At 36.2% G+C, this 72,089-nt stretch overlaps 1 pseudogene; it reads right to left on the bottom strand.

Annotated features, from left to right (window-relative positions):
- Positions 1-19,275: 19,275 nt before the first annotated feature.
- LOC148545044 (uncharacterized) lies at positions 19,276-50,976 on the bottom strand (annotated as a pseudogene).
- Positions 50,977-72,089: the final 21,113 nt, after the last annotated feature.

Genomic DNA, 72,089 nt, shown 5'->3' on the forward strand with positions numbered 1-72,089 from the left:
TGTGAAAGATTGAATATCTCATGATTTTGAGCATAGCTTTGATGAGTTTGGTTGATTTATGATAGGTGAAGAAAGCTTGGAGAAAGGTTGAAGCAAAGAGGAATGGCTAGAAGTGAAGAATGGAATAAGTAAAATTGAACCGGGTTGCATGAAGTTAGCCCCAACGTTAGCCCCCTAACTTGGAGGCTAACGTTGGGCATGAAAATCACTCCCTGGGCTCCCCACGTTTGAGCCAACGTTAGCCCCCTAACTTGGAGGCTAACGTTGGCACATGACATTGCAAGGAAGTGGCCAACGTTAGCTCCAACGTTAGCCCCCTAACTTGGAGGCTAACGTTGGAACTTGAGAGTTTCTCCCCTGGGCACCAACGTTTGCGCCAATGTTAGCCCCCTAACTTGGAGGCTAACGTTGGCACTTAAAATACAAAGGGGGAAGGCCAACGTTTGCGCCAACGTTAGCCCCCTAACTTGGAGGCTAACGTTGGCACTTGAACCACAAAGGGAGGGGCACCAACGTTTGCGCCAACGTTAGCCCCCTAACTTGGAGGCTAACGTTGGCGCCACTAGCACTAAGCATTGCCAACGTTAGGGTCAAAGTTAGACCCCTAACGTTGGCACCAACGTCCACACCAGGAAATCATGCTTGCTGCCATGAAAAGTTAGGGTCAAAGTTAGACCCCTAACTTTGGCCCTAACGTTGAAACCAACTTTGGCTAACTTCATTTCCGGTTCAATTGGTTCACTTCGGTTCTTCTTCAAACTTCAAGAGCAATCAACCAAGGCCTCTTTCAACCCAATTCCACCAAGAACAAAGGCCCAACTCAAGGCTTGAAGATCATTTTGGAAAGTGTATAAATAGGATAGAATTCAAGTTATTAGGGAGCTTTCCTTTTGGAATTTTCATAGTAGTTTTCGGAGAGCTTTTGAACTTTAATTCCTTTGCTTTCATTGCTTTCAATTTCATTTTACATTTGTCTTGGATCTTGGATTGGAGAATTGAAGAAATTCTGTTTCAATCTCAATCTTGGATCTCTCTGTTTTCTTTACTGTTAATTGAATTCCATTTCCGGTTCATTGTTCTTCATTTCTTTTCTTTGCAATTTACAATTTCCTTGCTATTGTTCTTGTTGGATCTAGGAAGGCATTGAGATCTAGACTTGATTTTCTAGTCTCTGGGTCCTGAGATCTGAATTTCTCATTTCAATTCCCTGTTTATTGCTTTTTCTGTTCATTTACTTTACTGCCTCAAGATTCGGTTCAATCCCAATTTCCTTTCCCTCTTCTGTTTGATGCAATTTAGTTTTTCCTTGTTTAAATTCTACAAATCCATTCCCCAATTCCCTTTTCATTTCAAGCAATTTATATTCCTTGCACTTTAAGATTCTGCAATTTACATTTCTTGCACTTTAAGTTTCTGCCATTTAATTTCTTGTTCTTTAAGTTTCAGCAATTTATTTCTTGTTCTCTTTACTTCAATGCAATTACATTCTGCAAGTCACAAATCACCCAACCAAATCTTGATTCGCTTGACTAAATTAACCACTAAACTAAAATTGCTCAATCCTTCAATCCCTGTGGGATCGACCTCACTCCCGTGAGTTTTTATTACTTGATGCGACCCGGTGCACTTGCCGGTTAGATTTGTGGTGTTTTGGAAGAGATTCGTTTCTCACCAAAATATCTCATCAATCTTGCTTGCTGGATTAGGGACAGAATTGGTGTTCTTGCTAGTTGCCTTCACTTCTTTGGATTCAAGACTTGGTTGCTGTATGATTATTGGAGTTTTGTATTCATCCAGAGCCTTTTGAACTGGTGGTTCCATGAACTCCTCCTTCATGTACTTCTCTGCTTCACTTGAGTGTGAATTCTCTGGAATGACTTCCTCACTTTCATGCTCCTCCACTCCTTTCTTTGCACCCAACATTTGACTTAATAGTTCTTTTATGGAGGAAGTTTGTTGATCTTCCCAACATTTCTTCATCTCCTCTTCATATTTTTCAATCACAGATTCAATTGTTGAGAGTTTTTGGGTCAGGAACGTTTGTGAGAGTTGTGAGTCTTCATGTTCTCTTGTCATCTCAAGTGCAGTTTCATTTTCAACCACCTCATTCTTTATTGAAAGTTCACTTGATGCAGTAGCCTCCTCATCTTGCTCTTCCACTTTATCCTTCACATCCATCAATTGGTCTTCATCCTTACTATTTGATGGTTCTAAGTTTTCCCTTGTTTGTTCTTAGGGCCCATTCATCTTCTTGAAGACGATTTCTTTCCAGGATGGGGATTTTGTGTATCTTTCCACTAGTTTTCTATGTATTTCAATGGCTTGAAGGTAATCCTCATCTGTTGGTTCAAGAGATGAAGGTTGAGAATAATTTTGGTGACATGGATGTATTGTGGTGAAGTTGTGTTGAGGGGTGTGGAATGAGTTGTGTGATTGATGGGATGACTTGTATGGATTTTGGGGGAAACTTTGTGTTGAGGCATAATCAAGTGATGAAGATCTTTCAAATGAGAAACTGGGACGTGAGGGTGGATGCTCTTCCATTCTTTGGTGATGCTTCCATCCACCATGAGGATAATGATATGAATCATTTTGTGGTGGTGGTTGGTATCCCATATGATTTTCTTGCTCATCTTGTGTCTCTGAAGCAAATCTCCATGAATTGGAGTGCTCAGAATGTGTATTCTCTTGGTGATATTCCCAGCCACCATTAGAGATTGGTGATGGTGGGTAATATCCCATAAAATTTGTTTGATCATAAGATGAGTTGAACTCCATTTGAATTTTGTAAAACACAACACCAAGGAAAATTGAAATTCATATCTCAGAGATGAATTTCTTAGTGAGGCAATAACTCAAACACCTTGGTTTCAACTTAGAACAGAGAACAAAAATAAAGAAAATGCTTGATCTAGACTTTTCACCCACTTAATCATTGTTGATCTAAATCAATCCCCGGCAACGGCGCCAAAAACTTGATGTGTATTTTCGGAAAACGAAAAAACGAATCCCAAACACACAAAACTAACCGGCAAGTGTACCGGGTCGCATCAAGTAATAAAACTCACGGGAGTGAGGTCGATCCCACAGGGATTGATGGATCAAGCAACTTTAGTGGGTGATTAGTTTAGTCAAGCTAACATTTAAGTGAGATTGGGTGAAATTGTAGCCAACAGAAAGTAAATGACAATGAATTTAAAGTTTCAGAGTGTAAATTGGTGAGTAACTTAAAGAGCAAGAAATGTAAATTGCAAGAATCTTAAATTGCAAGAAAAGTAAAATTGCATTAAATGTTAAGGGGAGTGGGTGCTGGAAATTAAAAGAAAGCAGTAGATCAAGTAACTGGAAAGTTAAATTACAAGAAGAAGAAAAGGAATTAGGATTTGGGATGCACAATTAAACAAGGAAATATGCAAAGCAATAAATCCGAGGAAGTAGTAAAATGCAATAGATCTCAACAGAGAAGGAAAATTGCTTAAAGAAGCAAAACAGAAATATAACTCAATTGCAAAATCTAAATAAGAGGTTGAAGATCTCAGGGGTTGGAAAAGACTAGAGACCAAGTCTAGATCTCAATTCCTTCCTTGATCCAACAGAGAATAATTGTAGAAGAAAATAGAGAGGAAAGCATTAAAGAGAGTTTTGATTCAAATCACAATTCACTGAAATTATGCAGACAAGTAAATAAAGAGAATTCTCAAGGTGAGATTGAAACAGAATTTCTTCAATTCTCAACCCAAGATTCAAAACAAAAATGAAAACTAAGAGAGGGAACTCTCAAATCCTAATGCTCCCTAGTGCTCTCTGATGGAGCTCTCTTTCTAAAATGAAAATGATGCCTTTTTATAGGCTTTTACAAACATGACAAATGAAAATGAAATTGAAAAGCAAATTACAAAGAAAATGAAATTCCTAATCAAATTGTTTCTTGTGCCTTTGAGTGATATCAATTGGGCTTTTGGCCTTGATGGAATTGGGTTGAAAATAGCCTCTGTTGATTGCTCTTGACCTTGGGAAATATTTAAGCTTTGAACCGGACCATGAACCAAAAAAAGTTTGAGTCAAAGTTTGAGGCAAACTTTGACTCAAGCTTTTTGTAGCAGCTTGCTCTTTTTGCTGTCATCCACGTTTGGCTTAAAGTTTGAGGTCAAACTTTAGCTCAAACGTGGATCCTCCCTTGCATGTCTTGTGGCGCTACTTTGTCCTCTTGTCAATGTTGCCAATTTTATGCCAACTATAGACTATTATATATGGTTGGAAAGCTCTGAATGTCAGATTTCTAACCCATTTGGAATCACCTCAATTGGACATCTACAACTCAAGTTATGCTCCTTTGAAGAGGACAAGGTCGCTGGCTTTGGTGTGCAGCGTTTGAGGCGACGTTTGCCTCAAATGTGGTCGAAAACGCCAGATTTTGGAGACTCAAACACATTGTTCACCCCATACTATTATACATTGTTGGAAAGCCCTGAATGTCTACTTTCCAATGCCATTGGAAGCGCATCATTTGGAGTTCCACAGCTCGAGTTATACTCCGTCGAAGGTGCAGAGGTCAGTTGGCCTCACTGCAAGTTGCCACCATGTTCGTTTATGCACATTTCGGGGCAGTTTTCTCCCTCAATTTTAGTGTCCACCATGCAGTGCCATATATGCATGGAAAGCTCTCGATTCCTACTTTCCATTGCTATTTGAATCACCTCATTTGGAGCTCTGTAGCTCAAGTTATTCATGTTGGAAGTATACCCCTTCAGGCTGTTGTGGCGTGTGGCGCCAACGTTTGCCAAAAAGCTTGAGGCAAACATTGGCGCAAGCTTTTTCCTCCAGGGTGTAGGTTTTGTGATGCCAACGTTTGCCAAAAAGTTTGAGGCAAACATTGGCTCAAGCTTTTTTCCCAAAAGTTTGAGCTAAAGTTTGAGGCAAACTTTGGCTCAAACTTTTTGTTCTCTCTTGCTCTTAGCCATTCCTTCTTCCTTCAACCTTCTTCAAAACTCTTTTCACCTATCATCAATCAACCAAACACATCAAAGCTATGCTCAAAATCATGAGTTTGTTATTCTTTCATAATATAAGACAATTATAGCATAAAATCTCATGAAATTGCATTAATTCATCCATGGTTGATTGAATCAAAGATAACATGGAAATCTACCCAATTGGCTTGCTTATGGCTCAAGAAAGTGCATAAAACCTATTGAAAACAAAGGAAAAAGCATAGAAAAACATGACATGGTGACATGTCATCAGGCATGCCGACAGTTTTCATCAAACACAAAAGGATTATCTAGCATTAATAGATTACTCAAAGGCTTGGCTATTTTTGAAAAATCCTTGATAAACCTTCTATAAAATCCTGCATGCCCCAAGAAACTTCTAACAGATTTCACATTAGCTGGTGGAGGGAGTTTTTCTATGATCTCAACCTTTGCCTTGTCAACCTCTATCCCTTTTCTTGAAACCTTATGACCAAGAACAATTCCCTCGGGTACCATGAAATGGCACTTCTCCCAGTTCAAAACCAAATTAGTTTCTTGGCATCGTTTCAAGACAAGAGTTAGATGGTTCAGGCAAGTGTTGAAATTATCACCAAAAACAGAAAAGTCGTCCATGAAGACCTCTAAAAATTTTTCAACCATATCAGAGAAAATGGAAAGCATACACCTCTGAAATATGGCTGGGGCGTTGCATAACCCAAATGGCATCCTCCTGTATGCAAAAACTCCGAATGGACATGTGAAGGTGGTCTTCTCTTGGTCCTTGGGATCTACCACGATTTGATTGTACCCAGAATACCCGTCCAAAAAGCAATAATAGGCATGGCCGGCCAATCTTTCCAGCATCTGATCAATAAATGGGAGAGGGAAATGATCTTTCCTTGTGACATCATTCAATCTTCTATAGTCTATGCACATTCTCCACCCAGTCACTGTTCTAGAAGGGATCAACTCATTCTTCTCATTAGTGATGACCGTCATTCCTCCTTTCTTTGGTACAACTTGAACCGGGCTCACCCATGAGCTGTCAGATATTGGGAAGATTATCCCTGCATTCCATAACTTCATTACTTCTTTCTGGACAACTTCCTTCATTGTGGGATTTAGCCTTCTCTGAGGTTAAACCACTAGTTTGGAATTGTCCTCCAAGAGGATCTTATGCATACACACTACAGGGCTGATGCCTTTCAGATCATCAATGGTCCATCCCAAAGCATCTTTGTGAGCTCTGAGTACATCAAGAAGTTCTCCTTCATCCTTTTGTGTCAGGAATGAATTAATGATCACTGGGAAGCTTTCCGATGTGCCAAGGAATGCATATTTGAGATGGGTGGGTAATGGCTTCAGTTCTTGTTTTCGTACTTCTTCCTTCTTGTCTTGTTTTTCATCTTGCTCAATAGAAGTCTCAGCTACTTGTTCCTCTGTTGTCCCTTGATTTCCTTCTTGCTCTTGAGGATTTTCTTCCAGCATTTCTTCCACCAAACTCTCTATCATATCCACTCTCATGTAATTCTCTTGCTCAGGAATGTGTTGCATTGACTTGAAAACATTTATGACCATTTGTTCATTGTGGACCCTGAAGATCATTTCTCCTTTTTCTACATCAATGATGGCTCTTGCTGTGGCTAGAAATGGCCTTCCCAAAATGATTGAATTGTTTCCTTCCTCTTCAGTATCCAAAATCACAAAATCTGCTGGGAAAATAAACTCCCCAACCTTCACCAACAGATTCTCCACAATTCCATTGGGTGTTTTGATTGATCTGTCAGCCATGACCAACGACATCCTGGTGGGTTTAAGTTCTTCTATGGCAAGCTTTCTCATCATTGAGAGAGGCATTAAGTTGATACTGGCACCAAGGTCATAGAGAGCTTTGTTGAGAACTATTCTGCCAATGGTGCATGAGACTACAAAGCTTCCTGGATCCTTGAGTTTTGGTGGAATGCCCCTTTGAATCACAGCACTGCATTCTTCGGTGAGTAACACGGTTTCCTTCTCAAGCCAACTTCTTTTCTTGTTGATAAGCTCCTTCAAAAACTTAGCATACAGAGGCATTTGCTCAAGTACTTCAGCAAAGGGAATATTGATTTCCAGCTTTTTGAAAGTCTCAAGGAACTTATGAAAATGTTGGTCCTTAGTCTCTTTGCTGAATCTCTGGGGATATGGCAGTGGAGGTGTGATGCTTTTTCCTACTTGCTGCTGTCCCTGAATCACTTCTTTTGAATTGTGTGGCTGGTTGTTCTTTTCTTTGAGTTTCTCAGTGCTCTTGTTTGGCATCACAACTTGATCCTTGGCTTCATCTGCCTTTGTTTGCTTTTCATCTTCTATTGGTCTTTTGCTGCTCTCTGCTTGCTTCTTTGTAGTGTCATTGTTGCTCATCAATGTTCTCCCACTCCTTAATTGTATTGCCTTGCATTCTTCCTTAGGATTTGGGATTGTGTCACTCGGCAGTGAGCTTGAAGGTCTCTCAACAGAAATCTGTTTGGAGATTTGCCCAATTTGCCTCTCTAGGCTCTTCATGGAGGCTTCATGGTTCTTGGTTGTCATTTCTTGGTGTTTTCACATTTTGTCTATCAAGGTTTCCAAGTTGGTGAGTCTTTGAGATTCAGGTGATGCTTGTGGTGGGTTGTGAGATGTGGACGGTGGATGGTAGGCATTTTGGTTGGTGAGTTGGTTATTAGATTGGTAATGGTTGGGGTTGGGGTAGTTGTTTTGAGGTTTTCTGTAGGGGTTTTGGTTAGTTTGCTGCTGGTTGTGGTTTTGGTTGTTTCTTGAAGTGTTTTGGTTTGAGTTCCTCTCCCTTAGTTGTTGGTTTTGGGTGTGATTATCTCCCCATCTGAGGTTTGGGTGGTTCTTCCAGGATGGATTGTATGTATCACCATACACTTTATTTGGTCCTTGGTTGTGCATATACTACACTTGCTCTTGTTGTTGTTCTTCTTGGTTCTCCTCATTCTGCCCCCATGTGGATGATGATTGGCTTGTGTTAACTACTGCAACTTGGAGGCTATCAATCCTCTTGGCCATCTGCTCAAATTGTTGTTGAATTTGCTGCTGCATCATTTTGTTCTGAGCTAGAATTGAGTCCACTCCTTCCAACTCCATCACTCCCTTCCTCTGTGACGGTTGGCGTTGCCTTGGGTGAGCAAAGAAATATTGGTTGTTGGCCACCATATCAATGAGATTTTGGGCTTCCTCTGCTGTTTTCATCAATTGTAAAGAACCTCCTGCTGAATAATCCAAAGCCTCTTGAGATTTTAGTGTCAAGCCCTCATAGAAATTTTGTAATCTGTCCCACTCACTGAACATTCCTGGTGGGCACTTCCTGATTAGCACTTTGTATCGTTCCCATGCCTCATACAAGGGTTCAGCATCCATTTGTGTGAATGTTTGCACTTCAGTCTTCAATCTAATAACCCTTTGAGGTGGGTAAAACTTGGCAAGGAACTTGGTTACTAGATCATCCCAATTGTTGATGCTGCCTCTTGGGAAGGATTCCAACCATTGAGTGGCCTTGTCTCTGAGAGAAAATGGAAATAACAGTAGCTTGTAACTGTCAGGGTGCACACCATTAGTTTTGACAGTGTCACAAATCCTCAAGAAGGTGGATAAGTGTTGGTTAGGGTCTTCAAGTGATCCTCCTCCATAGGAACAATTGTTTTGAACCAAGGTGATGAGTTGTGGCTTTAGTTCAAAGTTATTTGAATTAACATTTGGGGTAAGAATGCTACTCCCACAATGTCTAGGATCTGCACTTGTGTAGGAAGCCAAAACTCTTCTCTGTGGTGGATTATTGTTGTTATTGGCTGCTCCTTCAGGATTAGATGGATCTCCTTCCATCTCGTGATATTCTTCCTCAGATTCTTCCTCTCCAACAATATTTTTCCCTCTTTCAGCTCTTCTTAACCTTCTAAGAGTTCTCTGGTCAGTTTCAGATAAAACAGGAATGGATCTCCCTGTACCTGACATACAAACAAAACAAAGAAACACCACCAGTAAAACTTTGATCTGTTGCCAGAATGAAGTTTAGTTTAAGCAAAATTTCAAACAGTTAGTGTGTCAGTCAAAAATTAGAGAAACAGAAAAGAAAAAATGCTAGATCTAGATCTCCACTTCATGTAATCATTGTCAATCTATTTCAATCCCCGGCAATGGCGCCAAAATCTTGATGTGTATTTTCGGAAAACGAAAAACGAATTCCAAACACACAAATCTAACCGGCAAGTGCACCGGATCGCATCAAGTAATAAAAACTCACGGGAGTGAGGTCGATCCCACAGGGATTGAAGGATTGAGCAATTTTAGTTTAGTGGTTGATTTAGTCAAGCGAATCAAGAGTTGATTTGAGTGGTTTGTATTCGACAAAAGATAAATTGCATGAAATTTAAAAGGACGAGGGACAATTGCAGTAAATTAAAGAGCAGAGAAGGTAAATGTGCTGAATCTTAAGAGCAAGAAATGAAATGGCAGAAACTTAGAACACAAGAAATGTAAATTACAGAATCTTAAAGTGCAAGAAATGTAAATGGCTTGAATTGTAAAGGGAATTGGGAAGTGGATTTGCAGAATTTAAACAAGGAAAAGTAAAATTGCAACAAGCAGGGAAGTAAAAGATGGATTTAATTGCAGTAGATCTCAAACAGAAAATGTAAATCGCTTGAAGAAGCGTTCAACATAGAAATAAAAAGGGAATTTCAGATCTCAGGACCCAAGAGACTAGATAACCAAGTCTAGATCTCAATGCCTTCCTAGATCCAAATGTGGAATTCAATTGCAAGAACTTAAAGATCAAAACAGAAGAAAGCTTGAATGTAAATCTCAATTCTCCAATGATGCAGTAAAAGAAACATAAAGAGATCTCAAGGTGAGATTGAGACAGAATTTCCCCAATTCTCAACACCCAAGACTCAAGACCAGTGTAATTGAAATTGAAAACAAGAAAACTAAGAGGAAGAGAATTCAATTCTCCTACTCCGAAGCTCAGAAACTCAGAACAGTTCAAAATCCAAAAGCTCTCCAAAAACTACTTAGCAAAAACTAAAAGAAAAAGCTCCAAAAGGAAAAACTCCCTGAAAACTTAAATCCTAAGCTATTTATACACTTTCTTCAAACGGTCTTTAAGCCTTGAATTGGGCCTTTGTTCTTGATGGAATTGGGTTGATAAAGGCCTTGGTTGATTGCTCTTGGAGTTGGAGAAAGATCCATTGTGAACCGGGTTGAAATCATAAAAGTTTGAGTAAAAGTTTGAGTAAAAGTTTGAGGCAAACTTTTACTCAAACTTTTTATACCAGATGGCTTAAGCTTGCTGCTACCAACGTTTGAGCCAAAGTTTGAGGTCAAACTTTTGCTCAAACGTTGGCCCCCTTGTAAATGTGTGTGGCGCCAACGTTTGCCAAAAAGCTTGAGGCAAACGTTGGCGCAAACTTTTCTCCTCCAGGGTGTGGAAGTGTGGCGCCAACGTTTGCCAAAAAGTTTGAGGCAAACGTTGGCGCAAGCTTTTCTCCTCCAGGGTGTTGGTTTTGTGATGCCAACGTTTGCCAAAAAGTTTGAGGCAAACGTTGGCTCAAGCTTTTCTCCCAAAAGTTTGAGCTAAAGTTTGAGGCAAACTTTTGCTCAAGCTTTTTTTTCTCTGGAGTGTTTTCAATTCTTCCAAAAGTTTGAGCTAAAGTTTGAGGCAAACTTTGGCTCAAGCTTTTTTCCTCTGGTATGTTTTCAACTCTTTTAAAAGTTTGAGCTAAAGTTTGAGGCAAACTTTGGCTCAAACTTTTTGTTCTCTCTTGCTCCTAGCCATTTCTTCTTTCTTCAACCTTCTTTAAAACTCTTTTCACCTATCATCAATCAACCAAACACATCAAAGCTTTGCTCAAAATCATGAGTTTGTTATTCTTTCATAATATATGACAATTATAGCATAAAATCTCATGAAATTGCATTAATTCATCCATGGTTGATTAAATCAAAGGAAACATGGAAATCTACCCAATTGGCTTGCTTATGGCTCAAGAAAGTGCATAAATCAATCGAAAACAAAAGAAAAAGGCTAGTGAAACTAGGCAAAGATGACTTGTCATCACTGCACTTATTCACAAATTAAGAATAAATTAATTTAAAAAATTTAAAATTTTAATTTTTTATTTTTTAGATATCATTGGAATTTTTTATTTTTTTAAAATTAGAAAAAAATTTTATTTTTTTAGTTTAAAATTAAAAAAAATTAAATTTACTAATCTGTTATTTACCAGATATTGTTAGACTTTATTTTATTTTTCTAATTTATATAAAAAAATAATCATATAATTTAAAAATTCAGAAATAAAAAATTTATTTTTTTAAAAATTTTAATATTTTAAAAATATTTTTTTATCTTTTTATTCACCGAATAATGCTACACTCGGATAGTTAACTTTTTTTTTGCTCCACTTGTTCACAAATTAAGAATAAATTAATTTAAAAAATTAAAAATTTTTTATTTTTTATTTTTTGGATATTGTTGGAATCTTTTATTTTTTACAATCAGAAAAAAAATTTATTTTTTTAGTTTAAAAATTAAAAAAAATAAATTTACAGATCTGTTATTTACCAAATATTGATGGACTTTATTTTATTGTTCTAATTTAAATAAAAAAAATTAATCATATAATTTTAAAATTCAAAAATAAAAAATTTATTTTTTTAAAATTTTTAATTTTTTTAAAAATTATTTTTTTATCTTTTTATTCACCGGATAAGACTACACACTAACAGTTGACTTTTTTTTGCTGCACTTGTTCACAAATTAAGAATAGATTAATTTAAAAAATTTAAAATTTTTATTTTTTTATTTTTTGGATAATTTGGAGTTTTTTAATTTTTTACAATTAGAAAAATATTTATTTTTAAGTTTAAAAATTAAAAAAATAAATTTACAACTTTGTTATTTAATAGATATTGTTGGACTTTATTTTATTTTTCTAATTGAAATAAAAAAATTAATCATATAATTTAAAATTTCAAAAATAAAAAATTTAGTTTTCTAAAATTTTTAATTTTTTAAAAATATTTTTTATTTTTTTATTCTCCGGATAATGCTGCACTCAGAAAATTGTCTTTTTTTCCTGTACTTGTTCACATAATAAGAATAAATTAATTTAAAAAATTTAAAATTTTTTATTTTTAAATTTATTTAGTTTTAGAATATTGTTGAAATTTTCTATTTTTCTTCTATTAGAAAAAACTTTATTTTTTAGTTTAAAACTTTAAACAAAAATAATAAATTTACAAATCTTTTCTTTACTGGATATTGTTGAACTTCATTTTATTTTTCTAATTTAAATAAAAAATATTTAATAATATAATTTAAAAATTAAAAAAATAAAAAATTTAGTTTTTTAAATTTTTTTTTTAAAATATTTTTTTATCTTTTTATTCACCGGATAAGACTACACCCGGACAGTTGACTTTTTTTTTGCTGCACTTGTTCACAAATTAATAATAGATTAATTTAAAAAATTTAAGATTTTAATTTTTTATTTTTTAAATAATTTGGAATTTTTTATTTTTTTTACAATTAGAAAAAAAATTATTTTTTAACTTTAAAAATTAAAAAAATAAATTTACAACTCTGTTATTTAACAGATATTGTTGGACTTTATTTTATTTTTCTAATTGAAATAAAAAAATTAATCATATAATTTAAAATTTTAAAAATAAAAAATTTAGTTTTTTAAAATTTTTTATTTTTTTATTCTCCAGATAATGCTGCACTCAGAAAATTGACTTTTTTTTGCTGCACTTGTTCACAAAATAAGAATAAATTAATTCAAAAAATTTAAAATTTTTTATTTTTCAATTTTTGAATATTGTTGAAATTTTTTATTTTTCTACTATTAGAAAAAAATTTATGTTTTAGTTTAAAACTTTAAACAAAAACGAAAAATTTACAGATTTGTTGTTTAATAGATATTGCTAAACTTTATTTTATTTTTCTTATTTAAATAAAAAACATTTAATAATATAATTTAAAAATTAAAAAATAAAAAATTTAGTTTTTTAAAATTTTTTATTTTTTTAAGAATATTTTTTATTTTTTATTCACTGGATAATGCGTCACATGGACAGTTGACTTTCTTTTGCTGCACTTGTTCACAAATTAAGAATAAATTAATAAAAAATTTAAAATTTTAATTTTTTTATTTTTTGGATATTGTTAGAATTTTTTATTTTTTTACAATTAGAAAAAAATTATTTTTTTAGTTTAAAAATAAAAAAAATAAATTTACAGATATGTTATTTACTAGAATATGCTAGACTTTATTTTATATTTCTAATAAAAATAAAAAAACTAATCATATAATTTAAAAATTCAAAAATAAAAGATTTAGTTTTTCAAATTTTTTAATTTTTAAAAATTTTTTTCATCTTTTTATTCACCGGATAATGCTACAACTAGACAGTTGACTTATTTTTGCTGCACTTATTCATAAATTAAGAATAAATTAATTTAAAAAATTTAAAATTTTAATTTTTTTATTTTTTAGATATCATTGGAATTTTTTATTTTTTTAAAATTAGAAAAAAATTTATTTTTTTAGTTTAAAGTTAAAAAAAATTAAATTTACTAATCTGTTATTTACTAGATATTGCTGGACTTTATTTTATTTTTTTAATTTATATAAAAAAATTAATCATATAATTTAAAAATTCAGAAATAAAAAATTTATTTTTTTAATATTTTAATATTTTTAAAAATATTTTTTTATCTTTTTATTCACCGAATAATGCTACACCCGGATAGTTAACTTTTTCTTGCTCCACTTGTTCACAAATGAAGAATAAATTAATTTAAAAAATTTAAAATTTTAATTTTTTATTTTTTGGATATTGTTGGAATCTTTTATTTTTTACAATCAGAAAAAATTTTATTTTTTTAGTTTAAAAATTAAAAAATATAAATTTACAGATCTGTTATTTACCAAATATTGATGTACTTTATTTTATTGTTCTAATTTAAATAAAAAAATTAATCATATAATTTTAAAATTCAAAAATAAAAAATTTATTTTTTTAAAATTTTAATTTTTTTAAAAAATATTTTTTTTTTATAATTTTATTCACCGGATAAGACTACACCCTAGCAGTTGACTTTTTTTGGCTGCACTTGTTCACAAATTAAGAATAGATTGATTTAAAAAATTTAAAATTTTTATTTTTTGGATAATTTGGAATTTTTTATTTTTTTACAATTAGAAAAAAATTTATTTTTTCAGTTTAAAAATTAAAAAATAAATTTAGAACTCTGTTATTTAATAGATATTGTTGGACTTTATTTTATTTTTCTAATTGAAATAAAAAAATTAATCATATAATTTAAAATTTCAAAAATGAAAAATTTAGTTTTCTAAAATTTTTAATTTTTTTAAAAATATTTTTTATTTTTTTTTTCTCCGGATAATGCTGCACTAAGAAAATTGTCTTTTTTTTGCCGCACTTGTTCAAAAAATAAGAATAAACTAATTTAAAAAATTTAAAATTTTTTATATTTCAATTTCTTAGTTTTAGAATATTTTTGAAATTTTTTATTTTTCTTCTATTAGAAAAAAAATTTATTTTTTAGTTTAAAACTTTAAACAAAAATAAAAAATTTATAGATCTTTTATTTACTGGATATTGCAGAACTTTAATTTATTTTTCTAATTTAAATAAAAAATTTAATAATTTTAATTTAAAAATTAAAAAATAAAAAATTTAGTTTTCTAAATTTTTTAATTTTTTAAAAATATCTTTTTATCTTTTTATTCATCGGATAAGACTACATCCGGACAGTTGACTTTTTTTTGCTGCACTTGTTCACAAATTAATAATAGATTAATTTAAAAAATTTAAGATTTTAATTTTTTTTATTTTTTAAATATTTTGAACATTTTTATTTTTTTTAGAATTAGAAAAAAAATTATTTTTAAGTTTAAAATTAAAAAAATAAATTTACAACTCTGTTATTTAACAGATATTGTTGGACTTTATTTTACTTTTCTAATTGAAATAAAAAAATTAATCATATAATTTAAAATTTCAAAAATAAAACATTTAGTTTTTTAAAATTTTTAATTTTTTTATTCTCCAGATAATGCTGCACTCAGAAAATTGACTTTTTTTTTGCTGCACTTGTTCTCAAAATAAGAATAAATTAATTAAAAAAATTTAAAATTTTTATTTTTCAATTTTTTTTAGTTTTTGAATATTGTTGGAATTTTTTATTTTTCTACTATTAGAAAAAAATTTATGTTTTAGTTTAAAACTTTAAACAAAAATAAAAAATTTACAGATTTATTGTTTAATAGGTATTGCTAAACTTTATTTTATTTTTCTTATTTAAATAAAAAAATTTAATAATATAATTTAAAAATTAAAAAATAAAAAATTTAGTTTTTTAAAATTTTTTATTTTTTTAAGATATTTTTTATTTTTTATTCATTGGATAATGCATAATACGGATAGTTGACTCTCTTTTGTTGCACTTGTTCACAAATTAAGAATAAATTAATAAAAAATTTAAAATTTTAATTTTTTTATTCTCCAGATAATGCTGCACTTGTTCACAAAATAAGAATAAATTAATTAAAAATTTTACAATTTTTTATTTTTCAATTTTTTTAGTTTTTGAATATTGTTAGAATTTTTTATTTTTCTACTATTAGAAAAAAATTTATGTTTTAGTTTAAAACTTTAAACAAAAATAAAAAATTTACAGATTTATTGTTTAATAGATATTGTTAAACTTTATTTTATTTTTCTTATTTAAATAAAAACATTTAATAATATAATTTAAAAATTAAAAAATAAAAAATTTAGTTTTTTTAAATTTTTTTAAGAATATTTTTTATTTTTATTCACTGGATAATGCATCAAACGGACAGTTGACTTTCTTTTGCTGCACTTGTTCACAAATTAAGAATAAATTAATAAAAAAATTTAAAAATTTTAATTTTTTTAATTTTTGGATATTGTTCGAATTTTTTATTTTTTTACAATTAGAAAAAAAAATTATTTTTTAGTTTAAAAATAAAAAAATAAATTTACATATCTGTTATTTACCAGAATATGCTAGACTTTATTTTATATTTCTAATAAAAATAAAAAAATTAATCATATAATTTATAAATTCAAAAAAAAATTATTTTTTTAAAATTTTTAATTTTTTATCTTTTTATTCACTGGATAATGCTACAACTAGACAGTTGACTTTTTTTTGCTGCACTTATTCACAAATTAAGAATAAATTAATATAAAAAATTTAAAATTTTAATTTTTTTATGTTTTAGATATCATTGGAATTTTTTATTTTTTTAAATTTAGAAAAAATTTTATTTTTTTAGTTTAAACTTAAAAAAAATTAAATTTACTAATCTATTATTTACCAGATATTGCTAGACTTTATTTTATTTTTTTGATTTATATAAAAAAATTAATCATATAATTTAAAAATTCAGAAATAAAAAAATTTATTTTTTTAAAAATTTTAATATTTTTAAAATATTTTTTTATCTTTTTATTCACCGAATAATGCTACACTCGGATAGTTAACTTTTTTTTTTGCTCCACTTGTTCACAAATTAAGAATAAATTAATTTAAAAAATTTAAATTTAAATTTTTTATTTTTTGGATATTTTTGGAATCTTTTATTTTTTACAATCAGAAAAAAAATTTATTTTCTTAGTTTAAAATTAAAAAAAAATAAATTTACAGATCTGTTATTTACCAAATATTGATGGACTTTATTTTATTATTCTAATTTAAATAAAAAAATTAATTATATAATTTTAAATTTCAAAAATAAAAAATTTATTTCTTTAAAATTTTTAATTTTTTTAAAAATTATTTTTTATCTTTTTATTCACTGGATAAGACTACACCCTGACAGTTGACTTTTTTTTACTTCACTTGTTCACAAATTAAGAATAGATTAATTTAAAAAATTTAAAATTTTTATTTTTCATTTTTTGGATAATTTGGAATTTTTTATTTTTTTTACAATTAGAAAAAAATTTATTTTTTAAGTTTAAAAGTTAAAAAAATAAATTTACAACTCTGTTATTTAACAGATATTGTTGGACTTTATTTTATTTTTATAATTGAAATAAAAAAATTAATCATATAATTTAAAATTTCAAAAATAAAAAATTTAGTTTTCTAAAATTTTTAATTTTTTTAAAAATATTTTTTATTTTTTTATTCTCCGGATAATGCTGCACTCAGAAAATTGTCTTTTTTTGCTGCACTTGTTCAAAAAATAAGAATAAATTAATTTAAAAAATTTAAAATTTTTTATTTTTCAATTTTTTTAGTTTTAGAATATTGTTGAAATTTTTTATTTTTCTTCTATTAGAAAAAAATTTATTTTTTAGTTTAAAACTTTAAACAAAAATAAAAAATTTACAGATCTTTTGTTTACTGGATATTGCTGAACTTTATTTTATTTTTATAATTTAAATAAAAAATATTTAATAATATAATTTAAAAATTTAAAAATAAAAAATTTAGTTTTTTAAATTTTATTTTTTTAAAATATTTTTTTATCTTTTTATTCACCGGATAAGACTACACTTGGAGAATTGACTTTTTTTTGCTGCATTTGTTCACAAATTAATAATAGATTAATTTAAAAAATTTAAGATTTTAATTTTTTTTATTTTTTGAGTAATTTTGAATTTTTATGTTTTTTTACAATTAGAAAAAAAAATTATTTTTTTAGTTTAAAAATTAAAAAAATAAATTTACAACTCTTTTATTTAACAGATATTGTTGGACTTTATTTTACTTTTCTAATTGAAATAAAAAAATTAATCATATAATTTAAAATTTCAAAAATAAAAAATTTAGTTTTTTAAAATTTTTAACTTTTTTATTCTCCAGATAATGCTGCACTCAGAAAATTGACTTTTTTTTGCTGCACTTGTTCATAAAATAAGAATAAATTAATTTAAAAAATTTAAAATTTTTTATTTTTAAGGTTTTTTAGTTTTTGAATATTGTTGGAATTTTTTATTTTCTACTATTAGAAAAAAATTTATGTTTTAGTTTAAAACTTTAAACAAAAATAAAAAATTTATAGATTTGTTGTTTAATAGATATTGCTAAACTTTATTTTATTTTTTTATGTAAATAAAAAACATTTAATAATATGATTTAAAAATTAAGAAAATAAAAAATTTAGTTTTTTAAAATTTTTTATTTTTTTAAGAATATTTTTTATTTTTTATTTAATGGATAATGCATCACACGGACAGTTGACTTTCTTTTGCTGCACTTGTTCACAAATTAAGAATAAATTAATAAAAAAATTTAAAATTTTAATTTTTTTATTTTTTGGATATTGTTAGAATTTTTTATTTTTTTACAATTAGAAAAAAATTATTTTTTTAGTTTAAAAATAAAAAAATAAATTTACAGATCTGTTATTTACCAGAATATGCTAGACTTTATTTTATTTTTCTAATTTATATAAAAAATTAATAATATAATTTAAAATTGAGAAATAAAAATTTATTTTTTTTAAAATTTTAATATTTTTAAAAATATTTTTTTATCTTTTTATTCACCGAATAATGCTACATGTAAGACCCAGAATTTTTGAGAAGTCTTATTATGATAAAGTCTCAAATCCTATGGTTATTTATAGCCTTAATTTCAGAAATTATTTTATTAAAGGTAATTAAGGCAAGTTTTGATTTATTGGATTTGAGATGAGTTATGATTATTATCCAATTTTATAGTTATTGGATTATTTTCTATATTTGAATTATAAAGTTGATATTTATGAAATAATAATGATTTTATACGATTTGGATTAGATAAGTAATATTTTAAATATTACTATTGCTATTTTGGTAAAAAATGAAGAAATTAAGTATATTATTTCTAATTATTTGATTTGGGCATTTTATTGAAAGTAATTTGTAAAAAAATTGATGAGCAAGTAGTATTTTCTATATACCTCTAGTGTTGGATTTAATTTGGGTTTCAATTACCATATTGTTCCCAACTTTATTTGAAATTACCAAAATGCCCCTAACCCTAATTTTATTCAAAAACCCTAACCCTAAAACCCTGACCCAATACCCGTTTCCCCTCTCTGAACCAGTAGCAGCAGCTACTACCCTCTAACCTAAACACACACACACAGTATCTGAAGGAAAAGAAAGGGAAGGTAGAATCGGGAAAAAGAAGAAGGGGGGAGGGGGCTTATACCGCCGTTCAGCTCGCCACCACCATGTCACACCTTGCCGCCGTGCCTCAGCCTCGCCGCCATCATCCTCGCGGGCATGGAGGAAGCCTTTCTACTGCCACTGCTGCCCGTGAAGGCGACGCCATCACGTCAGAGCTCAGGCGAGAGGGAGAAGGTCGCGAAGGAGGAGGGAACCGCGCTGTTCTGCTCTGCCGTCGCCACTGAAGCTGCACCCAGTCCCTAGTCGCCGCCGCGCCAAACACAGGAGTGGCCGCCATCGCTGCAGAGGAGTCGCGTGGCCACCGTCGCATCCTCGCGCACAGAGAGAGGGGGATGCGCCAAAGGGGACCCTTTTCCGCCGCTGTCGTGCCGTGAGCGCCGATTCGGTGTTTGCCGCCGCCGAGCTTCCATAGCCGCTGCGTTTCACCGCAGTTGAGGGTGTCTCCATCGCCGCACCTTGGCCGACGGCATTGCTGATCTGCTGCTCCGCAGTGCCTAGCTGGAGCTCTTGTTGCTGATGCCGGAGATCGGTGGTTGCCGGAAAACACCACTGTTGTTGTTGCCAAAGGAGGGAGAAGCCGTGCCGCTGTTCTGGTCGCCAGAGCTTTTGGCCGAGCCTCAACCACCGGAAATACTGCTGCCGCCACCGAGCTCCACTGCCGGTAAGGCTTTTAAGTTGAGTTTCCCTTCTGTTGAGTTTCCTGGAACTTCATCGTCGCTGCGTGTGGTCCAGATCACCGCTGCTGCTTGGGGCTGACTACCGGGGCCACCGCCCAACCGGTTCAGAGGGCGCTGCGGTTCAGTTTAGCCGTTCTCTCTTAGTTTCAGTAAGTATTCCTGTTTTGAGAGCTCTGCGTTAGTGTTCTGTTTCGTGTAATAAAGTAATTGTAATGTTGATGGTTCTAGGAGTTAGAATCTGAGTTTACTTGTGGCGTTGAGGTTGCTTCTACTATTGAGAAAGACACGCGGAATCGGGATTTTGATTGTCAATTTCGGGTTGAGGCAGAAAGGACACTGTGACGCGTTTGGGTTATGAATTTGCGTTTTGAGGTAGGGGCGCTTTCCAAAAACTATAGTTTATTATTGGAATTATTACATATGGGTACTGATGTGAGGATGTGTATTTGGTGATTGTATCAGTCCTATGTATTGTTTAGTTGTTTTGTATGATTATGGGTGTTTGTTTGACTGGACTGTTGTGTGGTTTTGTGAAAAGAAATGCTTTTGAAGTTGATTCTTTTAAAGCTTTAAGATTGAGTTTAATTCGTTGGAAATCGATTTGAGTTGAATGGATTTTCTTGAGAATGTGAAAAATAGAATACACTCTTGAATTTAGCCTGGCTTGCTTTAATGATCTGGTTTGATAAATGACTGTTGCTGAACCGTTTCTTTAAAGCTTTAGAAATGAGTTTATTCGGCTGATAACGATGTGATCTTTTGAGACGGTTTCCTTGAAATATGGAATTGAGATGACTGTTGGATTTGGCTTGCCTTGAACTGATTTTGGATTTTGGGTTGTTGAAAAGGATTGTGGAATGGTTTTGTTGGGACCCAAACCGGGTGGCAAAGTCCAAGTTTTAGGGGAGATGCTGCCGGAATTTCTATAAAATCCGAGTCTTTATTAAAATATTGTTTGGAAAAATGATGAGTTAAAGACTTCTACTATTTTATTTGAATTGTCAAGAAAAGGATGATTCATGCTTTTGAAATGAATTATTAAAGAGGAAATTGTGATTTAGTCTTGCTTCGTAAGAAAGGCATTGTATCTCTTTCAGGAGAAAGTTATTTAGGTGAAACTTATGTTTTAAAGCTGTTTTAAATGTGACAAGGGCAATGCCTTTGAATTTGACTTGAGGGTTTCAATTAGAGGAGTTTCAATGACTTTGAAAGAACCTGAATGTCTATTGACAAGTTTCATTTTGAAATGTTTTGAGAAAGGTTTTAAGTCCTCTTTGAATTCTGAACTTTTGCAAGACAAACAATTTTGAACAGTTGAAACGCTTTAGAATTTGTCATGGGGGTTGAAGCTGGTTTTGCCTAAGTAAAGGAAATGGCTTTGAAGGAAGTAAACGATTACGTGACTTGGTTTGGCTTAGATCTTATTTTATTACTCAAATCGGAAAGCCAAGGTTTTAATGATTTTAAATGAATTTGGCGAAATGAGTTATGCTATTCTCCCCCTAAGGACTTGGGACTCTGCCGAGAAACTTTTGTTACAAAAATCCCATTGTTGGATGGGTGATTTTGAATGTTTCAAAAGGAATCTTTAACTTTCCATGGTTTTGGAAGTTTTGGAAAGAGGAAGCCGAGAGTGGCTTGTTTTAAAAAGGGAATTTTCCTTGAGTAAAAGTGGCTTATGAGCCTGAGATAATTTGAGAAATGAGATCTTTAAAGCCAAGGCTAAAAAGAGTTGAAACTTGATTTCAAAGTGAAATAATTTGAGAAAAAGTGATTTATGGCTTAAATACTGATTTTATGAATTGATGATGTTGAATGTGGAAGTGCTGTTTTGTTGTGAGCCGAAATGGCTGTGTATGATTATAAATATTGGTTGGTTCTGGATTGAACCGTGAGCCGGAATGGCTGTGTATGATATGAATATTGGCTGGTTTTGGACTGAACCGTGAGCCGGATGGCTGAGATGGATGTTGATCCATGGAAGAGATTGAATGCATGTATATGATGAATCATTGATAAATGTGAATGTTGCACTTCCACTATTGGAGATGAGGGTTTCCCTGGGAGGAAGCAGTGGCTAGCCACCACGTGCTCCAGGTTGAGACTCAAAGCTCTTTTGACCCTATGTCGTAAGTGTGGCTGGGCACTGTGAAAGTCCCGAATGAGCTCGCCCCCGTAAATATTCACCAGTGAAGGTGCTTGAACTTCCTATCTGTGTTTGCAATTGGGACTCTGTGGATTGTGGTGATTGGTTGATGGTTGGATTGTTTGGGCCTAGGGCCGTGGTTGAAATGAGATGGACCGATGGTTGGTTTCGGTTTTGTGTGTTTCTGGTTTGGAATAAAATATGAAAGGCTATTTTGTTTCAGCATAGATAAACCGTTTTGAAAGACTTTTAAGTTTTAAGAATTGAATGGTTCCTCTTTCAGAAAAGATTCCCGACTTTACTTTTATTACAAACCGTTGTTTTTGAAAAGAGGCATAAGATGGTTATTAATCACTGGTATGGTTTATCTTCACGTATCCTATTACAGTAATTTCCAAAAACCCTCTGATGAGATATTTTGTTGAGAAACGAATCTCTCCCAAAACACCCAAAACTAACCGGCAAGTGTACCGGGTCGTATCAAGTAATAAAAACTCACGGGACTGAGGTCGATCCCACAGGGATTGAAGGATTGAGCAATTTTAGCTTAGTGGTTGATTTAGTCAAGCGAATCAAGTTTTGGTTGGGTGATTTGTGAATTGCAGAATGTAAATTGCATGAAATTAAAGAGAGCGGGAAAGTAAATTGCTGAAACTTAAAGAACAAGAAATTAAATGGCAGAAACTTAAAGTGCAAGAAATGTAAATTGCGGAATCTTAAAGTGCAAGAAATGTAAATTGCTTGAAATGTAAAGGGGATTGGGATGTGGATTTGCAGAATTTAAACAAGGAAAAGTTGAATTGCATTAAACAGAAGAGGAAAAGGGAATTGGGGTTGAACCGGATCTTGAAGCAGTAAAGTAAATGAACATTAAAAGTAAGGAACAGAGAATTGAAATGAGAAATTCAGATCTCAGGACCCAGAGACTAGAAAACCAAGTCTAGATCTCAATGCCTTCCTAGATCCAATAAGAACAATAGCAAGGAAATTGTAAATTGCAAAGAAAAGAGATGAAGAACAATGAACCGGAAATGAAATTCAATTAACAGTAAAGTAAAGAAACAGAGAGATCCAAGATTGAGATTGAAACAGAATTTCTTCAATTCTCCAATCCAAGATTCAAGACAAAAGTAAAATGAAATTGCAAGTAAAAGGAAACAAAGAAATTCAAGTTCACTCAGTAACAAAAGCTTCCCAAAAACTATTATGAAAATTCTGAAAGGAAAGCTCTCTTAATAACTTGAATTCTATCCTATTTATACACTTTCCAAAATGATCTTCAAGCCTTGAGTTGGGCCTTTGTTCTTGGTGGAATTGGGTTGAAAGAGGCCTTGGTTGATTGCTCTTGAAGTTTGAAGAAGAACCGAAGTGAACCAATTGAACCGGAAATGAAGTTAGCCAAAGTTGGTCTCAACGTTAGGGTCAAAGTTAGGGGTCTAACTTTGCCCCTAACTTTTCATAGCAGCAAGCTTGATTTCCTGGTTTGGACGTTGGTGCCAACGTTAGGGGTTTAACTTTAACCCTAACGTTGGCAATGCTTGGTGCTAGTGGCGCCAACGTTAGCCTCCAAGTTAGGGGGCTAACGTTGGCGCAAACGTTGGCCTTCTCCCCCTTTATAACTCATATGCCAACGTTAGCCTCCAAGTTAGGGGGCTAACGTTGGCGCAAACGTTGGTGGCCCAGGGATGAAGTTTCTCTTGCCAACGTTAGCCTCCAAGTTAGGGGGCTAACGTTGGCTCAAACGTGGGAGCCCAGGGAGTACTTCATGCCCAACGTTAGCCTCCAAGTTAGGGGGCTAACGTTGGGGCTAACTTCATGCCTCCAAGTTCACTTTCACTTATCCCTTTCTTCACTTCTAGCCACTCCTCTTTGCTTCAACCTTTTTCCAAGCTTTCTTCACCTATCAAGAATCAACCAAACTCATCAAAGCTATGCTCAAAATCATGAGATATTCAATCTTTCATAATATGCAACAAATATAGCACAAAACCTCATGAAATGGCATGAATTCATATATGGTTGGTTCAATCAAGGGAAACATGAAAATCTACTCAATTAGCTTGCTTGTAGCTCAAGAAAGTGCATAATTCTAATGAAAACTAAAGAAAAAGACTAGCTAAAATGGGCTAAGATGACTTGTCATCACAACACCAAACTTAAAGCTTGCTTGTCCCCAAGCAAGAAACAGATTTATGCTCCAAGGTTCTTTTAATTAAGATGGGTTGAGGAATACTTGTAAAGTGCAGTGAGTGAAGTGATCAAGTATTAGTGGGGTGAACTCTAAATCATATGCTCATGCAAGGGCTTCAGTGCTCACTAGTCCTTACATATTGGGAGTCGTAGGTCTTAGGATTTTCATCCAAATGGTACCATGGAGATCTCTTTATATGTAATCACCTTGAAGCAGCTTATAGTTTCTGTGTTTTGGCCTCGACTCTAAGTATCATGTGTCAAAGCGGCTCTTTAGATAAGCTTTCAATCAATACTCCTACACCAGTTGGTTTTAAGGTATTAGGTGTTGAAGCACCCCTAAGGATTTACTTGCTCAAGCCTCTTTCCTTGACACATCTCAACCACAAGCATTTACTAGGATAACAACTCTTTGAGTTTTTGTTTCTTTCTTTCTTTTTCTGCCTAGTAATTGATGCTCAGAGCCTTGGACCATGTTTTTTTTGTTTTTGTATTTTCTTTTCGTTCTTTTGTTTTGTTTGCTGCTTCTTGGATCAATAAGTTTTTGAGAATCTCCATAATACTTCTTTGAACTTCATGTCCCGCCTATGAGCTCCCATGCAAGTTTTCACAAGCATGCAACCTCAATACAAAATCATATAACCAGAACCACCACTTCTCCTAATCTTTTGCTTGCCTCAAAATTGTTTAATTCCTTAATCCTTCTTTTCAAAGAACTTTCATGTGATGCATTTCTTGGAAATTGAGTGCAAACAAGTTTTGAAGATGAGAATGTTGTTGATGATCAAACATCTTGCTTATTGAATCATAAAGAAAGACTATGCTATGCAGGCAGGGGTAAATAAAAAAAGAGAAACTATGCTATGCAGATAGGCAGGGCAGATCAGAATACAATTCAACTTTCAATTACAGCAATATTTGATGCAAAACAATGACTTAACAATACAACCTGTTGAAGTTTACTTGCTTTCCTTCTTCTCATCATCATCATTGCTGGCCTCTAGATTCATCTTTTGTTTCTTTGGTTGATGATGCTTTAATCCTTCCAACAGCTTGTATGGATCTCTGTAATGATATTGAAAGTTGCTTGTTCCCCAAGCACTTGGAAACAATGGTTAATTTTCATGATTTATTTGTAGGCTTTTTGAACTTACTTTGGTGTGGGAACACCAAACTTAGTACCTTGCCAATGATTAGATTAACCATGTGTGAAACTCTTTTTCTTCTTTTTCAAAAACAATAAAACTGAAAACTAGGAAACAGCAGAATAGTTAACTAGTTTATCCAATATGCTTGAAGCCATCATTATGTAGAAGGTGAGAGTGTGTTTTATGATGAGATTTTGGTGGAACACCAAACTTAGAATCCTTCATTCTCCCTTAGATTGTTTTGGTGTGCAACACCAAACTTAGCTTCTTGCATTATAGATAAACTAATTAATCGTTTTGTTAAAATAGATATGAAAAGATAACTACCTCAGGTTGGGTTGCCTCCCAACAAGCGCTCTTTTATTGTCACTAGCTTGACATTCTTCATCCTCTGATCATGGAAGTTGAAGTCTCAGTTGCCTTTGGTTTCCTCCTCTTACCGTAGGCTTCTCCTTGTTTTCCATAACTGTCTTCCCTTTCAACTCAGCAGCTTTTTCATTGTTCTTCGAGTCATCTTCAGTGGCTCTTAGGGATATATTTCCCTCTCTCTCACCCAATTTAGCAGGGTTTTGAACCATTTGTTCCATGTACCTTTCAATTCTCTTGAGATATGCCTCTTGGTTTTTCCTTATGTCCTCCTGCTCTATTAATGTCATTTCTTGGATTTTCATAAACCTTTCCATCATCATTTCTAGAACATAGAGTTTTTGAAAGTTTAGGATTGGTTGTGACTGTGTAAATTGTGGTGATTGATGGAAGTCATTTTGGGCGGGTGGTGGGGTAGGATAAGGTTGGAGGTGTGTATATTGGGGTGGTGTGTAGTGATTTTTGTTGGTATGGTGATGTTTTTGCAGGTTTGGGAAGTTGGGGTTATTATAGTTGAAGTCCCTTTGTTCCTGATACTGAGATTCCCTCATTCTTAAATAAGAATGTGGTTTCCATGGTGGAAATTGTGTATTCACTGTGGCTGAATGTAGAGAATCAATTTGTCTGGCTATTGATTCCAATTGCTGCTGTGTTTGCTGGTGTAGCTGCTTGTTTTGATTCATGATTGCTCTCACTCCTTCAAGATTCATTACTCCCTTTTCTGAAATTGCATTCCGTGGCGTCTCAAATGAGTGTTGGTTATTGGCTCTTTCGTCACTGAACTCTGCAGTTCCTTGGATGGTTGCTGTTGCCTTGAGTAGGCCATCTGAGAAGTAATCTACTGCTTTTCTTGTTTCGGTGGTTAATCCTTCATAGAATGCTCGAAAATCCACCTTGTCATTTGATTTCTTGTATCTCTCCCATGCTTTGAACAGTGGTTCTTCCTCTCTTTGTATGAATGGATGTACTCCTTCTTTCATCTTGATGTGTTGTTGGGGTGAGGAAAATTTGGCTAGAAACTTGGCAACCAATTCATCCCAACTAGTTATACTTCCTTGAGGAAAGGTTTCAAGCCATTGTGCCGCTTCATCCTTCAGTGAGAAGGGAAATAACATGAGCTTAATGGTATCATGGTCTACACCATTGAGATTGACAGCCCCACATGTTTTCAGAAAAATAGATAGGTGCTGTTTAGAGTCCTCCAAGGGATTTCCACCATAGGAACAATTGTTCTCTATTAGTGTAATGAGTTGTGGCTTCATGTTGTGATGTTCTTCTTTCTCAGAGATTCCTCCTTCCTTGTGACATATAAATCAATATAAATTGCATTAAATGTAAAGGGGATTGGGATGTGGATTTGCAGAATTTAAACAAGGAAAAGTTGAATTGCATTAAACAGAAGAGGAAAAGGGAATTGGGGTTGAACCGGATCTTGAAGCAGTAAAGTAAATGAACATTAAAAGTAAGGAACAGAGAATTGAAATGAGAAATTCAGATCTCAGGACCCAGAGACTAGAAAACCAAGTCTAGATCTCAATGCCTTCCTAGATCCAATAAGAACAATAGCAAGGAAATTGTAAATTGCAAAGAAAAGAGATGAAGAACAATGAACCGGAAATGAAATTCAATTAACAGTAAAGTAAAGAAACAGAGAGATCCAAGATTGAGATTGAAACAGAATTTCTTCAATTCTCCAATCCAAGATTCAAGACAAAAGTAAAATGAAATTGCAAGTAAAAGGAAACAAAGAAATTCAAGTTCACTCAGTAACAAAAGCTTCCCAAAAACTATTATGAAAATTCTGAAAGGAAAGCTCTCTTAATAACTTGAATTCTATCCTATTTATACACTTTCCAAAATGATCTTCAAGCCTTGAGTTGGGCCTTTGTTCTTGGTGGAATTGGGTTGAAAGAGGCCTTGGTTGATTGCTCTTGAAGTTTGAAGAAGAACCGAAGTGAACCAATTGAACCGGAAATGAAGTTAGCCAAAGTTGGTCTCAACGTTAGGGTCAAAGTTAGGGGTCTAACTTTGCCCCTAACTTTTCATAGCAGCAAGCTTGATTTCCTGGTTTGGACGTTGGTGCCAACGTTAGGGGTCTAACTTTAACCCTAACGTTGGCAATGCTTGGTGCTAGTGGCGCCAACGTTAGCCTCCAAGTTAGGGGGCTAACGTTGGCGCAAACGTTGGCCTTCTCCCCCTTTATAACTCATATGCCAACGTTAGCCTCCAAGTTAGGGGGCTAACGTTGGCGCAAACGTTGGTGGCCCAGGGATGAAGTTTCTCTTGCCAACGTTAGCCTCCAAGTTAGGGGGCTAACGTTGGCTCAAACGTGGGAGCCCAGGGAGTACTTCATGCCCAACGTTAGCCTCCAAGTTAGGGGGCTAACGTTGGGGCTAACTTCATGCCTCCAAGTTCACTTTCACTTATCCCTTTCTTCACTTCTAGCCACTCCTCTTTGCTTCAACCTTTTTCCAAGCTTTCTTCACCTATCAAGAATCAACCAAACTCATCAAAGCTATGCTCAAAATCATGAGATATTCAATCTTTCATAATATGCAACAAATATAGCACAAAACCTCATGAAATGGCATGAATTCATATATGGTTGGTTCAATCAAGGGAAACATGAAAATCTACTCAATTAGCTTGCTTGTAGCTCAAGAAAGTGCATAATTCTAATGAAAACTAAAGAAAAAGACTAGCTAAAATGGGCTAAGATGACTTGTCATCACCCTCTACTGAGAACCCTTTCGAGGATGATGTTCTCACCCCCCTACATTTTTCCCCTTTCAGGATATGGCGCAGAAGTTATAAAGAGTTCATTTAGTTGTTGTTGAGATGCTCTGTATTGCTTTAGTATATTTTTGTTCCCTCGCCTTTATCTTGAAACATTCTGTAAGAGGGATAGAGATTGTATTGGTTAATGTCTATAATATTATTTATATATATGTATGTATTGATGTGTGAAAAATGATCCAACACAAAACTCACCGGCAAGTGTACCGGGTCGCATCAAGTAATAATAACTCACATGAGTGAGGTCAATCCCACAGGGATTGAAGGATTGAGCAATTTTAATTTAGTGGTTGATTTAGTCAAGCGAATCAAGTATTGGTTGAGTGGTTTGTAATTTGCAGAAGCTAAATTGCTTGAAATGTAAAGGGAGAAGGGGAAATTGCAGTAAATGAAAGAGCAAGACAGTAAATGTGCTGAATCTTAAAGAACAAGTAAAGTAAATTGCAGAAACTTAGATTGCAAGAAATGTAAATGACTGAATCTTAAAGTGCAAGAAATGTAAATTGCTTGAATTATAAAAGGAGTTGGGAATTAGGATTGCAGAATTTAAACAAGACAGAAGTAGATTGCAATTAAACAGAAGAGTAGAGAATTGATTGAATCAAACTAAATCTCAACAGAAAAGTAAAAATGCTTTGAGAATTTAAAAACAGAAAGTAAGCAATGCTTAATTTGCAGCAAATTAAAAGGGGTTGAAGATCTCAGGAGTGGAAGAGACTAGATAACAAGTCTAGATCTCAAATCCTTCCTTGATCTAACAAGAACAATTGTAAAGGAAATAAAGAAAAGTTGAATTGCAGAAAGTGTAGAAGAAGAATAAAAGAAGATGCAGTAAACAGAAATTGAAATTCAATTATGCAGAAGAGTAAACAAGATCTCAAGGTGAGATTGAAACAGAAGTTCTTCAATTCTTCACCCAAGATCCCAAGCAAGAAATTAAAAGAGTGCTCAAGCAAGAACAGGGAAGAAGATAGATCGATTCTCCTTCCAAATTCTCTAAGATCCAAATTCAAAAGTAAAAACTCAAAATAAAAATGAAAGTTAAAAGGAAAATTCAAAGTAAAGTCTAGAGGTGTCAAAAAGGTCCTAATTACATCAAACTAACTCCTATTTATACACTTTCTATTCTTGGATTTTGGAATTTGGATGGGCTTTTGATTTGGTGAAGAAATGAATTAAGTTGGATTTTTAATTCAATTTTTAGCCCAAATGCACCTCCCAGGGGTAAGCTCAGTTGGAAAAACCAACTGAGCACTCCATTGTTGCTGCCCGTGTCATTTGGTTCGTGCGTCCCAGCCTTGGTTGAGTGCGTGACACTAGAGCTTAGTTGGAATTTTGAACTGAGCTCTAGGCCGTGTCATGGTGCGCTAGGTTTGCTCCTTGTTGCGCCAAATTGCTTGTCACAGCCCCCTTGGTTTGCAAAGTTGTGCGCCAAAGTGTGGGGAGCTTGGGGAGGTAATGCTCAGTTGGAAAAACCAACTGAGCTTTCCTTGGTGGTGCCTTGTTTTCAGCCTCAAGGTCCCAGGTTCAACACTTGGTGGAGGAAGTTTGGAGCAATTTCCTTTGGAAGAGTGGGCGCTCCTTCCTTATGTCTCCAAGAATTCCCAAGTTCGAATCCTAGAGGGAGCAAGTGGAGGCTATTTTTCTTGGAAGGGTTGGACGCTCCTCCCTTGTTTCTCAAAGAGTTCCCAAGTTCGAAACTTGGCCCAAGCATTTTAGCTATTTCTTCTTGATTTCCCTTGCAAGGAGTAGCGTGTGGTTCCAAGTTCGAACCATGGAGGAGGCATTTTGGCTATTTTCTTCTCATTTTTATTGCAAGGAGCGTTCCTTGCTTCCTTTAGCTCATGAGTTCGAAACTTGGTGGCTTCACTCATGGGATTTCATCTTGAATTAATTTGGAGAGGTCCCCGATAAAGCTCACTTAGTTAACTGAGCTTTATGCCATTTCCTTGCTTTCTTTAGTGCTCAGTTAACTATTTGAACTTAGCTTTGTACCTTGCCTTCTCCTTTCATTCCTTGTGAAGCTCAGTGATGACAAGTCATCTGAACCCATTTTAGCTAGTCTTTTTCTTTAGTTTTCATTAGAATTATGCACTTTCTTGAGCTACAAGCAAGCTAATTGAGTAGAATTTCATGTTTCCCTTGATTTAACCAACCATATGTGAATTCATGCCATTTCATGAGGTTTTGAGCTATAATTGTTGCATATTGTGGAAGATTGAATACCTCATGATTTTGAGCAAAGCTTTGATTAGTTTGGTTGATCAATGATAGGTGAAGAAGGCTTGGAGAAAGGTTGAAGCAAAGAGGAATGGCTAGGAGTGAAGAGAGGACAATGGAATAAATGAAAATTGAACCGGGTTGCATGAAGTTAGCCCCAACGTTAGCCCCCTAACTTGGAGGCTAACGTTGGGCATGTAAATCACTCCCTGGAAGTGGCCAACGTTAGCTCCAACGTTAGCCCCCTAACTTGGAGGCTAACGTTGGAACTTGAGAATTTCTCCCCTGGGCACCAACGTTTGCGCCAACGTTAGCCCCCTAACTTGGAGGCTAACGTTGGCACTTAAATCACAAAGGGGGAAGGCCAACGTTTGCGCCAACGTTAGCCCCCTAACTTGGAGGCTAACGTTGGCGCCACTCACACCAAGCATTGCCAACGTTAGGGTCAAAGTTAGACCCCTAACGTTGGCACCAACGTCCAAACCAGAAGGATGTTGCTTGCTGCCATGAAAAGTTAGGGTCAAAGTTAGACCCCTAACTTTGACCCTAACGTTGAGATCATCTTTGGCCAACTTCAAAAACCGGTTCAATTGGTTCACTTCGGTTCTTCTTCAATCTTCAAGAGCAATCAACCAAGGCCTCTTTCAACCCAATTCCACCAAGAACAAAGGCCCAACTCAAGGCTTGAAGATCATTTTGGAAAGTGTATAAATAGGATAGAATTCAATTTGTTTAGAGGAGCTTTCCTGGAGAGTTTTCCTTTGGAGCTTTCCTTTTAGAATTTTCAATATAGTTTTCGGAGAGCTTTTGAACTTGAGTGAACTTTAATTTCTTGTTTTCATTGCTTTCAATTTCATTTACATTTGTCTTGGATCTTGGATTGGAGAATTGAAGAATTTCTGTTTCAATCTCAATCTTGGATCTCTCTGTTTCTTTATTTTACTGTTAATTGAATTTCATTTCCGGTTCATTGCTCTTCATCTCTTTTCTTTGCAATTTACAATTCCCTTGCTATTGTTCTTGTTGGATCTAGGAAGGCATTGAGATCTAGACTTAGTTTTCTAGTCTCTGGGTCCTGAGATCTTAACTTTCCATTTCAATCCTCTATTTACTGCTTTCTTATGTTCATTTACTTTCCTGTTTCATATCCGGTTCAAATCCAATTCCCTTTACCTCTTCTGTTTAATGCAATTCAATTTTTCCTTGTTTAAATTCTGCAAATCCACATCCCAATCCCCTTTACATTTCAAGCAATTTACATTTCTTGCACTTTAAGATTCCGCAATTTACATTTCTTGCACTTTAAGTTTCTGTCATTTAATTTCTTGTTCTTTAAGTTTCAGCAATTTACTTTCCCGCTCTCTTTAATTTCATGCAATTTACATTCTGCAATTCACAAATCACCCAACCAACACTTGATTCGCTTGACTAAATCAACCACTAAGCTAAAATTGCTCAATCCTTCAATCCCTGTGGGATCGACCTCACTCCCATGAGTTTTTATTACTTGATACGACCCGGTGCACTTGCCGGTTAGTTTTGTGATGTTTTGTGAGGATTCGTTTCTCACCAAAATATCTCATCACTCAGTTCATTTTTCCAACTTAGCCTTCCTTCTTCCTCAATGTTGGCACATTTTTGCTTCCATTGGGCACGCTTTTTGCTTTCTTGGGCACGTTTCTTATGCCACGCTTTTCTTCTTTTCTTCTTTCTTCACCTACAAGTAATCAAAACAACCAATCAAAGTATCACTAAATTCACAAGGTTTATAAATCATTAAAATTCAATTAAATTTGGCTTTATCCTCATGATTTAGCATCAAATAAATGGTGGTTGTTTGATTCAAAGAAGTTATGCATTTTCATTCCAAATTACTTACTTAGAATGTAAGAAAGTGCATAAAACCTAATAAAATCAAAGAAAAAGGCTAGTGAAACTAGGCCAAGATGACTTGTCATCACAACACCAAACTTAAAATTTGCTTGTCCCCAAGCAAGAAAAGAATTATGCTCAAAGGTTCTTTCAATTGGAATGGATTTGAAGAATTACATGTACTATCCTGTGAGTGAAGTGATTAAGTGACAGTGGGGTGAACTCTAAATTATATGCTCATGCAAGGGCTTCAGTGCTTACTAGTCCCTACATCTTGGAAGTCTTAGGTCTTAGGATTTTCATCCAAATGATATCATGGAGATCTCTCTATAGGTAATCACCTTGAAGCAACTTATAGTTTTTGTGCTTTGGCCTTGACTCTAAGTGTCATGTCTCAAAGCGGCTCTTTAGATAAGCTTTCAATCAATACTCCTAAACCAGTTGGTTTTAAGGTATTAGGTGTTAAAGCACCCCTAAGGATTTACTTGCTCAAGCCTCTCTCTTTTACACAATTCGACCACAAGCATTTACTAGGATAACAACTCTTTGAGTTTTTGTTTCTTCTTTCTTTTCTGCCTAGTAATTGATGCTTAAAGCCTTGGGTCATGTTCTTTTTGTTTTTATGTTTTCTTTATTTTCTTTTGGTTGCTGCTTCTTGGATCAATAAATGTTTGAGAATCTCCACAATACTTCTTTGAACTCTATGTCCTGCCTATGAGCTCCCATGCAAGTTTTCATAAGCATGCAACCTCAATGCATAATCACACAACCAGAACCACCACTTCTCCTAATCTTTTGCTTGCCTCAAAATTGTTTAATTCCTCAATCCTTCTTTTCAAAGAACTATCATGTGGTGCCCCTTTTTTTTTTGAAATTTTGAGTGCATGCAAGTTTGAAAAGTGTAGTGTTGTGAATAATCAAGCATCTTAATTATTGAATTATAGAAAACTGTACTAAACAGACAGACAGACAGACAGACAGACAGATAGGGATATAATATCACTTTCAATCACAGCAATATCTGATGTAGAATAATCACTGAATAACACAACCTTTTGGAATTTACTTGCTTTCCTTCTTCTCATCATCATCAATGCTGGTCTTCACATTCCTCTTTCATTTCTTTGATTGATGATGCGTAATCTTTCCAAAAGTTTGTAGGGTGCTCTGCAGTGATATTGAAAGTTGCTTGTTCCCCAAGCACTTGAAAAATGGTTAGCATGCATGATTTATTTGTGGGCCTTTGAACTTACTTTGGTGTGGGAACACCAAACTTAGTACCTTGCCAATGGTTCTCATGCATCAGATTAACCATGTGTGAAACTCTTTTTCTTTTTCAAAAGTAATAAAACTGAAAACTAGGAAACAGCAGAATAATTAACTAGTTTATCTAAATGCTTGAAGCTAGCATTATGCAGAAGGTGAGAATATGTTTTATGATGGGATTTTGGTGGAACACCAAACTTAGAATCCTTCATTCTCCCTTAGATTGTTTTGGTGTGCAACACCAAACTTAGCTTCTTGCAATATAGATAAACTAATTAACCTTTTTATTGAAATAGCTATGAAAAGAAAGTTACTTCAGGTTGGGTTGCCTCCCAACAAGCGCTCTTTTATTGTCACTAGCTTGACATCCTCTGTGCTGTTGATCATGGGAGTTGAAAGTTCTGTTGCTGATGAGCGGATATTTTATACGCTTTTTGGGGATAATTTCATATAGTTTAGAGTGTGTTTTAGTTAGTTTTTAGTCTATTTCTAGTAGTTTTTAGGAAAAATTCATATTTCTGGACTTTACTATGAGTTGTGTGTTTTTCTGTAATTTCAGGTATTTTTCTGGCTGAAATTGAAGGAGCTGAGCAAAAATCTGATTCAGGCTGAAAAAGGACTGCTGATGCTGTTGGATTCTGACCTCCCTACACTCAAAGTGGATTTTCTGGAGCTACAGAACTCGAAATGGCATGCTTCCAATTGCGTTGGAAAGTAGACATCCAGGGATTTCCAGCAATATATAATAGTCTATACTTTGCACAAGGATAGATGACGTAAACTGGCGTTCAACGCCAGTTCTCTGCCCAATTCTGGCGTCCAGCGCCAGAAAAGGATCAAAAACTGGAGTTGAACGCCCAAACTGGCATAAAAACTGGCGTTCAACTCCACAAATGGCCTCTGCACGAAATCTCAGCCCCAGCACACACCAAGTGGGCCCCAGCACACCAAGTGGGCCCCAGAAGTGGGTCTCTGAACCAGGACAGAAAGCTGTCATCTAGAATCTTTGAACCAGGACAGAAGGTCCTGTTGTTTAACTCTAGACTCAGGCTATTCCCCGGGAAACTGAAATCCCGGTGGAGGGGACCATACGTGATTACAAGTGTGTCACCATATGGTTATGTGGAGCTTCAAGATATTGATTCTGATAAGAAGTTCATTGTCAATGGACAGAGAATCAAGCATTATCTTGAAGGCAACACTGAGCAAGAATGCTCAAGGCTGAAGCTAGATTAAAAGCTCAGCAAGGTCCAGCTAAAGACAATAAAGAAGCGCTTGCTGGGAGGCAACCCAGCCATAGGGCAACAATCCTCTAAGCATTTTGCCCTATTTTCATTTTTATTTGTTTATATAAAGTTCACTGACACTAAGGTAAAGAATCATTTGCATAAGTTTACAGGGTTACAGAAGGAATCTACACACAAAACAGAGATAGGGAGCTTACTGGCAAGAAAACGCCAGTAAGGATAGCTATCTGGCGTTCAACGCCAGAAAAGGGCAACAACTGGGCGTTGAACGCCCAGGAGAGCAGCATTTGGGCGTTGAACGCCCAAAACAGGCAATGTTTGGGCGTTCAAACGCCAGGATGGTGGGGAGGAGCTCTCCTTCTACCCATCTCCTTCTTTTTCTTTTGCTTGAGGACAAGCAAAGCTCTAAGTTTGGTGTGCTTATCCGTGATCACTAAGATCATGGCCCCTAAAGGAAAACAACCCACTCCAAGAGGAGCAAGGGCGTGATTTAAAGGAACTAAAGCGCCAGAAATTCTCTCTTGAATGACCAAGCACCTCACAGACTAGAGGAACATCCACTTCCCAAACCTCAAGGTTGTTGAGTTCTAATCTTAGCCTTAACTCTGTGATAACTGTTCTTATTTTAATTTTACCTTAGGAGTCATATAGTAGTAATTAGTATCTATTTTGATTTTATCTCCAATTAAGCTATAGTTTATTTTTCTCATCATCAGCAAACATGAATAAAATAGTAGATCTTTTGAATAAGAAGCAATAAAATTTCGAGTTTAAATAAAATAAATTCTAATTGGTTAAATGTGGTGGCAATGCTTTCTGTCTTCTGAATGAATGCTTGAACAGTGAATATGTCTTTTGAATTTGTTGTTTAAGACTGTTAAATATGTTGGCTCTTGAAAGAATGATGAACATGAGACATGTTATTGATAATCTGAAAAATCATAAAAATGATTCTTGAAGCAAGAAAAAGCAGCAAAGAACAAAGCTTGCAAAAATAAAAATAAAAAAAAAAGAAGCAAGCAGAAAAAGGCAATAACCCTTAAAACCAAAAGGCAAGGGCAATTAAAAAGGATCCCAAGGCTTTGAGCATCAGTGGATAGGAGGGCCTAAAGGACTGAAATCCTGGTCTAAGCGGCTAAACCAAGCTGTCCCTAACCATGTGCTTGTGGCGTGCAGGTGTCAAGTGAAAACTTGATACTGAGCGGTTAAAGTCAAGGTCCAAAGCAAAAAGAAGAGTGTGCTTAAGAACTCTGGACACCTCTAATTGGGAACTTTAGCAAAGCTGAGTCACAATCTGAAAAGGTTCACCCAGTTATGTGTCTGTGGCATTTATGTATCCGGTAGTAATACTGGAAAACAAAGTGCTTAGGGCCAAGGCCAAGACTCATAAAGAAGCTGTGTTCAAGAATCATCACACTGAACTAAGAGAATCAATAACACTATCTGAATTCTGAGTTCCTATAGATGCCAATCACTCTGAGCTTCAATGGATAAAGTGAGATGCCAAAACTGTTCAGAAGCAAAAAGCTACTAGTCCCGCTCATCTAATTAGAATCTGAGCTTCAATCAAAAACTCTGAGATATTATTGCTTCTCAACCTATTAGTCTTCTATTTTATTTGTCTAGTTGCTTGAGGACAAGCAACAGTTTAAGCTTGGTGTTGTGATGAGCGGATATTTTATACGCTTTTTGGGGATAATTTCATATAGTTTAGAGTGTGTTTTAGTTAGTTTTTAGTCTATTTCTAGTAGTTTTTAGGAAAAATTCATATTTTTGGACTTTACTATGAGTTGTGTGTTTTTCTGTAATTTCAGGTATTTTTCTGGCTGAAATTGAAGGAGCTGAGTAAAAATCTGATTCAGGCTGAAAAAGGACTGCTGATGCTGTTGGATTCTGACCTCCCTGCACTCAAAGTGGATTTTCTAGAGCTACCGAACTCGAAATGGCATGCTTCCAATTGCGTTGGAAAGTAGACATCCAGGGCTTTCCAGAAATATATAATAGTCCATACTTTGCACAAGGATAGACGACGTAAACTGGCGTTCAACGCCAGTTCTCTGCCCAATTCTGGCGTCCAGCGCCAGAAAAGGATCAAAAACTGGAGTTGAACGCCCAAACTGGCATAAAAACTGGCGTTCAACTCCACAAATGGCCTCTGCACGAAATCTCAGCCCCAGCACACACCAAGTGGGCCCCAGCACACCAAGTGGGCCCCAGAAGTGGGTCTCTGCATCATCCATCATAGTCCACTCATATTTTGTAACCCTAGGCTACTAGTTTAGTATTTAAACAACTTTTAGAGACTTATTTTGTATCTCATGACATTTCAGATCTAAACTTTGTATTTTCTGACGGCATGAGTCTCTAAACCCCATTGTTGGGGGTGAGGAGCTCTGCTGTGTCTCGATGAATTAATGCAAGTATTTCTGTTTTCTATTCAAACACGCTTGTTCCTATCTAAGATGTTCATTCGCGCTTACTTGTGATGAAGGTGATGATCTGTGACATTCATCACCTTCCTCAAACCATGAACGTGTGCCTGACAACCACCTCCGTTCTATATCCGATTGAATGAGTATCTCTTAGATTCTCTAATCAGAATCTCCGTGGTATAAGCTAGAACTGATGGCGGCATTCATGAGAATCCGGAAAGTCTAAACCTTGTCCGTGGTATTCCGAGTAGGATTCAAGGATTGAATGACTGTGACGAACTTCAAACTCCTGAAGGCTGGGCGTTAGTGACAGACGCAAAAGGATAGTAAATCCTATTCCAACCGGATCGAGAACCAACCGGTGATTAGCCGTGCTGTGACAGAGCGCGTGAGCGTAGTTTTCACTGGAAGGATGGAAGGTAGCCATTGACAACGGTGATCCACCAACACACAGCTTACCATAGGGGGACGTGCGTGCGTGAACAAGAAGACAGAGGAAAGCAGAGATTCAGAAGACAAAGCATCTCCAAAACTCCAACATATTCTCCATTACTGCACAACAAGTAATCTTTAATTTATGCTCTCTTGGTTGTTCACAATTCAGCTGATAAACATAATTGACTTCCTGACTAAGATTTACAAGATAACCATAGATTGCTTCAAACCAACAATCTCCGTGGGATTCGACCCTTACTCACGTAAGGTATTACTTGGACGACCCAGTGCACTTGCTGGTTAGTGGTACGCGTTGTGAAAAGTGTAATTCACGATTCGTGCACCAGTTGCCTTTGGTTTCCTCCTCTCACTCTGGGCTTCCTTTCCTCTGTTTCTTCTTGTAAAATCTTTCTGTGATGCTTTTCTTGGATGATTGATTCCTTTCCCGTAGCCTTCTCACTTTCCTCCATGACTGCTTTCCCTTTTTTCAACCTAGCAGCTTTTTTGCTGTTCTTTGGGTCATCTTCAGTGGTCCTGAGGGACATATTTGCCATCCGCTCGCTTGTTTTTGCAAGGTGCTTAGCCAGTTGTTCCATTTGCCTCTCAATTTTTCTGAGTGAGGCTTCTTGGTTCTTGCTTGTTATTTCTTGATTTTTCCTTGCTTCTTCTTGCTCTATTATTGCCATCTCTTGAGCTTTCATGAATCTCTCCATCATCATTTCTAGAACATAGATTCTTTGAAAGTTTAGAATTGGTCGTGGTTGTGTCAACTGTGATGGTTGATGAGAGTCGTTTTGGGCGAGTTGTGAGGTAGGATGGGGTTGGAAGTGTGTGCATTGGGGTGGTGTGTGATGGTTGTTGTTGTGAGGGTGGTTTTTATGCTGGTTTTTGAAGTTGGGGTTGTTGCAGTTGAAGTCCCTTGGTCTTTGATTTTGGTGTTCGACCCCCCTCCAGTTGGAATGAGTCCTCCAGGGTGGGTTGTACACATCATTCTGAGACCTGTGTTGGAACATGCTTGAGGAGCTATTTGGGAAGTGTGGTCGCTCATGACTTTGTTGCTCATAGTTAGTTGCTCCAAAACCTCTTTCAGGTTGATTCCCATCATGTGACTTTTTAAGTAAGTTGTGAGTATTTATTGCAGCAACTTGTAGCCAATCAATTTTTCTGACTATCAGCTCTAATTGTTGTTGAAGTTGTTGGTGTATCTGTTTGTTTTGGGCCATAATGACTCTTACACCTTCAATTTCCATCACTCTTTTCTCGTGTGTGGATGGTTGCACTTCTGTCTCTAGCTCACCAATTTCCTGGAGTGGTTTCAGCTTGGTTAGGAGTTCACTCATTAGTTCTTCCCATCCGATGATGCTTCCTTGTGCGAAAGCTTCAAACCATTGAGCAACGTCGTTCATGGTGACGAGTGGGTGCTTCAAGTTATGGGTTGCATTATCATCTAAGGTGGGGATATTACTCCCATGATTATTGGAATTCATTAAGTTCCCCTCCATGGTCTGCACAATTACAAACGGTCCAAATGAAGATAGAGTATATTCATGCCAGAATATGATTAGAGGATTAGTTGACACAATGTGTCAAACAGTTGATAAACTTAAAAGATTAATGGATGAAAATTACTTCTCTCGTATATTCAACAAGATAAAGCATGAGAATCATACAAAGCCAGAGAAACCAAAAAAACTTCACTCTATTGCTAAAGTGAAGTTTCAGTTAGTTCAAGCAAAAATTCAAATAGTTAGTGGGTTAGTCAAAAATTAAAGAAACAGAAAAGAAAAAATGCTTGATCTATATCTCCACTTCACCTAATCATTGTCAATCTAATCAATCCCCGGCAACGGCGCCAAAAACTTGATGTGTGGAAAACGATCCAACACAAAACTCACTGGCAAGTGTACCGGGTCGCATCAAGTAATAATAACTCACATGAGTGAGGTCGATCCCACAGGGATTGAAGGATTGAGCAATTTTAGTTTAGTGGTTGATTTAGTCAAGCGAATCAAGTATTGGTTGAGTGGTTTGTAATTTGCAGAAGCTAAATTGCTTGAAATGTAAAGGGAGAAGGGGAAATTGCAGTAAATGAAAGAACAGGACAGTAAATGTGCTGAATCTTAAAGAACAAGTAAAGTAAATTGCAGAAACTTAGATTGCAAGAAATGTAAATGACTGAATCTTAAAGTGCAAGAAATGTAAATTACTTGAATTATAAAAGGAGTTGGGAATTGGGATTGCAGAATTTAAACAAGACAGAAGTAGATTGCAATTAAACAGAAGAGTAGAGAATTGATTGAATGAAACTAAATCTCAACAGAAAAGTAAAAATGCTTTGAGAATTTAAAAACAGAAAGTAAGCAATGCTTAATTTGCAGTAAATTAAAAGGGGTTGAAGATCTCAGGAGTGGAAGAGACTAGATAACAAGTCTAGATCTCAAATCCTTCCTTGATCTAACAAGAACAATTGTAAAGGAAATAAAGAAAAGTTGAATTGCAGAAAGTGTAGAAGAAGAATAAAAGAAGATGCAGTAAACAGAAATTGAAATTCAATTATGCAGAAGAGTAAACAAGATCTCAAGGTGAGATTGAAACAGAAGTTCTTCAATTCTTCACCCAAGATCCCAAGCAAGAAATTAAAAGAGTGCTCAAGCAAGAACAGGGAAGAAGAGAGATTAATTCTCCTTCCAAATTCTCTAAGATCCAAATTCAAAAGTAAAAACTCAAAATGAAAATGAAAGTTAAAAGGAAAATTCAAAGTAAAGTCTAGAGGTGTCAAAAAGGTCCTAATTACATCAAACTAACTCCTATTTATACGCTTTCTATTCTTGGATTTTGGAATTTGGATGGGCTTTTGATTTGGTGAAGAAATGAATTAAGTTTGATTTTTAATTCAATTTTTAGCCCAAATGCACCTCCCAGGGGTAAGCTCAGTTGGAAAAACCAACTGAGCACTCCATTGTTGCTGCCCGTGTCATTTGGTGCGTTGATGTAATTTTTGGAAAACGAATTCCAAACACACAAATCTAACCGGCAAGTGTACCGGGTCGCATCAAGTAATAAAACTCACGGGAGTGAGGTCGATCCCATAGGGATTGAAGGATTGAGCAATTTTTGTTTAATGGTTAATTTAGTCAAGCGGATCAAGATTTGGTTGAGTGCTTTGTGATTAACAGAAATTAAATTGCATGAAAAGTAAAGGGAATGGGTAATTTGCATGAAATTAAAGAGAACAGAAAATAAAAGTGCTGAATCTTAAAGAACAAGAAATTAAATGGCAGAAACTTAGAACGCAAGAAATGTAAATTGCAGAATCTTAAAGTGCAAGTAATGTAAATTGCTTGAATTATAAAAGGAATTGGGAAGTGGATTTGCAGAAATTAAACAAGGAAAAGTAAAATTTAACAAACAGAAATGTAAAAGATGGATTCAATTAAACCGGATCTCAAATGATAATGAAAATAAGCTTGGTGTAGCGACGAAACAAGGAAATTTAAATTGAAAGATGTAGATCTCAGGACTCAAGAGACTAGATAACTAAGTCTAGATCTCAATGCCTTCTTAGATCCAAAGTGAGAATTCAATTGCAAGAAAAGTAAAGATCCAGCAGTAGAAGAAAAGAAGTGAAATTGCGAATTCTCAAAGATGCAGTAAATCAAAACAGAAAGAGATCTCAAGGTGAGATTGAGATAAAATTTCCTCAATTCTTCAACCCAAGATTCACGACAAGTGTAAATGAAATTGAAAACAAGAAAACTAAGAGGAAGAGAATTCAATTCTCCTTTCCCAAGACTCAGAATCTCAAAATAACTCCTAACCAAAAGCCCTCCCAAAATCACTCAGTAAAAACTAAAACGGAAAAGCTCCCAAAAACTTAAATTCTAAGCTATTTATACACTCTCTTCAAATGATCTTCAAGCCTTGAATTGGGCCTTTGCTCTTGATGAAATTGGGTTGACAAAAGCCTCTGTTGATTGCTCTTGGAGTTGGAGAGAAACCCACTTGTGAACCGGGCCATGAACCAGAAAAGCTTGAGTAAAAGTTTGAGGTCAAACTTTTACTCAAGCTTTTCATATCAGCTAGCCTTCCTTGCTGTCATCCACGTTTGAGCCAAAGTTTGATGTCAAACTTTGAGCCAAACGTGGATCCCTCTTGTATGCCTCTTGGGGTGCTACTTTGTCCTCTTGTCAACGTTGCCAATTTTATGCCAACTATAGACTATTATATATGGTTGGAAAGCTCTGAATGTCAGCTTTCTAACCCACTTGAAATCACCTCAATTGGACATCTAAAACTCAAGTTATTCTTGTTGGAAGTATACCCCTTCAGGTTGTTGTGGCGCCAACGTTTGCCTAAAAGCTTGAGGTCAAACATTGGCGCAAGCTTTTGATCTCCTGGGTGTTTTGTTATGGCGCCTGATGTGTATTCTTGGAAAAATGAATTCCAAACACACGAATCTCACCGGCAAGTGTACCAGGTCGCATCAAGTAATAAAACTCACGGGAGTGAGGTCGATCCCACAGGGATTGAAGGATTGAGCAATTTTTGTTTAGTGGTTGATTTAGTCAAGCGAATCAAGATTTGGTTGAGTGATTTGTAATTAACTGAAATTTAAATTGCACGAAAATTAAAAGGAGAGGGATAATTGCAGTAAAGTAAAGAGAATAGAAAATAAAAGTGCTGAATCTTAAAGAACAAGAAATTAAATGGCAGAAACTTAGAACGCAAGAAATGTAAATTGCAGAATCTTAAAATGCAAGAAATGTAAATTGCTTGAATTATAAAAGGAGTTGGGAATTGGGATTGCAGAAATTAAATACAGAAAAGTAAATTGCAACAAGCAGGGAAGTAAAAGATGAATTTAATTGCAGTAGATCTCAAACAGAAAATGTAAATTGCTTGAAAAAGCGTTCAACAGAGAAATCAAAAGGAAATGTTAGATCTCAGGACCCAAGAGACTAGATAACCAAGTCTAGATCTCAATGCCTTCCTAGATCCAAATTCAGAATTCAATTGCAAGAAAAGTAAAGATCAAGCAGTAGAAGAAACACAACCAAATTCAATTTCCAACAGTTGCAGTAAAGTGAGACAGAGAGATCTCAAGGTGAGATTGAGACAGAATTTCCACAATTCTTCAACCCAAGATTCAAGACAAGTGTAAATGAAAATGAAAACAAGAAAACTAAGAGGAAGATAATTCAATTCTCCTTCCCCAAGACTCAGAATCCCAAATTAACTCCTAACCAAAAGCTCTCCCAAAATCACTTAGTAAAAACTAAAACGGAAAAGCTCTCCAAAAACTTTAAATTCTAAGCTATTTATACACTCTCTTCAAATGATCTTCAAGCCTTGAATTGGGCCTTTGCTCTTGATGGAATTAGGTTGACAAAAGCCTCTGTTGATTGCTCTTGGAGTTGGAGAGAAACCCACTTGTGAACCGGGCCATGAACCAGAAAAGCTTGAGTAAAAGTTTGAGATCAAACTTTGACTCAAGCTTTTCATATCAGCTTGCCTCCTTTTGCTGTCATCCACGTTTGAGCCAAAGTTTGAGGTCAAACTTTGAGCCAAACGTGGATCCCTCTTGTATGCCTCTTTGGGTGCTACTTTGTCCTCTTGTCAACGTTGCCAATTTTATGCCCACTATAGACTATTATATATGGTAGGAAAGCTCTGAATGCCGGCTTTCTAACCCACATGGAATCACCTCAATTGGACATCTACAACTCAAGTTATTCTTGTTGGAAGTATACCCCTTCAGGCTGTTGTGGCGCCAACGTTTGCCTAAAAGCTTGAGGTCAAACGTTGGCGCAAGCTTTTGCTCTTCTCCAGGGTGAGTTTCTTGTGGCACCAACGTTTGCCTAAAAGCTTGAGGTCAAACGTTGGCACAAGCTTTTGCTCTTCTCCAGGGTGAATTCAACTCTTCCAAAAGTTTGAGCTAAAGTTTGAGGCAAGCTTTTGCTCAAGCTTTTTGTTCTCTCTTGCTCCTTGCCATTTCTTCTTTCTTCAACCTTCTTCAAAGCTATTTTCACCTATCATTAATCAACCAAGCACATCAAAGCTATGCTCAAAATCATGAGATTGTTATTCTTTCATAATATATGACAATTATAGCACAAAATCTCATGAAATTACATTAATTTATCCATGGTTGATTGAATCAAAGGAAACATGAAATTCTACCCAATTGGCTTACTTATGGCTCAAGAAAGTGCATAAAATCAATTGAAAACAAAAGAAAAAAGCTAGTGAAACTAGGCTAAGATGACTTGTCATCACAACACCAAAGTTAAAGCTTGCTTTTCTTCAAGCAAGAAAAGAATTATTGAGAAGAAAGAATGAAATGGAAGAAGATGTTCATGCTAGCAGAGTATTATTGGTAGCTCATGGGGTTTTGATGCACGAAAAACTTGTCTCTCAACAAATCTCCCTTCGGCAAGTGTACCGAAGTTGTCGTCAAGTAAAAACTCACAATAGAGTGAGGTCGAATCCCACAAGGATTGATTGATCAAGCAACTTTAATTAGAAGAATGTTCTAGTTGAGCGAATCCAGAATTTGGGTTGAAAGTTGCAGAAAATAAAATGGCGGGAATGTAAATAACAGAAAAGTAAATGCTAGAACTAAAGGACTGGAAGTAAATGACTGAAAATAAATTGCAGAATTGTAAATGGGAATGGGGGATTTGCTCATAAAAGTAAATCGCAGAAATTAAAGAGAATGGGTGAGATTAGAGATGGGGAGTTCATTGGGCTTAGGAGATGTTGCAATTCTCCGGATCAAGTTCATTTTCATCTCTTCCTCAATCAATGCACTCATTGATCTCCTTGGCAATCTTAAGTGATTGAATTAGAATTCCTTACAATTCAATCTCTCAAATCTTGATCATTAGCCAATTCCTTGGTCAATTGCTCATGAGAAGAGATGAAGTATGGTCACTGATTATACCACATGCATTTCCCAAACCAAGTATTGAGAGGGTTACAGTCACATACCCATCCAAACCCAATTTGGTCCAGCATGAGAAAGCATTTCTAGCTTGATCTCTTCATTCCTCTTCCATGGTTCAAAAGAGATCCAAGTTTGAATAGCTTTTCTTCCAAGATAACTACTCAATTGGATGAAGATCGAAAGCTTTCAAGTAAAATCAAGAGGAAAGATAGAAGAAGAACAATGAAAATTAGTATTGATCCATCAAATTACAACAGAGCTCCCTAACCCAATGAAAGGGGTTTAGTTGTTCATACCTCTTGAAAATGAAAACAAAGATGGAGAATACATCATAAACTAGAAATTGCAAAGAAAGTAAAATATAGAGAGTGGTTCTTCAGCCTCCAGAACTATTTTACAATTCAAAGCTACTCCTATATATACTACTCTTCTCAGCTTCTAGTTCACTCTTCAAGTCTTGGGCCTTTGGATCTTGAGTTTGAAGCAGTTCCTTTCTTTATTTGGGCTTGGCTTTACTTGCAGAGAGAAAGTGCGAAGTGGGCAGAGACTTAAGCTCAGGGCGTAAGGAGTGTTAATCATTTAGTGAAAGTCCAAGTTCGGGAACATTAGTGACACTTAACATTGTCACTAACGTTCCAATGCACCCCTTTTGCCTTACGTTAAAACCCACGTTAACTAGGTTAACGTGGCTTTTAACGTTGCCTTGTCAATCTTCGAGAACGTTAGTGACACTCAACATTGTCACTAACGTTCCAGTGTGCCCCTTCTTGCTTCACGTTAAAGCTCACGTTAACTAGGTTAACGTGGCTTCTAACGTGGCCTTTGCCATCCTTCGAGAACGTTAGTGACATTCAACATTGTCACTAACGTTCCAATGTGCCCCTAGGTTTCACGTTAGAGTCCACGTTAACTAGGTTAACGTGGCTTCTAACGTGGCCATCTTTTAGCCATCCCAACGTTAGTGACAATGTTGAGTGTCACTAACGTTGGCTCATCTTTCATTTCTCATCGTTAGCTTCCACGTTAACCAAGTTAACGTGGAAGTTAACGTGACTCTTGGGGGTTGTGTGGTTGCTTCAACGTTAGTGACAATATTGAGCGTCACTAACGTTGTCGACAACTCTTCATTCTCTACGTTAGTTCCCACGTTAACCAAGTTAATGTGGGAGTTAACGTGGTACTTAGCACCATAAGCCAACGTTAGTGACAATTTTGAGTGTCACTAACGTTGGCTTCTCTCCCTCCCCCTTAACGTTAGAGGCCACGTTAACTAGGTTAACGTGGTTAACGTGGCTTCTAACGTGGCCACTTATGAGTGATTGCCAACGTTAGTGACAATGTTGAGGGTCACTAACGTTGGCTCAACTTCTTTTCTCCACGTTAGAGTTCACGTTAACTTGGTTAACGTGACTCTCTAACGTGGGCATTGATGGCTTTTTGAGAGTGTTATTGGCAATCACTTTTCTCATTAATCTTTGCAAGTTACCTCCCCTTTTCTTGCTCCTTTTTGGTCCTGAAATCAAGCAACAAAATGCATCAAAGCTCTAGTTCAAGTCATGAGTAATGCAACATAATATTTGTCACTAAACTTATGCAAAATCCTCATGAAATCATGTAAAATGCACAATGTATGCTTGAGTGAAGGCATAAGTGAATATTTACCCAAAACTAGCTTATTTCCTAAAGAAATGCATGAAACTAACCTAAAAACAGTAAAGAAAAGGTCAGTGAAACTGGCCAAAATGCCCTGGCATCAGGTTTCATGTAGATATGTAAATACTCACTTCTTATTGACATTTAGGCCTAGAAAGTCTCCTTCAAGCGTCAAGTAACACACTGCTATGACTTCTCATTATTCCTTTGTCCTTGACTATTATTTTTTTTTTAAGCTTTAGTTCAGTGTCATGTGTAACAAGCTCTTTTCTTTCTTTATGCTTGACACATTATTCACTATAGACACTTGGCTCACATTCCTTCTTAGAACATTGATGCCCAGCACCTCTTTGGGTTACTAAATGCCTTGTAGTTAGGTTGCTCTTGATAGTGGACTTTCAGTTGATGATCCCAGGTCAGTTAACCCAAGTCACCAAGTGTTGATGCACTCCAAAAAACTTAATAATCCAAGCAGATCCTAGTACAAAGACACCACAGGCATATATTCTAAGGTTCAAGCTATTGGTGTCTAGCTTTGTTTCTTTTTATTTTTCTTTTGTTCTGTTGCCATTTTTGGCTTTTTCTTTTCTCTTTTTGTTTTTCTTTTTAACCTAGGACTTTTATTTTATTGAGATTCATAGACAGTGAGCTACCTTCTATTTAAAAGGAGACAGTCTAGTTCTTTTATTCACTAAAAGTGAGCTATCATACAATCACACATACATACCACCACTTACTTTTATTGTACTTCCAGCTAACAAAGAACTATCTCATTTCACATTCCAAACATTTCTTTTATTAAATTAAAGATGCAGGGGACAAAGCATGCATTTAGTTAAGTGAAAGTAAACACACAAGCACACACTTAGACTAGCTTATTTATTGCAAAAAAATGATTCTACTTGTACTAGATGAACACTTTAGCAAGACATAAATCAAAGCATTTCTCAACAGCAGAAGTTAAGTATAGATACAACCTATTGGTTTGCAGTTCTTTTGTTCTTCCTTCTGTTGTGCCCCTTTTGAGTTGTGGTGCATAATGTCTTCAAATGGTGGTTAGTTCCCTGCACAATTCTTAAAAGTTGCTTGCTTCTCAAGCCCTTAGTTGACTGGTTAGTATGCATGAATTGAGTGTGGCTTTTAGATTTAATTTGGTGTGGGAACACTAAACTTAATTCCTTGCCACTGTCTCTAATGCAACAGGTTGTACATTTATGAATTCTTTTGGCCTTGCTAAAGGTTATGGAACCAAAACAAAAAAAAAGCAATTAACTGGTTGAATAATTTATCTGATTGCTTGGAGCTATCATTATGCAGGAGGTGAGAGTAGGCTTTTAAATGAGATTTTGGTGGAACACCAAACTTAGAATCCTTCATTCTCCCTTAAATTGTTTTGGTGTGCAACACCAAACTTAGCTCCTTGCAATACATACTTAATTATTCAACATTTTTTATTGAAAAAGCTATGAAAAGAAAACTACCTCAGGTTGGGTTTCCTCCCAACAAGCGCTTCTTTATTGTCATTAGCTTGACATTGATCCCCTTAGGGTGGTTGATGACTGAAATGTCGAAGCTTATCCCCCCTCACTGTAAGCCTTCTTTGTGTGCCTTGATGCTCAATTTCAATGTGCTCAAGAGAGAGTACTTGGTTAACAGTGTAGTGATCCTCAGTTCCCAGCTGTTGATATATTAATTGCACCTTGTCGCCTTTAGAGAATCCTTCAGTTGGGATTTTTTTATTCTTCCATCCTTTGTGAGCCTTCTTCTTGTTTTTCTTCCTTTTTTTTGTTAACCTTTCTTCCTTGACAGCAGCTTTGGTTGTGGTACCTTCCTTCTTGTTTATCATCCTAATTCCTTTTTGAATTCCTTCTCCTCCTTGCACATGCTCATTCTTTTGCTCCCCTCTATTGTTGGTTGCTTGCCTTGGAAAATAGTCGTTGACTACCTTGCTTCTTTCTTCACTAAATTGTGGTTCTGGAAATACTTTCAGGATAATGCTTTCCTCGTGCATCCTGAGAGTTAGTTCTCCCTGCTCTACATCTATGATGGCTCTAGCAGTGGCCAAAAATGGCCTTCCCAAGATGATTGAATTGTTTTCTTCTTCTTCAGTGTCCAATATTACAAAGTCCGCAGGAAAAATAACTTGTCAACCTTAACTAAAAGGTTTTCAATCACTCCTTTGGGATGTACTACTAACTGGTTCACCAATTCCAAGGACATCTGTATTGGTTTCACCTTCCCTATGCCAAGCTTTTTCACTAAAGATGATGGAATTAGATTTATGCTTGCTCCTAAGTCACACATCCCCTTGTTGATAAATAGACTTCCAATGGTGCAAGGTAGGAAGAAACTTCCAGGATCTTCCAGCTTGGGAGGGAGTCCTTTTCTGATGAGCGCACTACATTCTTCAGTGAGAAGCACAGTTTCCTTCTCCAGCCAACTTCTTTTCTTGTTGATGATTTCCTTCAAGAACTTGGCATATAAGGGCATCTGTTCCAATGCCTCAGCCAAGGGAATGTTGATTTCTAGCTTCTTGAAAGTTTCCAGGAAATTGCGGAAATGTTGATCTTTGGTTTCTTTGTTGAACCTCTAGGGATATGGCAGTGGAGGTGTAATGCTCTTCTCCACTTGTTGCTGTCCTTGAACTTCTTCCTTTGAACTGTGTGGCTGGTTGTTCTTCTCTTTGAGTTTCTCTGGGACATTTCTTCTTGTTGTCATGTCCTCATTGCTAGCTTTCCCCTTTTCTGATGGTTCTTTGTTGCTATCCAAAGGCTTCTTGGTTACCTCCTTGTTGTTGTCTACCAATGTCTTTCCACTCCTTAGTTGTATAGCTTTGCACTCTTCTTTTGGATTAGGAATGGTGTCACTTGGTAGTGAGTTTGAAGGTCTCTCAACAGAAATCTGCTTGGAGATTTGCCCAATCTGCCTCTCTAGGCTCTTCATGGAGGCTTCATGGTTCTTTGTGGTCATTTCTTGGTTCTTCATCATCTTCTCCATGAGCATTTCCAGATTAGTAATCCTCTGAGAGTCTTGTGAAATTGCTTGGTTATGGGGTGCTGATGGTTGATGGTAAGTGCTTTGGTTGGTGGGTTGGTTATTGGATGGATAATGGTTAGAGTTGGGGTAGTTGTTTTGGGGTTTTTTGTAGGGATTTTGGTTAGTTTGTTGCTGGTTGTGGTTTTGGTTGTTTCTTGAAGTGTTTTGGTTTGAGTTCCTCTGCCATGGTTATTGGTTCTGGTTGTGATTATCCCCCCATCTGAGGTTTGGGTGATTCTTCCAGGATGGATTGTAGGTGTCACCATACACCTCATTTGATCCTTGGTTGTGCATATATTGCACTTGCTCTTGTTGTTGTTCTTCTTGGTTCTCCTCATTCTGCCCCCAAGGAGTTGTTGGTTGGCTTGTGGCACTTATTGATGCTACTTGTAGGCCATCAATTCTTTTGGCCATTTGCTCAAATTGTTGCTGAATCTGCTGCTGCATCATTTTGTTTTGAGCTAAGATTGAATCCACTCCTTCCAGCTCCATTACTCCTCTCTTTTTTTATGGTTGGCGTTGCCTTTGATGAGCAAAGAAATATTGGTTGTTAGCCACCATGTCAATGAGGTTTTGAGCTTCTTCTGTAGTTTTCATCAGTTGCAATGATCCTCCAGCTGAGTGATCAAGTGCCTCTTGAGCCTTTAGAGTGAGCCCTTCATAGAAGTTCTGTAACTTGTCCCACTCAGTGAACATCTCTGGTGGACATTTTCTCAGCAGAGCCTTATATCTTTCCCATGCCTCATACAGATTTTCAGCATCCATTTGTGTGAATGTCTGCACCTCAGTCTTCAACCTGATGATCCTTTGAGGGGGGTAAAACTTGGCAAGAAACTTGCTCACCAAATCATCCCAAGTGTTGATGCTTTCCTTCGGAAATGTTTCTAGCCATTGAGTGGCCTTGTCCCTGAGAGAGAATGGGAATAACAGCAGCTTGTATATGTCAGGGTGTACTCCATTGTTTTTAACTGTGTCACAAATCCTCAAGAAAGTGGATAGATGTTGGTTCGGGTCCTCCAATGGTCCTCCTCCAAAAGAGCAGTTGTTTTGGACCAATGTGATGAGTTGTGGCTTCAGTTCAAAGTTATTTGCATTGACATTAGGGGTAAGGATGCTGCTTCCACAGTGTCTAGCATTTGCAAATGTATAGGAGGCCAGTACTCTCCTCTGTTGTGGGTTATTGTTAACCCCTCCTTCTGGATGATTGGGATTAGATGGATCTCCTTCCATCTCGTGATATTCTTCCTCAGATTCTTCCTCTCCAACAATGCCTTTCCCTCTTTCAGCTCTTCTTAATCTCCTGAGAATTCGTTCGTCTTGTTCATGAAAAGTGGGTATGGCTCTTCTTGACATACAAATAAAACACACGAAACACATAAAACCAGTGACACTTCAATCTATTACTAGAATGAAGTTTTAGTTAGCTTAAGCAAAAATTCAAACAGTTAGTGTGTTAGTCAAAAATTAAAGAAACATAAAAGAAAAAGTGCTTGATCTAGATCTCCACTTCACTTAATCATTGTCAATCTATTTCAATCCCTGGCAACGGCGCCAAAAACTTGATGTGTATTTTTGGAAAAACGAATTCCAAACACACGAATCTCACCGGCAAGCGTACTGGGTCACATCAAGTAATAAAACTCACGGGAGTGAGGTCGATCCCACAGGGATTGAAGGATTGAGCAATTTTTGTTTAGTGGTTGATTTAGTCAAGCGAATCAAGATTTGGTTGAGTGATTTGTAATTAACTGAAATTTAAATTGCATGAAAATTAAAAGGAGAGGGATAATTGCAGTAAAGTAAAGAGAACAGAAAATAAAAGTGCTGAATCTTAAAGAACAAGAAATTAAATGGCAGAAACTTAGAACGCAAGAAATGTAAATTGCAGAATCTTAAAATGCAAGAAATGTAAATTGCTTGAATTATAAAAGGAGTTGGGAATTGGGATTGCAGAAATTAAACACAGAAAAGTAAATTGCAACAAGTAGGGAAGTAAAAGATGAATTTAATTGCAGTAGATCTCAAACAGAAAATGTAAATTGCTTGAAGAAGCGTTCAACAGAGAAATCAAAAGGAAATTTTAGATCTCTGGACCCAAGAGACTAGATAACCAAGTCTAGATCTCAATGCCTTCCTAGATCCAAATTCAGAATTCAATTACAAGAAAAGTAAAGATCAAGCAGTAGAAGAAACACAACCAAATTCAATTTCCAACAGTTGCAGTAAAGTGAGACAGAGAGATCTCAAGGTGAGATTGAGACAGAATTTCCTCAATTCTTCAACCCAAGATTCAAGACAAGTGTAAATGAAAATGAAAACAAGAAAACTAAGAGGAAGAGAATTCAATTCTCCTTCCCCAAGACTCAGAATCCCAAATTAACTCCTAACCAAAAGCTCTCCCAAAATCACTTAGTAAAAACTAAAATGGAAAAGCTCTCCAAAGACTTTAAATTCTAAGCTATTTATTTATACGTAAAAAAATTAATTTCACGAAATTACCGGCAAGTATACCGGGTCGTATCAAGTAATAAAACTCACTAAAAGTGAGGTCGATCCCACGGATATTGGTAGATTAAGCAACTTTAGTTAAATGGTAGATTTAGTCAAGCAAACATGGTTTTGATTTCATGAGATTTGTGATTTTTGAACATAATTTCAAGAATTTAAATGGCAAAGAATTTAAAGAACTAGAATATAGAAAGAAAATGAAAGTAAATAACTGAAACTTAAAATGCAAGAAACTTATATGACATTTAAGATAGAATACAAGAAAGTAAAGATTGCTAAATCTTAAAGAACAAAAGAGTAAATAGCAAGAAATAGAGAAACAGAATGTAAATGACAAGAATAATAAATTGCAAGAATGTAGAAGGGAATTGGGTAATGGGTATTCAAACAACTAAAGAGCAAAAGAAATGAGAATTAATGATGGAAAGGATCATTAAGGATCGGAGATGCAAATTCTCATGAATTGATGTTGATCAATTTCTTCTCAATCATGGGTATAGATCCATGGCAACTTGTGGGTAATTGAGTCCCAATCTCTTGGTAACTCAATTTCTCTCAACACAACCAATTGCCACTCTCGTGATCTAATTGTTCATGAGAAGAGATGAAGTTCAATTTCTAATCCAAGCCACACAACTTCCAGAATCTCAACTAAGGGAGGTTACATCTCACATACCAACCAAAGTGTATTGATTAAGAAAATCATGAAAGGATGAACTCTAAACTGAATTATGTGACTCATTTCTCAAACTCACCACATAATTCATATAGATTAATCCCTCTCTCGATGGTGATTGAATCTGTGAAGAACAAGAGTTTCCTTTTAGATGAACCACTTGAATTAAGAAGGAAAAGAAAAGTTATCAACTCATTCAAACAAACAGAGCTCTTCCCCCAAATGAAAATGGGGTTTAGTGAATCATAGCTCCAATTTCAACAACAATTGTAATAGATGAAAATTAAACTAAGTGTAGAGAAGAATGAAGAAGAAGAAGTTCTTAAAACTGAAATTCAAAGTTGCAAGAAAAACAAAATAGAGAATGGGTGAGAAAATCTCTAAGTCTAAAAACAAGTCAAAGGCAAAAAGTAAAGTAGCCGTAAAAGTATCAAACTTTTCTCTATTTATACTACTCCTAAAACTCCTTCAGAGATCTTTAATTTGGGCTACCAATGTGGGCTTTCTCTTTGTTGAATTCCTGGCTCAATGGAAGAAGTGTTGCTAAACATGGAAGGAGGAGTTCATTCATAATGCTTCTGGCCCAATGACTTGGCGTTTTTGCCAATAACTCTAGCCTTAATGCAAGTTGGCAACGTGCATTGTATTTTCCTGGAAGTGGGCATTGGCGTTTGGGCGTTGTTGGCCCAAGTTATTGCTAACAACTTGCTTTTCTTCTTCTTGACTCTTCTTTCATGCTTAATATTGCCCAGAATTTGAGTGTCAATCCTCTGCTTCAATATGGACTATTATATATCATTGGAAAGCTCAGAGTGTCTTCTTTCTAATGCACTTGAAATCATCTCAATTGGAGCTTTGTAGCTCAAGTTATGCTTCCTCAAAGAAGGTAAGGTCAGGCTGCCAAGTTGTTGCTGAACACGCCCCTTTCTTCTCAAGTTGGCAACGTGCCAAGCCTCCCAAGGCTGAGACATGGGGCTGGTGTTGTTGCTGAACATGCCCCCTTGTTGGCACGTTGGCAACGTGCTCGCTGCTCCCCTCCAGGGCCCATTCATGCTTCCTTGAATTTCAACCTCATTTCCTTGTTTTTGGGGCCTAAAGATGACTCTGATTCGAGCTTCCATTTCATGCTCCACTATAGATTATTATATATGATTGGAAAGCTCTGAATGTCAGCTTTCCAATGCAACTAGAAGCACTCAATTTGGATCTCTATAACTCAAGTTATGCTCGTTTGAAGGAGACAGGGTCAGGCTGCCAAAATCGCACACGTTTTTGGTGAAAACGCCCTTGTTTCCAGCGTTGCCAACGTGCTCAGATTCTGAAGCTCTAAATGAAGCTAGATTTTGAAGCTTCAAATGAATGCCAATCTCATACTATGATATATGGTTTGAAAGCTCTAGATGTCTACTTTCAAATGTCGTTAGAATCACCTCATTTGGAGCTTTGTAGCTCAAGATATACTCCATTGAAGGAGGTAAGGTCAGGCTGTCCAGCTCACCAGCGTTTTTGGCAAACACTCCTTTGTATTTCCAAGTTGCCAACGTGGGTTGCTTCATTCCAAAGTTGTCTAGCTGCTGGCGTTGTTGATGAACACGCCCTTATAACTCCAAGTTAGCAATGTGCTAACTTTATCCTCCTTGTCAAGCTTCCTAGTGTTGTCATTGAACACGCCTTCGGAACTCAATGTTGGCAACGTGCTCGAGCTATCATCCAGGGCTATCTCCTTCCTGAACCAAGCTTTCTTGCTGCGTTGCTTGCCTGCGTTGTCCTCAAACACGCCTCCTCATCTTCTAGGTTGGCAACGTGCTCGAAGCTTTGGAATTGCTCTCCAAGGTTGCTTGCTACATTGTCACTAAACACGCCTATAGAACTTGGCGTTGGCAACGTGCATGCCTCTTCCTATGAGTGCTCCTAGTGTTGTTATGGAACACACCCTTGTTCTTGGAGTTGGCAACGTGCCACCATTCCTCATGGCTCCATGCTTGCTGCCTTGAGTTGTTGCCAAACACGCCAGTAGTAACCCAAGTTAGCAACGTGCAAGTCCTCTGCTTCCTTACCAAGCTTGAAATGTTCTCAAGCCTTCTTGCTTCATCACCTAATATAAACCAAAGAAACTTCCTCAATGTATTGCTATTCTATGCACCCAATTTCAAGAGATTCATTCATACTAATGCATTTATAAGCTTCTTGAATTATTTGCATGAATTTGGCCAAATTTCACTTAGTTCTTGGTTCATGGATGCATGGAGAAAAACTCACAAAATTGCTTGTTTATTTTAGTAATAATGAACGAAATTGAACTAAAGCTAACTAAACTAACTAGTTAAAATAGCAAATATGTGAATGCATCACAACACCAAACTTAAACCTTGCTTGTCCTCAAGCAAGAAAAGAATCATGCAATAGAGATTGACAATCCAAGGTAAGAAGAATAGCAACTCAATGTTCATGGTAAGCTAGTTTTCTAAGCATGCTACAATCACAAAAGAAATGTAAATGATTGATGCTTCTATCTAGCTCAATTTATGAAATCTTTTTCTTATATTTCTTCCTTGAAACAAGCTTTTGATTTTCTTATTAGCTTCTCCTTTTGGGTGCTTTGCCCCATGAGTTGATAACAAAACTACGACTCTAAATGCTTTGTTTTCAAGTATTACCACTTGATACATAAGCACCACAAGCATTTAATTCAAGGACTTCATTAAGCTCATTTATTTCTTTTCTTGACTCTCTAATCATTGATGCTTAGAGCCTTGAGCTTTGAGGGAGTACTTTTGCACTTGAGCCTAGCCTTGACTTCTAAGTGTTTTGTTTTCAAGCATTTTACTTGATGCATAAACACCACAAGTACATAACAATGAAATTCTCATTGGTACTCAGAGCCTTCAGCTTTCTCATTCTTTCCCTTTTTCTTTTCTTGCCTTAATTGCATTTGCTTCTTCAAGGTTTTCATGATTTTCAAAAGATTTCACAAAATGTCCTAGATGAAAACTTCAATTAAATAAAATCTAATGTACTTGAGCAACAATCAATCATACTAGCTTTCCAATACTTGTATGCACATACTAAATTCTTCTTTTATTCCTTGTTTGTTTAAGATCATGATATTTTATTGCTTTTGTATTCACAAAACTCAAGTTGGTAGTCATAATGTCACAGCAGCATGTTGCAATTTAGAAATCAAACTATGCTATTCATACCACACATGTATATAGAGAAGGTAATAAGACAATCATGCAATTTAAAGTGCTGGAAACAAATGAGAGGAAAAAGAACTTTACAACCTTGTAATTTATCTTCTCTATTGTTGTCCTTTTCCTCCTTTTCTTTCCCTTCCCACACCAAACTTTGAATGATTGCTTGTACTCAAGCAACAATTAGAACCGTGACTATGGGGCTATGGTTGACATGTTGTTCACTTTCTTCCTCTTCTTCCAGTTTGTTAATAGGAATGACCTTAAGGGGGGAGAAGATTCAGCTAGTGTCCCCTGTCTTGACCTCTCCTCAGCAAGCTTTCTTTTGTTAATGGCTTGATTGAGCTTGCTTGCTGGATCAGGGGGAGGATTGCTTGTGGTTGACCCTTTTTTCTTCATGAATATTGTCCTTGGTAGCTTGGTCACAATCCTCTTCTTGGTGCTTTTGTTAATTGCCTTCACTTCCTTGAATCCAAGTCTTGGTGGTTGTGTGATTGTTGGAGTCTTCTTTTCATCAAGAGTTCCGTGCAATAGTGGTTCAATGAGCTCTTCCTCTGTGTACTTCTCTGCTTCACTTGAGTGTGACTTCTCTTGAGTGTCTTCCTCACTTTCTTGTTCTTCCACTTCTTTTTTTACATTCAACATTTGTTTTAATAGCTCTTTCATGGAGGAGGTTTGTTGATTTTCCCAAGATTTTTTTATCTCCTCTTAATATCTTTCAATCATGGATTCAATTGTTGAGCCATTTTGTTTCAGGGAAGTTTGAGAGAGTTGTGAGTTTTCATGTTCCCTTGTCATCTCAAGTGGCTTTTGTGAAGATGAAGCCACAGGTTCAAACACCTCCACAACCTCCTTTTCCATTGAACTTTCACTTGATACAGAGGTTTCCTCATTTTGTTTTTCCACTTCCTCACCCACAATTTGGTCTTCATCCTCACTGTTTGATAATTCTAAGTTTCTCCTTATTTGCTCTAAATGCCCATCCTTCTTCTTGAAGAGGATTTCTTGCCTTTTCCAGGATTGTTCTTGTCTTTCCAATAGTTCTCTGGATTTTTGAAGGAGGTCCTCAGCTACTAGCTCAAGAGATGAAGGTTGAGAGAAATTTTGTGGATATGGATGTGTTGTGGTGAGGTTGTTTTGAGTGGTATGGAATGAATCTTGTAAATTGTGGAATAAGTTTTATGGTTGGTGGAATGAATGGTGTGGATCTTGGAGGAGACTTTGTGTTGAGGCATAATCAAGTGAGGAAGAATTTTCAAGTGAAGAAATGGGAGGTGAGGTTGGATAATTTTGCATAAATGAATTGAAGGTTTGCTCAAGTGATGATGGCTCTTGATTAATGGAGTATGACACATTGAGTGCTCTCTGATTTTGATCCTCCCATCTACAATGTGAATCATTGTAGAATTCCTCAGAGTGAGAATCATTTTGTGGCCACGGGAAGCAATCTTCCATGTATGTATTGACAGCACAATCAAACGAATCATTAAAATTTTCTTCCCAGCCATAGTTTGTGTAATTGTCATAACAGTATGAGTCACTTTGTGGTTCTGGGAGAAAATTCATTTCACTTGATTGTTCACACTCTTGTTGATATGCCCAAGCACCATGAGGGTAATGACATAAATCATTTTGTGATTCTGGACAACATCTCATGTGATTAGCTTGATCAATTTGTGGCTCTGGAGCAAATCTCCATGGATTGGGGTGCTCAGAATTTGCAATTTCTTGGCGATACTCCCAGCCACCATTAGAATAATGACTTGAATCATTTTGTGGTGGTGAGAAATATCCCATATGATTCTCTTGCTCATCTTGTAGTTCTGAAGCATATCTCCATGAATTGGAGTGCTCAGGATCTGTAATTTCTTGGTGATATTCCCAACCACCATTAGAATAGTCAATTGGTGATTGTGGGTGATATCCTAGAAAATTTGTTTGATCACAAGATGAGTTGAACTCCATTTGAATTTTGTAAAACACAACACCAAATAAAATTGAAATTCATGTCACAGAGAAGAATTTCTTAGTGAGGCAATAACTCAAACACCTTAGTGTCAAAAAGAAAATAAAAAAAAAATTAAAAGAACTGTACAAAGCAAAAACAAAGAAAATGCTTAATCTAAACTACCATTCACTTAATCATTGTTAATCTTTTCCAATCCCCGGCAACGGCGCCAAAAACTTGATACGTAAAAAAATTAATTTCACGAAATTACCGGCAAGTATACCGGGTCGTATCAAGTAATAAAACTCACTAAGAGTGAGGTCGATCCCACGGAGATTGGTAGATTAAGCAACTTTAGTTAAATGGTAGATTTAGTCAAGCAAACATGGTTTTGATTTCATGAGATTTGTGATTTTTGAACATAATTGCAAGAATTTAAGTGGCAAGGAATTTAAAGATCTAGAATATAGAAAGAAAATGAAAGTAAATAACTGAAACTTAAAATGCAAGAAACTTAAATGACATTTAAGATAGATTGCAAGAAAGTAAAGATTGCTAAATCTTAAAGAACAAAAGAGTAAATAGCAAGAAATAGAGAAACAGAATGTAAATGACAAGAATAATAAATTGCAAGAATGTAGAAGGGAATTGGGTAATGGGTATTCAAACAACTAAAGAGCAAAAGAAATGAGAATTAATGATGGAAAGGATCATTAAGGATCGGAGATGCAAATTCTCATGAATTGATGTTGATCAATTTCTTCTCAATCATGGGTATAGATCCATGGCAACTTGTGGTAATTGAGTCCCAATCTCTTGGTAACTCAATTTCTCTCAACACAACCAATTGCCACTCTCGTGATCTAATTGTTCATGAGAAGAGATGAAGTTCAATTTCTAATCCAAGCCACACAACTTCCAGAATCTCAACTAAGGGAGGTTACATCTCACATACCAACCAAAGTGTATTGATTAAGGAAATCATGAAAGGATGAACTCTAAACTGAATTATGTGACTCATTTCTCAAACTCACCACATAATTCATATAGATTAATCCCTCTCTCGATGGTGATTGAATCTGTGAAAAACAAGAGTTTCCTTTTAGATGAACCACTTGAATTGAGAAGGAAAAGAAAAGTTATCAACTCATTCAAACAAACAGAGCTCTTCCCCCTAATGAAAATGGGGTTTAGTGAATCATAGCTCCAATTTCAACAACAATTGTAATAGATGAAAATTAAACTAAGTGTAGAGAAGAATGAAGAAGAAGAAGTTCTTAAAACTGAAATTCAAAGTTGCAAGAAAAACAAAATAGAGAACGGGTGAGAAAATGTCTAAGTCTAAAAACAAGTCAAAGGCAAAAAGTAAAGTAGCCGTAAAAGTATCAAACTTTTTTCTATTTATACAACTCCTAAAACTTCTTCAGAGATCTTTAATTTGGGCTAGCAATGTGGGCTTTCTCTTTGTTGAATTCCTGGCTCAATGGAAGAAGTGTTGCTAAACATGGAAGGAGGAGTTCATTCATAATGCTTCTGGCCCAATGACTTGGCGTTTTTGCCAATAACTCTAGCCTTAATGCAAGTTGGCAACGTGCATTATATTTTCCTGGAAGTGGGCATTGGCGTTTGGGCGTTGTTGGCCCAAGTTATTGCTAACAACTTGCTTTTCTTCTTCTTGACTCTTCTTTCATGCTTAATATTGCCCAGAATTTGAGTGTCAATCCTCTGCTTCAATATGGACTATTATATATCATTGGAAAGCTCAGAGTGTCTTCTTTCTAATGCACTTGGAATCATCTCAATTGGAGCTTTGTAGCTCAAGTTATGCTTCCTCAAAGAAGGTAAGGTCAGGCTGCCAAGTTGTTGCTGAACACGCCCCTTTCTTCTCAAGTTGGCAACGTGCCAAGCCTCCCAAGGCTGAGACATGGGGCTGGCGTTGTTGCTGAACATGCCCCCTTGTTGGCACGTTGGCAACGTGCTCGCTGCTCCCCTCCAGGGCCCATTCATGCTTCCTTAAATTTCAACCTCATTTCCTTGTTTTTGGGGCCTAAAGATGACTCTAATTTGAGCTTCCATTTCATGCTCCACTATAGATTATTATATATGATTGGAAAGATCTGAATGTCAGCTTTTCAACGCAACTGGAAGCACTCAATTTGGATCTCTATAACTCAAGTTATGCTTGTTTGAAGGAGACAGGGTCAGGCTGCCAAAATCGCACACGTTTTTGGTGAAAACGCCCTTGTTTCCAGCGTTGCCAACGTGCTCAGATTCTGAAGCTCTAAAGGAAGCCAGCTTTTGAAGCTTCAAATGAATTCCAATCTCATACTATGATATATGGTTGGAAATCTATGGATGTCTACTTTCAAATGCCGTTGGAATCACCTCATTTGGAGCTTTGTAGCTCAAGATATACTCCATTGAAGGAGGTAAGGTCAGGCTGTCCAGCTCACCAGCGTTTTTGGCAAACACTCCTTTGTATTTCCAAGTTGCCAACGTGGGTTGCTTCATTCCAAGGTTGCCTAGCTGCTGGCGTTGTTGGTGAACACGCCCATATAACTCCAAGTTAGCAATGTGCTAACTTTATCCTCCTTGTCAAGCTTCCTAGCGTTGTCATTGAACACGCCTTCGGAACTCAATGTTGGCAACGTGCTCGAGCTATCATCCAGGGCTATCTCCTTCCTGAACCAAGCTTTCTTGCTGCGTTGCTTGCCTGTGTTGTCCTCAAACATGCCCCCTCATCTTCTAGGTTGGCAACGTGCTCGAAGCTTTGGAATTGCTCTCCAAGGTTGCTTGCTACATTGTCACTAAACACGCCTATAGAACTTGGCGTTGGCAACGTGCATGCCTCTTCCTATGAGTGCTCCTAGCGTTGTTATGGAACACACCCTTGTTCTTGGAGTTGGCAACGTGCCACCATTCCTCATGGCTCCATGCTTGCTGCCTTGAGTTGTTGCCAAACACGCCAGTAGTAACCCAAGTTAGCAACGTGCAAGTCCTCTGCTTCTTTACCAAGCTTGAAATGTTCTCAAGCCTTCTTGCTTCATCACCTAACATAAACCAAAGAAACTTCCTCAATGTATTGCTATTCTATGCACCCAATTTCAAGAGATTCATTCATACTAATGCATTTATAATCTTCTTGAATTATTTGCATGAATTTGGCCAAATTTCACTTAGTTCTTGGTTCATGGATGCATGGAGAAAAACTCACAAAATTGCTTGTTTATTTTAGTAATAATGAACGAAATTGAACTAAAACTAACTAAACTAACTAGTTAAAATAGCAAATATGTGAATGCTTCATTTATACACTCTCTTCAAATGATCTTCAAGCCTTGAATTGGGCCTTTGCTCTTGATGGAATTGGGTTGACAAAAGCCTCTGTTGATTGCTCTTGGAGTTGGAGAGAAACCTACTTGTGAACCGGTCCATGAACCAGAAAAGCTTGAGTAAAAGTTTGAGGTCAAACTTTGACTCAAGCTTTTCATATCAGCTTGCCTCCTTTTGCTGTCATCCACGTTTGAGCCAAAGTTTGAGGTCAAACTTTGAGCCAAACGTGGATCCCTCTTGTATGCCTCTTGGGGTGCTACTTTGTCCTCTTGTCAACGTTGCCAATTTTATGCCCACTATAGACTATTATATATGGTTGGAAAGCTCTGAATGTCGGCTTTCTAACCCACTTGGAATCACCTCAATTGGACATCTACAACTCAAGTTATTCTTGTTGGAAGTATACCCCTTCAGGCTGTTGTGGCGCCAACGTTTGCCTAAAAGCTTGAGGTCAAACGTTGGCGCAAGCTTTTGCTCTCCTGGATGTTTTGTTGTGGCGCCAACGTTTGCCTAAAAGCTTGAGGTCAAACGTTGGCGCAAGCTTTTGCTCTTCTCCAGGGTGAGTTTGTTGTGGCGCCAACGTTTGCCTAAAAGCTTGAGGTCAAACGTTGGCACAAGCTTTTGCTCTTCTCCAGGGTGAATTCAACTCTTCCAAAAGTTTGAGCTAAAGTTTGAGGCAAGATTTTGCTCAAGCTTTTTGTTCTCTCTTGCTCCTTGCCATTTCTTCTTTCTTCAACCTTCTTCAAAGCTCTTTTCACCTATCATTAATCAACCAAGCACATCAAAGCTATGCTCAAAATCATGAGATTGTTATTCTTTCATAATATATGACAATTATAGCACAAAATCTCATGAAATTGCATTAATTTATCCATGGTTGATTGAATCAAAGGAAACATGAAATTCTACCCAATTGGCTTACTTATGGCTCAAGAAAGTGCATAAAATCAATTGAAAACAAAAGAAAAAAGCTAGTGAAACTAGGCTAAGATGACTTGTCATCAGCGTCAACGTTTGCCTAAAAGCTTGAGGTCAAACGTTGGCGCAAGCTTTTGCTCTTCTCCAGGGTGAATTCAACTCTTCCAAAAGTTTGAGCTAAAGTTTGAGGCAAGCTTTTGCTCAAGCTTTTTGTTCTCTCTTGCTCCTTGCCATTTCTTCTTTCTTCAACCTTCTTCAAAGCTCTTTTCACCTATCATTAATCAACCAAGCACATCAAAGCTATGCTCAAAATCATGAGATTGTTATTCTTTCATAATATATGACAATTATAGCACAAAATCTCATGAAATTGCATTAATTTATCCATGGTTGATTGAATCAAAGGAAACATGAAATTCTACCCAATTGGCTTACTTATGGCTTAAGAAAGTGCATAAAATCAATTGAAAACAAAAGATAAAAGCTAGTGAAACTAGGCTAAGATGACTTGTCATCACAACACCAAACTTAAAGCTTGCTTGTCCCCAAGCAAGAAAAGAATTATTGAGAAGAAAGAATGAAATGGAAGAAGATGTTCATGCTAGCAGAGTATTATTGGTAGCTCATGGGGTTTCATGTAGATATGTAAATACTCACTTCTTATTGACATTTAGGCCTAGAAAGTCTCCTTCAAGCATCAAGTAACACACTGCTATGACCTCTCATTATTCCTTTGTCCTTGACTATTATTTTTTTATAAGCTTTAGTTCAGTGTCATGTGTAACAAGCTCTTTTCTTTCTTTATGGTTGACACATTATTCACTATAGACACTTGGCTCACATTCCTTCTTAGAACATTGATGCCCAGCACCTCTTTGGGTTACTAAATGCCTTGTAGTTAGGTTGCTCTTGATAGTGGACTTTCAGTTGATGATCCCGGGTTAGTTAACCCAAGTCACCAAGTGTTGATGCACTCCAAAGAACTTAATAATACAAGCAGATCCTAGTACAAAGACACCACAGGCATATATTCTAAGGTTCAAGCTATTGGTGTCTAGCTTTGTTTTTTTTATTTTTCTTTTATTCTGTTGCCATTTTTTGCTTTTTCTTTTCTCTTTTTGTTTTTCTTTTTAACCTAGGACTTTTATTTTATTGAGATTCATAGATAGTGAGCTACCTTCTACTTAAAAGGAGACAGTCTAGTTCTTTTATTCACTAAAAGTGAGCTATCATACAATCATGCATTCATACCACCACTCACTATTATTGTACTTCCAGCTAACAAAGAACTATCTCATTTCACATTCCAAACATTTCTTTTATTGAATTAAGGATGCAGGGGACAAAGCATGTATTTAGTTAGGTGAAAATAAACACACAAGCACACACTTAGACTAGCTTTCTTATTGCCAAGAGTGAGTCTGCTTATACTAGATGAACACTTTAGCAAGTCATCAGTCGAAGCATTTTTAAACCGCAAGAGTTAAGTATAGATACAACCTATTGGTTTGCAGTTCTTTTGTTCTTCCTTCTGTTGTACCCCTTTTTAGTTGTGGTGCATGATGTCTTCACTTGGTGGTTAGTTCCCTGCATAATTCTCAAAAGTTGCTTGCTTCTTAAGCCCTTAGGTGACTGGTTAGTATGTATGAATTAAGTGTGGTTTTTGGATTTAATTTGGTGTGGGAACACCAAACTTAATTCCTTGCCACTTCCTCTGATGCAACATGTTAACTATATGTAAAATCTTGTGTCCTCGCTAAAGGTTATGGAGTTAAGACTAGAAAGCATTTAAGTAGTTGAATAATCTGTTTGATTGCTTGGAGCTAGTATTGTGCAGGAGGTGAGAATGTGCTTTTAAATGAGGTTTTAGTGGAACACCAAACTTAGAATCCTTCATTCTCCCTTAAATTGTTTTGGTATGCAACACCAAACTTAGCTCCTTGCAATGCATACCAATTATTCAACATTTTTATTGCAAAGGCTATGAAAAGAAAACTACCTCAGGTTGGGTTGCCTCCCAACAAGCGCTCTTTTAATGTCACTAGCTTGACACCCTTCATTCTTTCTAAGAGGGCTGTAGGCTCTGAACCTCTTTTTCCTTGTCCCACTGTCCTCCTAAGTACAGCTTTGCTCTGTGACCATTTGCTGTGAATTGACTCTTTGTTACTTCGTCCAGCAATTCAATACTCCCATAAAGAAAAACCTTGGTTACCAAATATGGACCAGTCCACTTAGATTTAAGTTTGCCAGGGAACATCTTGAGTCGTGAGTTGTACAAGAGTACTTGCTGCCCAGGTTTGAATTCTTTCTTCAAGATCCTTCTGTCATGCCACCTCTTGGCTTTTTCTTTATATATCTTGGCACTTTCATAGGCTTCTAGCCTAAATTCATCCAGCTCATTTAGCTGCAACAACCTTTTCTCCCCTGCTGCTTCAGAGTCAAGGTTTAGGAGTTTAGTAGCCCAAAACGCTTTGTGTTCAAGCTCTACAGGGAGGTGACAGGATTTGCCATATAATAGCTGAAAGGGAGACTTCCCAATGGGAGTTTTGAAAGCCGTTCTGTATGCCCAGAGTGCATCCTCTAGCTTCCGAGCCCAATCTTTTCTTGTACTTCCTACTGTCTTCTCCAAGATCTTCTTCAATTCCCTATTTGCTAGTTCAGCCTGACCATTGGTCTGGGGGTGATATGGCATGGCTACTTTATGAATGACTCCATATTTGTGGAGGAGTTTCTCCATCTGCTTGTTGCAAAAATGGCTACCACCATCACTCACAAGACCCTTGGAAACTCCATATCTAGTGAAGATATGCTTCTTAAGGAATTGAAGGACAATTTGTGCATCACAAGTGGTTGTGGCTATGGCTTCCACCCACTTTGAGACATACTCTACTGCTACCAAGATATATCTAAAGGAATAGGAAGGGGGAAAGGGTCCCATGAAATCAATTCCCCATAGATCAAATAATTTCAATTCCAAAATGAAGTTTTGAGGCATTTCGTTCCTTCTTGTCAGTCCTCCTGCTCTCTGGCATTCGTTACATTGGTGAACATATTCTCTGGCATCCTTGAAGATAGTTGGCCAATAGAAGCCACTCTACAGTATCTTTGCAGCTGTTCTTTCTGGGTCAAAGTGTCCATCATAAGCTGAGCCATGGCAATGCCACAAGATATCCCTTATTTCACTCTCAGGGACACACCTTCTAATTACTCCATCAGAACATCTCTTGAACAGGAAGGGTTCATCCCACAAGAATTTCCTTGCTTCGTTGATTAACTTCTTCACTTGTTGCTTAGAGAACTCTTGAGGTATCTTCCTTCCCACTTTGTAGTTCGCTATGTCAGCAAACCAAGGTGCTTGCTGAATCTGCAAGAGGTGCTCATCTGGGAAGCTTTCATTCACGGGCTGGGAGACTTTTTGAATTGTTTCTTGTGGTAGCCTCGACAAATGATCAGCAACTCGGTTTTCAGTACCCTTCCTATCCCTTACCTCAATGTCAAACTCTTGTAGGAGCAATATCCACCTGATAAATCTTGGTTTAGCATCCTGTTTTGACATCAAATACTTAAGGGCAGCATGGTCAGTATAAACCACAATTTTGGATCCTATTAAATATGATCTAAACTTATCAAATGCATAAACTACAGCTAGCAATTCCTTCTCTGTTGTGGTGTAATTTTTCTGAGCTTCATTCAACACTTTACTTGCATAATATATGACATGATGCAAGTTTCCCTTCTTTTGTCCAAGCACAGCGCCAATTGCAATGTCACTTGCATCACACATAAGTTCAAAAGGCAGCTCCCAATCTGGGGGTGTGATGATTGGTGCTGTTGTGAGTCTGTTTTTTTAAAAGTTTCAAAGGCATGCTGGTAGTTTTCATCAAAAACAAAGGGGTTATCGATCATTAATAAATTACTCAAAGGTTTGGCTATTTTTGAAAAATCCTTGATAAACCTTCTATAAAATCCTGCATGCCCCAAGAAACTTCTAACAGATTTCACATTAGTTAGTGGAGGGAGTTTTTCTATGATCTCAATCTTTGCCTTGTCAACCTCTATCCCTTTTCTTGAAACTTTATGACCAACAACAATCCCTTCAGGTACCATGAAATGGCATTTCTCCCAGTTCAAAACCAAATTAGTTTCTTGGCACCATTTCAAAACAAGAGTTAGATGGTTCAGGCAAGCGTTGAAATTATCACCAAAAACAGAAAAGTCGTCCATGAAGACCTCTAGAAACTTTTGGACCATATCGGAGAAAATGGAAAGCATATGATGACATGCCAACATGTCATATTTTTCTATACTTTTTCATTTGTTTTCAAAAGGTTTTATGCACTTTCTTGAGCCATAAGCAAGCCAATTGGGTAGATTTTCATGTTTCCTTTGATTCAATTAACCATGGATGAATTAATGCAATTTCATGAGATTTTATACTATAATTGTCATATATTATGAAAGAATAACAAACTCATGATTTTGAGCAAAGCTTTGATGTGTTTGGTTGATTGATGATAGGTGAAAAGAGTTTTGAAGGTTGAAGAAAGAAGGAATGGCTAGGAGCAAGAGAGAACAAAAAGCTTGAGCAAAAGTTTGCCTCAAACTTTAGCTCAAACTTTTGGAAGAATTGAAAACACTCCAGAGGAAAAAAGCTTGAGCAAAAGTTTGCCTCAAACTTTAGCTCAAACTTTTGGGAGAAAAGCTTGAGCCAACATTTGCCTCAAACTTTTTGGCAAACGTTGGCATCACAAAATCAACACCCTGGAGGAGAAAAGCTTGCGCCAATGTTTGCCTCAAGCTTTTTGGCAAACGTTGGCGCCACACGCCACAACAGCCTGAAGGGGTATACTTCCAACAAGAATAACTTGAGCTACAGAGCTCCAAATGAGATGATTCAAAAAGCATTGGAAAGTAGGAATCAAGAGCTTTCCAAGCATATATGGCACTGCATGGTGGACACTAAAATTGAGGGAGAAAAATGCCCCGAAATGTGCATAAGCGAACATAGTGGCAACTTGCAGTGAGGCCAACTGACCTCTGCACTTTCAACAGAGTATAACTCGAGCTGTGGAACTCCAAATGATGCGCTTCCAACGGCATTGGAAAGTAGACATTCAGGGCTTTCCAAAAATTTATAATAGTATGGGGTGGACAATGTGTTTGAGTCTCCAAAATCTGGTGTTTTCGACCACGTTTGAGGCAAACGTCGCCTCAAACGCTGCACACCAAAGCCAGCGACCTTGTCCTCTTCAAAGGAGCATAACTTGAGTTGTAGATGTCCAATTGAAATGATTCTAAGTGGGTTAGAAAGCTGACATTCAGAGCTTTCCAACCATATATAATAGTCTATATTGGGCATAAAATTTGCAACGTGACAAGAGGACAAAGTAGCCCCCAAGAAGCATACAAAAGGGATCCACGTTTGGCTCAAAGTTTGACCTCAAACTTTGGCTCAAACGTGGATGGCAGCAAGGAATGTTAGCTGATATGAAAAGTTTGAGTAAAAGTTTGACCTCAAACTTTTACTCAAGCTTTTCTGGTTCATGGCCTGGTTCACAAATGGGTTTCTCTCCAACTCCAAGAGCAATCAACAGAGGCTATCTTCAACCCAATTCCATCAAGAGCAAGGGCCCAATTGACACCACTCAAAGGCACAAGAGATAGTTAGAATAGAAATTTCATTTTAATTGTAATTTGTTTTGAATTTCATTTTCATTTTGTAAAAAATGCCTATAAATAGGCATCTGTTTCATTTTATTGGGGGGCGAGCTCCACTAGGGAGCATTAGGAATACAGAACTCTCTCTCTTTAGTTTTTCTTTTTGTTTTAAATCTTGGGTTGAGAATTGAAGAAATTCTGTTTCAATCTCACCTTAAGAATTCTCTCTGTTTTCTTCTTCTGCAAACTTTCAAGTGAATTGTGATTTGAATCAAAGTTCGTTTCATCGCTTTCATCTTTAATTCTCCTGCATCTTGTTTGCTAGCGGATCAAGGAAGGAATTGAGATCTAGACTTGTTTTCTAGTCTCATTGATTTCCTGAGATCTTCAACCTCTCATTTAGATTTTGCAATTGAGCTGCATTTCATTTTCTGTTCGGTTCCTCAATTCAATTTACATTAAGCCTGCTGCAAATCTCATTTACATTTCCTGCACAATTTTAAATTCCTCTGCAATTGCTCTAAGTTCTAATTCACTGCAATTTTGCTTCTCTGTTTACATTGCTCCCAATTTACTTTCCTGCAATTTAAGCTTGCTGCAAGAGTTTTGAATTCTGATATATTGCTCTATTTAATTTCCAGCACCCCAGCCCCTTTACTTTTCATGCAATTTACTTTTCTTGCAATTTAAGTTTCAGCTATTTTACTTTCTTGTTCTTTAAGTTACTTGCCAATTTATATTCTGCAACTTTAAATTCATCGTCATTTACCTTCTGTTGGCTACCTCTCATCCAATTTCACTTAAATGTTAGCTTGACTAAACTAATCACCCACTAAAGTTGCTTGATCCATCAATCCCTGTGGGATCGACCTCACTCCCGTGAGTTTTATTACTTGATGCGACCCGGTATACTTGCCGGTTAGTTTTGTGTGTTTGGAATTTGTTTTTCGTTTTCCGAAAATACACATCAAGTTTTTGGCGCCGTTGCCGGGGAATTGATTTAGATCAACAATGATTAAGTGGGTGAGAAGTCTAGATCAAGCATTTTCTTTGTTTTTGTTTTCTGTTTCAAAGTGAAACCAAGGTGTTTGAGTTTTTGCCTCACTAAGAAATTCTCATCTCTGATATGAGTAATTTCAATTTTCATTGATGTTTGCAAAATACAAATGGAGTTCAACTCATCATTTGGTCAAACAAAATTTTATGGGATATTACCCACCATCATCAATCTCTAATGATGGCTGGGAATATCACCAAGAAACTTTAAATTATGGGCACTCCAATTCATGGAGCTATGCCTCAGAACCACAAGATGAGAAAGAAAATCATATGGGATATTTCCCTCCACCACAAAATGCTGCAAGTCATGATTTTAATGGTGGATGGGAAGGAAATTCTAATGCTCCATATGATATTCATCCGAAGATATCATCACTTGACCACGCTTCAACAGAAAGCCTCTGTCAAAACTCACCACCCACACAAACTTCCATGAACCAAAGACTCTCAAAGCTTGAGTCCATGCTCAAAAGAATTGCGGAGGAGAAAGAGAAATACCAGAAAGAACAAGAGAACTCCCTCAAAAACATGGAAGCGCAATTAGGCCAACTGGTGAGTGCAATGAAGAAGAAGGAAAAACAAGAGGAAGAGGCTACTGAGTCAAGTGAATTTTTATTGAAAAAGAAAGAGGTGGTGGAAATAGTTAAAAATAAAACTGCACTTGAGGTGACAAAAGAACCTGAACACTCACAACCTCCTCAAACCCCCCTGGACCAAAAAGTCTTAACAATTGAATCTGAGATTAAAAGATATGAAGAGGAGATGAAGAAATGTTGGGAAGATCAACAAACCTCCTCCATGAAAGAGCTATTAAAACAAATGTTGAGTGTAAAAGAGGAAGTGGAGGAGCAAGAAAGTGAGGAAATCATTCCAAACTCAAGTGAGGCAGAGAAGTACATGAAGGAGGAGTTCATGGAACCACCAGTTCAAAAGGCTCTGGATGAATACAAAACTCCAATAATCACACAGCAACCAAGTCTTGAATCCAAAGAAGTGAAGGCAACTAGCAAGAACACCAATTCTGTCCCTAATCCAGCAAGCAAGATCAATCAAGCCATTTGCAAAAGGAAGCTTGCTGAGGAAAGGCCAAGACAAGGGACACTAGCTGAATCCTTCCCTCCTTTGAGGTCATTCCTCTTAACAAACTGGAAGAAGAGGAAGAAAGTGAAGAACAACATGTCAAGCTAATGACACTAAAAGAGCACTTGTTAGGAGGTAACCCAACCATAGGTAACATTTCTTCTCTGCTTTGTTTTCTTTTTCTTTGCTTTGTTTAAATTCAATAAATTGGCATATGGTTGCATTCTAAGTTTGGTGTTGCTATGCAACAAAATTTGGTTCTAATCCTTACAAGATACTTGCATCAATTCCAAGTGAAAGTGTCACACTAAGTTTGGTGTGCCACTTATCTTTTATGCAATGTATTGTGCACACCTTCTTATCTATGCAATCAAAATGTCTCTGTCTCTTATGCCTTGATATCTTTAATTTTGCTTGTTTAAAACACATGTGTTACTAACATTTCATTGTGTAAGACATTCATAATCCATCTTAAGCCCATAGCCACGGTTCTAATAGTTGCTTGAAGATGAGCAAGCATTCTGAGTTGGTATGGGAAGGAGGAGAATGGGAGGAAAATGACAACAATAGAGAAGATGAACTACAAGGTTGTAAAGTTCCTTTTCCTCTCATTTGTTTCAAGCACTATAAACTGCATGATTGTCTTTACCTTCTCTGTATGCATGTGTGTATGAAAAGGCATAGTTTGATTTCTAAATTGCAACATGGTGCTGTGTCATTATGATTACCAACTTGAGTTTTGTGAATTCAAAAGCAATAAAAGTATCATGATCATAAACAAACAAGGCATTAAAGAAGATTTTAGCATGTGCATAAAAGTATTGGAAAGCTAGTATGTTTAATTGTTGCTTAATTGCATTGGATTTTATTTAATTGAAGTTTTCATCTAGGACATTTTATGAAATCTTTTGAAAATCATGAAAACCTTGAAGAGGCAAATACAATTAAAGCAAGAAAAGAAAAAGGGAAAGAATGAGAAAGCTGAAGGCTCTGAGTACCAATGGCAATTTATTTGTTAAGTACTTGTGGTGTTTATGTATCAAGCCAAATGCTTGAAAACAAAACACTTAGAAGTCAAGGTTAGGCTCAAAGTGCAAAAGCACTCCCTCAATGCTCAAGGCTCTGAGCATCAATGATTAGAGAGTCAAGAAAAGAAAAGAAAAATGAGCTTAATGAAGTCCTCTAATCAAATGCTTGTGGTGCTTATGTATCAAGTGGTAATACTTGAAAACAAAGCATTTAGAAGTCGTAGCTTTGTTATTAACTCATGGGGCAAAGCACCCAAAAGGAGAAGCTAATAAGAAAAGCAAAAAGCTTGTTTCAAGGAAGAAATATAAGGAAAAGATTTCATAAAATGAGCTAGATAGAAGCATCAATCATTTACATTTCTTTTGTGATTGTAGCATGCTTAGAAAACTAGCTTACCATGAACATTAAGTTGCTATTCTTCTTACCTTGGATTGTCAATCTCTATTGCATGATTCTTTTCTTGCTTGGGGACAAGCAAGGTTTAAGTTTGGTGTTGTGATGACATGCCAACATGTCATGTTTTTCTATGCTTTTTCATTTGTTTTCAAAAGGTTTTATGCACTTTCTTGAGCCATAAGCAAGCCAATTGGGTAGATTTTCATGTTTCCTTTGATTCAATCAACCATGGATGAATTAATGCAATTTCATGAGATTTTATGCTATAATTGTCATATATTATGAAAGAATAACAAACTCATGATTTTGAGCAAAGCTTTGATGTGTTTGGTTGATTGATGATAGGTGAAAAGAGTTTTGAAGAAGGTTGAAGAAAGAAGGAATGGCTAGGAGCAAGAGAGAACAAAAAGCTTGAGCAAAAGTTTGCCTCAAACTTTAGCTCAAACTTTTGGAAGAATTGAAAACACTCCAGAGGAAAAAAGCTTGAGCAAAAGTTTGCCTCAAACTTTAGCTCAAACTTTTGGGAGAAAAGCTTGAGCCAACGTTTGCCTCAAACTTTTTGGCAAACGTTGGCATCACAAAATCAACACCCTGGAGGAGAAAAGCTTGCGCCAACGTTTGCCTCAAGCTTTTTGGCAAACGTTGGCGCCACACGCCACAACAGCCT

The sequence above is a fragment of the Arachis ipaensis genome, chromosome B9 (assembly GCF_059453495.1).
Source record: "Arachis ipaensis isolate K30076 ecotype BB chromosome B9, ASM5945349v1, whole genome shotgun sequence".
Classification (NCBI taxonomy): Eukaryota; Viridiplantae; Streptophyta; class Magnoliopsida; order Fabales; family Fabaceae; genus Arachis; species Arachis ipaensis.